General features: G+C 44.6%; 3 protein-coding genes across 3 annotated transcripts; all 3 read right to left on the reverse strand.

Annotated features, from left to right (window-relative positions):
- Window positions 1-5,525: 5,525 nt before the first annotated feature.
- Window positions 5,526-5,819, reverse strand: LOC120709784. Its single transcript, XM_039995434.1, has one exon. It carries the CDS (start codon window positions 5,817-5,819, stop codon window positions 5,526-5,528), a length of 294 nt encoding a protein of 97 aa, XP_039851368.1.
- A 2,525-nt stretch (window positions 5,820-8,344) lies between these two features.
- Window positions 8,345-10,501, reverse strand: LOC120706935 (putative 12-oxophytodienoate reductase 11). Its single transcript, XM_039991696.1, has 3 exons — window positions 10,073-10,501; window positions 9,828-10,001; window positions 8,345-9,089 (listed from the first exon to the last, which is right to left on the reverse strand). The coding sequence occupies exons 1-3, from the start codon at window positions 10,410-10,412 to the stop codon at window positions 8,491-8,493; spliced, it is 1,113 nt and encodes a 370-aa protein (XP_039847630.1). The 5' UTR covers window positions 10,413-10,501; the 3' UTR covers window positions 8,345-8,490.
- Window positions 10,502-13,326: 2,825 nt separating this feature from the next.
- Window positions 13,327-57,316, reverse strand: LOC120709785. Its single transcript, XM_039995435.1, has 4 exons — window positions 56,860-57,316; window positions 15,601-15,748; window positions 14,329-15,333; window positions 13,327-13,879 (listed from the first exon to the last, which is right to left on the reverse strand). The coding sequence occupies exons 1-4, from the start codon at window positions 57,314-57,316 to the stop codon at window positions 13,327-13,329; spliced, it is 2,163 nt and encodes a 720-aa protein (XP_039851369.1).
- Window positions 57,317-72,089: the final 14,773 nt, after the last annotated feature.

Genomic DNA, 72,089 nt, shown 5'->3' on the forward strand with positions numbered 1-72,089 from the left:
GGCCTCGTCCTCGTCGACAGAGTTCGGCTCGAGGGGCTCGCCGTCTAGTTCGGCGGCCGAGACTTCGGCTTCGCCCTCGTCGACAGAGATCGGCTCGAGGGACTTGCCGTCTACCTTCGGCCAGCGACGACTTTGGCCTTCGCCCGCGTCGGCAGAGCTCGACCCGAGGGGCTCGCCTTCGACTTCCGCGACGGCGACTCCGGCTTGCCTTTCTACTTCGACGACGATGAAGATTGATCCGAAGATGCGACGAGACTCATCCGGCGCGAAAGGGTTAGAGTGCCCGGGAACCAAGGCTCTGAAGTCATAAATAGATCTGGGCCACTCCTTGTAAATTCAGCTACTGTGCTTTGTTGTACCCATCAAACCAAAGTAGCTGAGGGGCTACTGTTGGGGGAATGGCCCAACCCATATTGTAAATGGGCCTCATGGGATGGCCCAAGGGCATATTTGTAAATATTGTATTCATTAAGGGGCCGGAGCCAAATTGCCACTCCTCCCTTCCTATATATATAGCTAACCCAAGGGGTCATGGGGGGCTCGGGAGGGAGTGAGCTCTTGACACTTGCTTTCAGTTTAGTGTCCTCTCCTCTTTTACTGCTTGGATGAATCTTTCCACCAACAATAGCGATATCCGGGAAAATGACATTCATGTGGAAACATATGAAGAAAATAAAGAAGAGTTTCTTCTTTTACAAAGGATATTGGACAAGGCAAAGAGACACTTGAAAGGTATCCTCTCTCCCATCTGTATTGTACTAAACTTACATTTAACCCATAATATTTGTTGCATACAAAATAATTCTCTCTTGACAAAATCAAGATTTGGCATGATTGTCAGGCCATTCTATCAAGGATGACGAGAATTATTATCAATTTTGTTGGTCACAGCATCAATCTCTCAAATCATCAGATTTGATGTGCATCATGCGCATGATAAGGGAACTAATTTAAGGACCTCTTACCTTAAATTTCAAATATGAGCATCATAATTTCTTGATCACATTCAAGAATATTCGTGTTGCTCTATTTAATCATCCTGTAGATCAACTAGGTACCTTAAAGAGCATGTTAATACTGCCCATTTGTGTCCCTTAGGGTGATACAATTTGAGCCAAACTCATTGCTCAAATCATTCATTTTGAGCATGTGGTCCTGGACGCGGGGTCACATCCATGTACATGGAATGATTTGGTCTTTGGGAATAATATTAAGTACCTTACATCCATGATGATCTAGTTGAATCTCTGATCAAGAGAATGCAACTATTTTATGTGATCAAAGAAGAATGGAAAATTGCCAACATATGTTGGTAGATGTGGTTGTACACACCACATACATTCAAATTTATTAAACTACAATCATACGGCTCCCTCCGTTTGCAGTGAGTACATGGATATTTGATAATCAAATATTTTCCATCAACATGTCAGTTATGTCTTGCACATACTGATATCACCACCTCAGCATACACTTATGGGCATGGAAATCTTGGAGGTATAAGGACCCGTCATTCATTACATACCTCAGATTATCCAAAGGGGATTTTATAGCCCGTATGCTGATTCTATTGAGGAGTATTCCAGGCATTAGGGGGAGATTTATACCACACAAAGAATGCCAGGAATCAGGAGTGAATGTCACATCATGATATTCTCCCTCAATTATTTCCATGTACAAGAAAAATCTGGACTACTAGTTCAGAACCATTTGCAATCCTTTGCAAATAATCTGCCAAACATATTTACTAATGGTGTTATCTATTTCTCAATTTTGTTGTGCCAGAAAGAGTGGAGGTACCATTTTCAAAACCACTCAACTCCCAATAAGAGGGGGAGAAGTATGGTCACAAGAAAGATAGAGGATTGACACCTAATGGATATTCACTATCCAAAGCCTATGGATGTTTACCATCTAAAAGACCAGCACTGTGTACACATATTTCAGGCGTTGAGTCATTAGAACGCCCTAACTCTGTTATTATGGGAAATGACATGGAGTTCAAGGGTTAATATTTTCACAAGTAATATTGGTCATATCGAACCAATCATATAAAGTCTACAATGTCGACATTTCTCCATCTTAATTGCCTTACACCTACTGAATCCAGACCAAAAGTCCTAGGCAAGAGCGTTTCAACGCTCACTTTGGGTCAAATCAAAGGTGGCAATTAAGGAGAATCACTCTTGCTAAAACAATGATTGAGTAATGTCTTACTCTCATAATGCTTTCTTTATAGAAGTATGGTGGTGAAATAGCAAGAGCTTGTAGCATATGGTTTCACATAGAAGCCTAGCTAACATACCCGCGGTATGTGTAAAAAATATGTTCCTACAATCAATTACTGGCAGATATTGAAAATTTGATGGATTCAGATACAAAATTCAATTAGTTTTGTGTTAAGGAATCAAAATCGCAACATACATCGTGTACAAGCCAAGTCAATGCATGACTCGATATAGTCAGTGTTTGTGGTACACTGATTGGTTGAGTTCTTTCCTCAGAAAGTTTACTCCCGACAACGATTGTTGCATAGGTGTGTTCGTATTGGAAATCCTAAATGGATTTTGCATCATCTCCGATCACACTGTTAAACATGCAATCATTTTATGACGGATTATGAGATGAAGATTTGGGCAAAGCCAAGTCAGGCTTAAGTCTACAACTTAAGCATTCACAATAGTCTACCAATATCAAATGATATTGGATAATCGTATCCATCAACTCTTATGGTTGTTTATTCCCAAAACATGTATTTTGACCCTGGGATTAAACCCTAGTACCGATAAAGAGCTCATGTATTATGCAAGTTGCAACAGGTCTGATATTGCATTTGCAGATACTTGCAAGCCCAAACAGCACTACTCCAGTAATGTCTTATCAACGGGAGTTAGGGATATCAATGGATATCTATATGGTACTAAAGGCTTTTAACTTGTCATTGGATGAGTTAAACATGATCATAGAGGGATATGAAGATACTGCTCGACTAATCCCCATTAATGCATATCATAGACTGATATTTTTGTGGTAGAATTCTCATAGGAGTTGTCATAGACTCTAATGAATATTCCCATGTACCATTCCGAAATCAAACATGTGCATGTAAGATTTCGTCGAGTGGTTAATTGTGATTTCATCATATCACACTATTACTCACAAAATGGTTTACCCTCATGTATTGTGATACATTCGAGGAACAAACCTCTTGCAAATTAAATATGTGATTACTTCACAAAGTCTCTACGACATTTTGTTCATCGAATTGGTATATGATGACTTTCTAATTTGCAAGATTCAGGGGTAGTCTCCTCATGATTATAACCTGTTAAAGTATCATATTGCACTCTTTTTTTTTATGAGTTTTTCCCCCTCATGGTTTCTCATATAAAGTTTTTAATGAGACAATATCAATACAAGAATATATATGTCGTATCTCTTATTTTTCCCCACGGGGGTTTTTAAGGAAGATGCACATATTGGCTCTCTAAAATCTTATGGTTTTGTGATCGAGCAATGGCTATATATGTCATATCATTTTCTCCTTAATTTTTCCCACTGGGTTTCAAAGGAGTTTTAATGGCATATAGACATATATATTTCCTCATATTTTTCACAGAGTTTTTGGAGGAATTAATAATTTAATTGATCTCAAGGCTCGGATTCGATCAAGGGGGAGTGTTAAGTTTGGAAATGGATGATCTCATCCGATATTCAAACATGGAAGACCAAAACCGTTCCCGCTCAACGGCATGAGTCAAAGACTCAAGCACGTCCCTGAGACGTGGGCAACTCTGCCCACGAACGTGAGTTCGTGTGCATCGTGGAGCCTTTGAGCGGGAGAAAGGGAGATTCAAACTCAGATTGTAATCTATAAATAGATGCCAATGATCAATGAATAAAGCTGCTCATTCCACTCTTTACACTTGTGTTCATTGTGTTCCTTACATTGCAAAGTCCATTCACAACATAGATGTCTTTCTTATTTATGGGCGGGCAGTCCCTCTCTCTCCCTTATCTCTTTAACCTTATCCTCTTCTCCCAAGGCACCTCTTCTCCCAGTCACCTCTTCTCCCACGGATGTCTCTGCGCCATCACCTCCCCCCCTCGAGTCCCCTCCCTTCTCTGCAGCGCGGGGCCTGGCGGTGCGTGGCCGGGGCGGCGGCGCGTGGCCGAGCTGCGGCATGGGTGCCCGGCGGTGGGAGGCAAGGCCCGCTCACTGTGGGGGCGGCGCGAGGCCCCGGAGGCGAGTGGCCGTGGCGGCGGTGCGAGGCCGGGCCGCGGTGGTAGCAGGCAGGCGGCACGAGGCTGGTGCCGTGGTTGCGCGGGCCCTGGCGGTGCGTGGCGAGGCTGCGGAGCGGGTCCCCGGCGTCGGGAGGCACGGCCGGATCACAGCAGCGGCGGCGCGAGGCCTCAGCGGTGCGTGGCCGTGGCAGCGGGGCGAGGCCGGGCCACCGCACTGGTCTCCGGCGGAGGGACGCAGTGGCGGAGCACGGCAGAAGCGGCGCGAGGCCGCGGCCGTGGCTGCACGGGGCCCTAGTGGTGCGTGGCTGGGGCAGCGTCGGGTTTGGTGTGGCGGCGACTCATGGGCCCGCCGGCGCAGTGGTGCGGGGCGGGGGCTACGTCGCGGAGCAGCACCAGCGCGACAGCGGTGGTGTGAGGCCGCGGCGGTGCGGGGATGTGGCGGCTCTAGCATTTTTTTATTTGATTTATAGGGGCGGGTCGGGCCATCAACCGCCCCTGGAAACTGATTTCTAGGGGCGGATCATCCCGTTATCTGTCCCTAATAATATATTTTCAGGGGCAGTTGATGCCTTTACCCGTCAGGGGCGGGCCCTTTACCCGCCCCTAGAAATTGCGATTTCTCGCGTCCACCCCTACAAACGTTTTCTGTAGTAATGCTATATAGTAGTATAATATATACGAACACGTACTAGACTCAAAAAATCAAAATTCAAATAGATCAAAACCATAAATTGACAAAAGAATAATCAGATATAAAAATTATTCATGCAGGCAACTAAGATGTTCAAATACTTCTCGAGATTACTAAGCACTAGCACTATCCAAGATTTAGATCATCAGAGTACCAGACCAAGCGCTGCCTTGCCCATGCACTATGCTAGACCCAACGCGGTATAAAGATCAATCCCTGCAGTTTCTGGCAATGTGCCCCGGTTCGCCGCAGTTCCAGCACTCTCTGGAGTCCTCTTGATCCCCCGCCATAGTCGCCTCCGCCTGAAGCTCGTCTACTCTGCGAAGGCGAGACACCTCCTTAAGGCGAGCAATTTTCCAGACCCTCTCCATGCTTACGCTCCCATCAAGGGAGCCCACCGAGATGGGGACCGCCAAGTCCGCCGGGAGCTTCTCGTGGCACAAGTTCGCGACGAAGTCGACGTCGCCTCTGATCGGGTTGCCGGTCACGCCCAGCGCCTCCACATGCGCGAGCTGCACGAGGAGCGGGGCGCCGTCGTCGAACTGGAATCTGTTGAACCTCTGCCACGCTATGTCGGACGCGCCCACGTTTAGGTGCGCGCCACGGCCTCCCACAGCGCCCTGCCGTTGGCGTGGTGCACGTAGTCCGGGAGCAGGCGGTCCGAGAGCGTGGCGAGGATGTGGCCGCGGCACATGGCGTCGTCGCGCGCCCACGTCTTGGCCGCCTCGGCGGAGGCGGCGGCGGCGTCGCTACCGGAACCGGACGGTGGGTCCTGGGAGAGGACGTGCGCGACGCCGACGGTGTGGAGGCGGAGCAGCACGGACTCCTTCCACCGGAGGTAGCCGTCGGTGGCGTCCAGCGGCTTCACGGCGAGCAACGCCATCGATCAAAATTACCTAATAATAGCAATAGATGCAAGAAATTGACGAAGCGTTAGCAGCTGGAGGGGAGGAGACGAAGCTTCTTGGCGGAGGGATTGTGGCTGCGATTATACAGAGAAAACGGAGAGGGGGCGCGGCGGCGGCGCGGTACGGTGGTGGCAATAGATGTACTAGGGTTTCGTGGATGGATTCACGATTTCACGGCGGTGTACCATATATATGCAGTGCAGGTTGCAGGGTCGCAGTGTAGAGCACGAGTCGTTCATTTGGCAGAAACCTATTTCCCTGTTAATCTGAGGCCCGTTAGCAATTTTTGTCCAACCAGGCCCAATTTGGAGACCAGCCCTAATCAGATTAACGGCATCAAAAGAGTGAAACGGTGGGAGAACACAGTACCGTTTCACTCTTTTGATGTGAGTGGAGGCATTTTTTGAATACTATATACACATTTCAGATATTTGTGGTAATATTATACTGGTAATGACTTTCATATTATATTATATTTATATGATTCACGGATTCGGAGTGCCTGCAAATAGGACATGGTACCTTGATAAAAGTTACATACTAAATATAAAATTGTGGATCATATAAATTGAACCTTCAAAGGTTATTATTTGTGCCCATAAAAGAGGAAGGAAAGCATATCAGAGGTAGTAATAAGAAAGGTCCCAACGAAATCACGTGACCGCCTTGTGTCGTAGTATTACAGTTGATGTGGACTTTAGTTCATGCAAATAAGAATTATTGTACGCAGGCAAATGTATATTTTTTTATGCAACATAGCTAAGATAAATCCGTAGCTTCTTTATTTTCATATAGGTGTCATAATTTGCAGCTCGTTGTTGCACTTGGTATATATTTTAGGCAATTGTCATGACGCTACTATTTATGTAGTATATTGTTTTAGGTACTAAATGGATCTATGCTATTTTTTACTATATTTATTGTGGTGAAAGGAAGGGTAAAATTATTTATTAGGGAAGTCGGAGCACAATTAGCTCTAAATGAGAAATGAACATATTTTGAATTTTAATAGACGTGGTGTATTTTTTTAAGGAAGTAGTGGTCACATTAAAATATGACACGTTATTGTGGAGGTAGCATGAGAAACTATAGAAGAATGGTGGTACGATATTTTAGTTTTTTGCAAAGTAGAATCTTATATATGTTGAACCAATTACGAAAACACTTTGAATTTACAATTTTGTTGTGTAAACAAAGCTTTAGGTTTTTAAATTTTGAGCAATATTTGTATTCAATTTTTTTGTAAAAATGATTTGAATTTGAAGTTGTACTATATAATAAAGTTGTAGATTTTAAAATTATGAGTCACTTTTGCATTTAACAATCTTTAATTTGAAGACGTTTTGATGTCCAAATTGTACGTACAGTGGATCACATGTAAGTATTTATGCAAACAAATTGCAAGGGCGCCTCGAATTTTTAATCGAATTTTATATTGAGCAACTTTTGATTTCAATATATTTTGTTGTTGAAATTGTACGTATAATGTTGCTCGTGCATAAGTAACAAATAAAACGGGTCGTTGTATGATTTAATTGAAATATGAGGGTTCTCTAATTAAATTGCTGAGACAAGACCAGGATGGCGGGTTGATTTCACAAAACTTAAGATTTTCTTTGTAAATTTCCATAAACCGGGAAGGTCAAACTGTGGGTTGATTTTGATAAAAGTTATGGACTTTTTCACAGAAGTACCTGTGAGAGGAGGCCGGACTGCGGGTTGATTTCGCTAATGGTTGAGGGCTTCTTTTTGCAAAATTACCGGGACTTACATGATCTGGACCATGGACAACCGGGAAAGGCGAGCGATGTGGGCTCCATAAGTTAACCGATTTCAGATCTCTCACTACTACAAAACATGCCTTTGATCTTGCTTATTTGTCCCGGCCGACGTTGGGTCCGGGACAGAGGAAAGATTTAGTCCCGAGTCCAACGGCTAGCCGGGCGGGTGTCTCGATAATTTTTTTTATAGAGTTGTTTGAAACTGATAAGGAATCTCTAAGATTAGGACATTGTTTTTTCAAAATAAAAAATTAGGAAACATTATACTTAGCTAGTTTACACATGAGTCATATATGATGACATCTTTTAGGTATATAACTAATGATGCAACTAAAATCAAAGTGCTAGAGCCTTTCATACACCCTTTTTTAGCAGAAAGTTAGATATAATCTTATTATAAGCCATAAATCTTAAGTTGGATGTCTGAAAAACTAAGTGTTGGAAGCCTCTAAAACACTTAGGTTTTGTATAGAGTAGACAACCTTAAACTGTCAGTCAAATGGCATTCTTGCCTAAAATAAAAAAAACTTGTGGAAAGTTTTTAGATCCCCTTCAATTACTATTCTTTTATTTTTTCAGTTGGACTTATAAATCTCATACAAAACTGACATAAACAAAGAGACTTTCATTTTAGCATGGAAGGTGTAATTAAATTGGTGATAAGTAGCAAAGTGTTGTAATAATTTGGTGAGAGAACTGGTTTAATCTGTAAAATGGAGAAAACAAGTGCTTGGCTACTTTATCATACATGCACGCCAAGCGTGGTAATAAGCATCATGGCTGTTTCTACAGGCTCTAAGCATTTGTTCAACTGGGGCAGAACGTAGCTGTTTAGCATTCAGCATTACAACACACAATCGTCTAGCTAGAATTGATCGAGAAACGGGTAATCAGTGTATCCAACAACTGGATCGGAGGTGTAGAAGGTGCTCCTGTCATACTCGTTCAGCCTGGCATTCCTTGCGAACCGTGCAGGCAGGTCCGGGTTGGCGAGAAACAGACGCCCGTACGCGACCAGATCGCCATAGCCATTGGCGATCGCGGCGTCTCCTTCCTCGCGGTCATACCCTCCGCTAACAATGAACGTTCCACGGAACGCCTTCCTGAATGGCAGCAGCATGTGCGGGAGGGTCAGCTTGCCGTCGTCAGGGTTCACCCGCATCCTCGGCTCTAGCATGTGGCAGTAGAGCACGCCGGTTGGATTCAGCGTGCGGTGGATGACGTGCAGCGCCAGCGTCTCCGGGTCAGAGTCGCTGCAGTCCATGTAGTCCGCGAACGGGGAGAGCCGCACGCCCAATCGATCTGCGCCCACCTCGCCGGCCACGGCCGCGACCACCTCTGCGGTGAAGCGGCATCGGTTCTCCAGGGTGCCCCCGTACATGTCGTTGCGGTCGTTCGTGCTGTCCTTCATGAACTGGTCGAACAGGTACCCGTTCGCCGCGTGGATCTCCACACCGTCGAAGCCTTTATTTGTTCACAAAAGAACAGTTTAATTGTTAGTTGCTATATATATTACCGTACTCCCTGACGCCGAATGAATGAAGAGAGTAGTAGTATTTGTTGAACGTGTATATATGTCGTATTGGCTGCTGGTCCTGTTTTGACCATCATTAATTCACCAATCACCATTAACTCTGCTATTTCCTTATTCATGATCACCTCTCATAGTCACTAGTTTCATTTGGATCCAACCAGCAGCTAGGGCTATATCCTACTAATTTTGGCTTTAGTAGATCCAAACAGGACCAGCAGCCAATACATCTCAGCTAAAGCCAGTCAACAACTATCTAGCTAGCTTGCTATCTAAATATCTCATCCTAGCTATTCGTGTAGCAAGCCATTAGCTCTTAATATCCAATTAATTTTTTAGCGATCGTGCCTGAGCACGTTTTTAATAACTAATTAATCAAAGCATGGTCTAATTATTTAATTTAATTCTAACAAAATGACCAGCATATATGTACGTAATCGATCTTGATGGCACATTAGGGGGATCGGACTAGCGGATGACACCTTGCTAATTTTGCAATCAACCAAATTAATGCATGCTGCCCTATTCGAAGAGCACGAAACCAACAACTGATAATATTTAATTACAATACTTCAGGCAAATTTTGAGTTTTCATACGGATCGGAGGGAGCAGACGTCATATTTAATTTGGTGGTTGGTCGCAAGCATGCATCAAGGTGGTTGCTTATTACCTGCTTTGATCGCGTTTCTAGCAGCGACCCGGAACTCGTTGACGACGAGTGGTATCTCATTTGTTTCCAACCTCCGAGGCACCGCGAACGTGACGACGTGACCGTCTTGGCTCACCTGCGGTGGGACTTGCTTGTCCGTACTCGAAATTGGTGCCTGTCCGTTTGGTTGGAACTCTGGTAAAAATAAAATCAAATGTTCAGGGTTAACACACACATATCGTATAGATCAGTAGGCGAGGAGGTGCCTGGCGCGGAGACGCGGCCGGTGTGCCAGATCTGGGCGAAGAAGACGGCGCCCCTGGCGTGCACGGCGTCGACAATGGGCTTCCATGCATCCACCTGCTCGTCGGTCCAGAGCCCCGGCACGTCTGGGTACCCGCGCGCGGCCTCCGACACGGCGCAGGCCTCCGAGATGAGGAGGCCGCCCGGCGTCGCGCGCTGGCAGTAGTAGAGCGACATGTGCGCCGGCTGCGCCACGTTCCCGTACGCCCGGCACCTCGTCAGCGGCGCCAGCACAACCCTGTGGGCCAGGTTGAACGCGCCCATCTTGTACGGTGTCCGGAGCGGAGGAGGAGCCGAATCCATCTCCGATCCGTCGCAGAGGGAAGCTCCACCTTTAGGAAAGATGGTGCTGTGTGCGTGCGTGTGTTTGTGCAGGTGCCTGCGTGAAGAACAGCAGGGATACTTAACTGCACAGATGCGCCGCCGCGCCGACCCACCGTACTGTGGTGTCGCCCCTGTCTATCGGAATTCAGAGCCGTGCGTGCACCGCCGTCCGCCGGCCTGGATGCATATGTCTCACCACGTGATCCCGTCCTGTCCCAATCACGCACGTACGCACGCGAAGGGGTCAGAGAGCCGCCGGGAGGAAACCCTGCCGCCCACAGATAGAGATTCACTACTAGAAAATACTAGAAAATAGACCAAAGATTCAGATAAAAATACCAGCTGCTGTTATAACTAGTGCTAATGCAGGATATCAGTACCGGCTGCAACAACAGCTGGTACTCTTGGCTTGCTCCCAACTTAGTATGGAGCTTTCGGTACCTGGTCGTGGCACGAACCGGTGTCAATGCTCTAGAGCAGGCACTGGGTCATTCCATGACCCGATATCGAATGCCCTTGGAGGCAAAGACACTAGGTCGTGGCTCGAACCGGTGCTAATTGTGCCGACAATAGCATCGGGTCATGCCACGACCCGGTGCCAGAAGTTCATCGGACCAAAGGCACCGGTTGGTGTCATGACCCGGTGCCGATGCTCAACATTTAGCACCGAGTCATAGATAACAATCGGTGCCTTTGACCCGCCCCCTATAAATACTCCAGCTCCTTCCCCCTCCGAGCTGCCGTGAAAGTGAGGGAGGGGAGTGGAATTTTTGCAATTTTTTTGAAAGGTTAGTATTTTTTTCTCCATGCCTTGTTGAATTAATTTTTTAGATATAGTTAGAACTTGATTTAGTTGTAACATGTGATAAATATTTATAGATGTAGTTAGCACCTGATTGTATGCATTATCAATTTATTTGGTAAGTGAATAGTATCAGTTTTGTATTTATATGCATTATCAATTTATTAGATAAGTGAATAGTATCTATCTATTGTAGTTATATGCATTATCAATTATATGTTTCAATTCAAATTTTGTTTATATTGCAATACATATTTCTGTTTAAATTTTTTATTAGCAAATTAAGTATAAAATAAAAACAAGAAAACTTAAAGCTCCTAAAAAGTGCAACAATCATGATAACACTGGAATCACTGGCCCGCCGCACGCGAGCTTCCAGACCGTAATCTCCATCTTTGCTTCTTGTAGAGCACTGACTCCATCAGTGCGCTTGTGCTCAAAGATGCGCCGATTTCTCTTCTTCCAAATGTTCATGAATTCCAACGATGTTCAGAAGGGCTAACCTGCCAGGCATCATCATTTCAATCCAAATTGAAGACTCGCGGCAGGCAGTCACCAGGTGTTATCTTAGGGACGAAGCTAAGATAAAATTAACCCTGGTGCAGTCTCCATTTTAAAGAATGAAACTAATAAAATTCACATGGTAAAATTCAGTCAACTAGCAGGAGAAAAAAAAATTCACCATGGTGCATGTGCACCAGGGAGAGACACTGTGGTGGCGCCCCTGTCTATCAGAATTCAGAGCCGTGCGTGCACCGCCGGCCTGGATGCATATGTCTCACCACGTGATCCCGTCCTGTCCCAATCACGCACGTACACACGCGAAGGGGTCAGAGAGCCGCCGGGAGGAAACCCTGCCGCCCACAGATAGAGATTCACTACTAGAAAATAGACTAAAGATTCATACAAAAATATCAGCTACTGTTGTAACTGGTACTAATACAGGATATCAGTATCGGCTACAACAACAGCTAGTACTCTTGGCTTCTCTCAACTTAGTATGGAGCTTTCGGTACCTGGTCGTGGCACGAACCGGTGTCAATGCTCCAGAGTATGCACCGGGTCGTTCCATGACCCGATACCGAATGTCCTTGGAGGCATAGACACTGGGTCGTGGCTCGAATCGGTGCCAATTGTGCCGGCATTAACACCGGGTCATGCCAAGACCCGGTGCCGGAAGTCCATCGGACCAAAGGCACCGGTTGGTGCCATGACCCGGTGCCGATGCTCAAGATTTAGCACCGAGTCATATATAACAACAGGTGCCTTTGACTCGCCCCCTATAAATACCCCAGCCCCTTCCCCCTCCAAGCTGCCGTGAATTCATTTTTCATATCTGCCAAGAGAGGGGAGGGGAGTGGAATTTTTGCAATTTTTTTGAAAGGTTAGTATTTTTTATCCACGCCTTGTTAAATTAATTTTTTGGATATAGTTAGCACTTGATTTAGTTGTAACATGTGATAAATATTTATAGATGTAGTTAGCACCTAATTGTATGCATTATCAATTTATTTGGTAAGTGAATAATATCAGTTCTGTATTTATATGCATAATCAATTTATTAGATAAGTGAATAGTATCTATTTATGGTAGTTATATGCATTATCAATTATATGTTTCAATTAAAATTTTGTTTATATTGCAATACATATTTCTATTTAAATTTTTTATTAGCAAATTAAGTACAAAATAAAAATAAGAAAACTTAAAGCTCCTAAAAGTGCAACAATCATGATAACACTGGAATCACTGGCCCGCCGCACGCGAGCTTCGGGACTGTAATCTCCATCTTTGCTTCTTGTAGAACACTGACTGCATCAGTGCGCTTGTGCTCAAACATGCGCCGATTTCTCTTCTTGCAAATGTTCATGAATTCCAACTAGTGGCGGACCCAGGATTTTTATCAAAAGTATGCCATCATATTTTTCCACATATAATATTAAATATATATGGTATACTCCATATTTAATATAAAAATCATATGAAAAAACTATAAAAAATTAGATAGGTAAAAATAGAACAACACATCGCATATTAATTGCAAAATCCAAACTAGATTACACTAACAATAGTTCAAAGTTAATTACTATACTATTTGTCAGGTCTACGCTTTCTGTGTGCCATAAAAGTTTCAATTATATCATCTTCATCCACTTTGAAGAACATATTCCGCTCAATGAATGTGACTAGACAATCATCCAAAAGACTATCACCCATCTTATTTCTTAACTTTGTTTTGACTAGAGACAATGCAGAAAATACTCCCTCAACACTTGTTGTCGCCACCGGTAGAAGTAATGCCAATTTAAGAAGCAAGTAGACCATATCATACACGATGTGCATTTTTGCTTCAACAAGCTTAACTGACAGGTCAACAAGATTACATATGCCTTTGAAATTATCGTCTTGTCTCATGTCATCAATATAATTGTCAAGTTGCAATTCAAGCTTTATCAAATCATTACCGGAGATATCATTAGGGTAGAATTCAGCTAGTCTGCGTATCTTCTGTGCATCAAAAGAAGCAAATGAATCAGATGGATTGAAGACCGCCATACAAGAAAGCAACTCCATATTAACATCATCAAACCGATTATTAAGCTCTTGAATAATTTGATCAATGACACCAATATATACTTCTCTTCTGAAGTGATCAACATTTGTTTGTTTCGGGCATGCCGTGCAGATTTTCCATAAGGCAAATAATTATCCTCTGTAGCAGGAACTTGGACACCATTTTTATTGCAAAATAAAGTGACTCTTTGAAGGAATTTATCTCAACCATTAGACCTCAATTGTTGCATTCTATTCTTTGCCACATTAACAAGTGAGATTGCATTAAGGATATCTTGCTCCCTTCTCTGTAGACACTCAGATAACTCATTAGTGTATCCAAGAATAACAAACATCAATTGTGCAATGAAAACGAACTCAAATGACTAAAATGCTCCCTCCATAAAATGAATTTTTGTCCAATCGGCCTTGTGTGAAATATCATCTCCAAGAGTGATGAGTACATCACGGATTATGGGGTACATGGCAGTGATATTACAAATAGTTTTATAATGAGAGCCCCATCGAGTCTCACCAGACCTAGGCAACCCCATCTCTTGATTTAATCCACTTCCAGTTTCAAGTTCACCACACTCTAATGCTTTCATGATATTCTCAAGTCTAGCATTTAGAAGCATGTCATGACGCTTGCAAGAAACCCCAATAATATTCAATAAGACAGATATTTGATCAAAGAATGCCACACAATCAGTATTCCCCTTGGCAACAGCAACAAGTACTAGCTGGAGTTGATGTGCAAAGCAATGTATATAAGAAGCAGAAGGTGACACTTGCATGATCAATGTTTTCAGCCCTTTAATATCTCCTTTCATGTTACTAGCCCCATCATAACCTTGACTGCGGATTTGAGCCATAGTCAATCCATGTCTAACAAGTAGAGTTTCAATTGCTTCCTTAAGTGATAAAGAGGTAGTATCATCCACATGAATAACTCCAATGAAGCGCTCACATGGCCTTCCCAATTTATCAACATAACGCAAGCAAAGTGCTAGTTGTTCTTTATTTGATATGTCACTAGTCTCATCAGCTAATATTGCATATGGCTCATCTCCGAGTTCTTCCATTATTTTCTTTCTAGTTTCTATGGCACAACATTGACTAATCTGCTTTTGTATCTTTGGGCTAGTTAAAGTACAATTACCCGGAGCATTCTTCAAAACATATTTGTTTACCTCTTCACTGTTTGATGCAAGAAATTTCAAAAGTTCAATAAAATTCCCTCCGTTGTTAGACTCCTCACTTTCATTGTGTCCACGAAATGCCAATCCTTGATGCAAAAGAAACTTCAAACATCGAAGTGAATAGGTCGACCTGATCTTGTAAAGACGAAGATCCTCTTCACTCCACTTCTCAATGTGATAATCAATTGCGACCTTAGGAATTACAAAGCAAGTATAGCTATCTTGAGCTGCATTGTGCGCACTAGAACCCACATGCTTCAAAAGTGCCTTTTCCCCTATATTCCAATTTCTCCAACCATCCAAAATAAATTTATCTGCTCCCTTGCCCTTACATTTGTTGTCTCTGAACAAATAGCATATAAAGCAAAAAAACAGAATCCTTCTTGGTACTATACTCGAGCCAATGATGTTTATGGAACCATACAAAATTGAAGTTACGCTCTCTATTTCCAATTTGTCTTTTTGGAAATTCATGTGCATATGGTTGGAATGGACCTCTAAGAATATAAGCTCAATATAAGCTATGCGAATTGCATCTTGATCATTAATAGGATAACTTTGGATAAGTTGTCTTTCACCTGGGTCACGTGGAAGACGATTAATATCATACACTGGCGGTGGCGGTGGCGGTGGCGGTGGCGGAGGAGATGGAACAGGGTTTACAGTTTCTTCAGTTACTCCCTCTTGCACTTGAGGTTCCTCTTCCGCCACTATTTCAGAAACTGAGGAAGAAGGCAAAGCAGCTGCAGCCTTCTTTGCTGCATGTTTTGAAAAGAGAGATACAATATCTCCGTTTCTCTTCATAATTTAACAACTCTACAAACAAACAAATAATGATCATACGTCAATATGGAATTCGATCCCATGTAATGTAATATTTATTTTATTTATTCATACTATATCCAATTATACAATAAATATATCTGCCAAATCAAAATAATCCTAAAATTGTAGATCGATGTATTATATGAATGAATCACAAGGGAGCAATTATGTAAAACAGGTTGAATAGGGACCTTTTTCTTCAAATTGAAACGGGTTATATGGGAACTAGAAATTGGAGAACATACCGCTACAGCCTTCGCGGCACGGCGGCGTCGCACTGCAGGCTGCGGCAGTCGCGCACGGCGGCGTCGCAGTAGTATTTCGGGCTGCGGACCTGCGGCACGCCGGCAACAGAGGCACACAGGCACACAGCACACGGAACGTCGCGAGCGCCGAGCCTGGACGGGATGCCGCGCCGCGCTGCCAAGGATCAACGAACCGTCGCGAGAAAAGCAAAAAATGGCAGCAGCGTGACTCACGGAGGTCTGGACGTGCGGCAGCTATCTAGGTTTATTTTCCTCTTTTGTTTATGGGCTTTATTTACTCGCTGTTAGGCCAAAATTACCTGTGGGTCCGCCCCTGATTCCAACGATGTTCAGAAGGGCTAACCTGCCAGGCATCATCATTCAATCCAAATTGAAGACTCGCGGCAGGCAGTCACCAGGTGTTATCTTAGGGACGAAGCTAAGATAAAATTAACCCTGGTGCACTCTCCATTTTAAAGAATGAAACTAATAAAATTCACATGGTAAAATTCAGTCAACTAGCAGGAGAAAAAAGAATTCACCATGGTGCATGCATGTGCACCAGGGAGAGACACAGTGGTGTCGCCCCAGTCTATCAGAATTTAGAGCCGTGCGTGCACCGCCGGCCTGGATGCATATGTCTCACCACGTGATCCCGTCCTGTCCCAAGCACGCACGTACGTACGCGAAGGGGTCAGAGAGCCGCCGGGAGGAAACCTTGCCGCCCACAGATAGAGATTCAGACAAAAATATCAGCTGCTGTTGTAACTGGTACTAATACAGAACATCAGTACCGGCTGCAACAACAACAAATACTCTTGGCCTGCTCCCAACCTAGTATGGAGCTTTCGGTACCTGGTCGTGGCACGAACCGGTGTCAATGCTCCAGGGCAGGCACCGGGTCGTTCCATGACCCGGTACCGAATGCCCTCGGAGGCATAGACACCGGGTCGTGGCTCGAACCGGTGCCAATTGTGCCGGCATTAGCACTGGGTCATGCCACAACCCGGTGTCGGAAGTCCATCAGACCAAAGGCACCGGTTGGTGCCATGATCCGGTGCCGATGCTCAAGATTAAGCACCGAGTCATAGATAACAAACGGTGCCTTTGACCCGCCCCCTATAAATACCCCAGCCTAAATACCCCAGCCCCTTCCCCCTCCAAGCTGCCGTGAACTTAATGTTCATATCTGCCAAGTGAGGGGAGGGGAGGGTAATTTTTGCAATTTTTTTAAAGGTTAGTATTTTTTTCTCCATGCCTTGTTAAATTAATTTTTTAGATGTAGTTAGCACTTAGCACTTGATTTAGTTGTACCATGTAATAAATACTTATAGATGTAGTTAGCACCTGATGTATGCATTATCAATTTATTTGGTAGGTGAATAGTATCAATTTTGAATTTATATGCATTATCAATTTATTAGATAAGTGAATAGTATCTATTTATTGTAGTTATATGCATTATCAATTATATGTTTCAATTCAAATTTTATTAATATTGCAATACATATTTCTGTTTAAATTTTTTATTAGCAAATTATATATAATTTCCAAGACACTCTAATGATGCATATAGGGATGTATTTCCGAAATAAATTGCGTGGCCTCCCCTGGTCCCATTTGGGAAAGAAGAGAAGCACAAAATCTTACAATTGATTTGGTGTTCTCCCTTCTTTACGAGCGAGGGACCAAGGAAATCCAATTTGTTTCGGAATCAATAAGTCATCTAAGAAAATGAGCTGAAGAGTATCAAACTATTTTTTAGATGTAGTTAGCACTTGATTTAGTCGTAACATGTAATAAATATTCGTAGATGTAGTTAGCACCTGACTGTAGTTATATATATTATCAATTTATTTGGTAAGTGAATAGTATCAATTTATTGTATTTATATGTATTATCAATTTATTTGATAAGTGAATATTATCTTTTTATAATTCTAAGTCCTTATTATCTAATGTTGTTTTTCTTTATTATACTATTTGTTAGATATTATTTATTTTAGTGATAACTAGATATTTTAATTTTCATCATTAATTTCATGTACATCTATTATTTGAATGATCTAATTTTTAAAGATTGATATATACATTAGCCTGATAAATTTAGTTGTAAATTTTGATTTTGGATAACTAGATACTCATTTAGTTTATCTAGTACATATTTAGTATTTATTTAGTTTTCCTTTATGATTTTCAATGATGAAAATTGTAGTCACTCACTCACTCACAAACACTAAATAACACACACTCTAACACACACTTAGGGTTTCAGTTAAGGATGGACCCCTTTGATGACGAGGCCGCCGTAAAATACATGATGGATGCAATAAACGAAGATACAAGGGCCAACGCTGCCGAACAATTTGGTGCAGAAGAGGCCCGAACCGCTAATGTCCGGAGATGCCAGTGATGAAGATGATGACTTTGCCCCGACACTCACTCAGCAGTCCGTTCCAGCACGTATCTTAATTATGCATGGTGACTTAACTATATTAGTTTTGCAATTAACATATCTTTTCTTCTACTTAGACGTCCTCTGGATCAAAGATGAGCCAGTCAAAAGGGAGACGCTGACCGACCAAAAAACTGGAGCGAAGACAGGTCGTCACAGAAATGGACGTAGAGGGTTGTCCATGTGCTCCAGAGGCTGCTAGCACCAAGTTTGTCATCCAATATGGGGATGTTGTTTGGATGAGAATTCCGATCAACACAAGACTCTAGAAATCGAGCAATCCACAAGAACAACAACACATAGTGCCTCCACACCAGAAGGAAATGCTATGGAGAGAACTGAAGGATATGTTCACTCTTCCTGAAGGAGTAGATGAAGAACTTGTGAAGCAATGTGCCTTGAAAAAGATGGCTCTTGTATTTGCAACATCCAAGCAGAAGTTGTTTGCCAATTACATCACGAAGGATAAGCTACCAAACTGGGATGATCTTCCTCAGGTTAAAACTTACTGGGAGGAGTTCAAACAATACAAGTTATCTAAGGATGGGAAAGAAAAATCTGAAAAGGCCAAGAAGAATACGGGAAACAAGAAGTACAGCCACCACTTTGGGGCGGGTGGGTATAAGAAAGTAGTTAGGAAATGGCAGAAGACGGAGCAGGACCTTATGGATAGAGGCATCCAGCCGGTGAATTGGGACTAGTCGGATAGATCGAAGTGGTGGTTATTTGCTAATGGTGTGACATTGAATCAAACGGATGGAAGTTTGGTCGTGCCTGAGCATATGCAAGAAGTGGCCCGCGATCTGGTCATAGCAGTAGATGAGGCCAAACAAGGAACATTCCAGCCTCAAAGGGAGAATAATGAGCTGACCAGGGTGTTAAAGAATCCCGAACACCCTGGATGAGCCCGCTGCATTGTCGTGGTCCTATGGAAAGTTTCTTGGGCTGGAGATAGGTCATACAAGACTCATTGAAAGAGCAAAGCAGAACAGGACGAGAAAATCCGTGCCTTACAAGAAGAGATGAACAAAAAAGTTGTGTCGCCGGAATCTCTGATGGACGCAAGGGTCAATGAGACAGTGCAGTGTTGATGGTCTATTTTGATCCATTTTGACCGTCAGCTATCATGCAAAATGTGAGCATCAAAAGGAATAAATGATAGCATAGGATGATTTATTGACAAATTCCACAAATACTAGCATGTATTATCCAAGGCATAAGTTCCCAGCCAATCACAAGCAAGCCCAAGGGTCAAGAGGGCCCACTTGACGACCTCACATGAGGAGACACAGTCCATGTGCATAAACTTGTCAACAATCTAAGTGAATACCCTTTCGGGGAATCAGACACAAGCACGAGGATCTATGGGCCCACCAGAGCCGCTAAACCAACTTAAGACAGGCCGAGGCAACCATGACCAACATAAGGGCCCACATACCAGTCACTCAGAGATGACTTAAGTCGGTTGGGGCCCATTTTTTGCTCGGCCGAGCCCAATGGTCCGCCAATGGCCCATGGGCCCCACCGCCTTCTAGCTTCCACATGGCGTTCCCTCATTGGATGCTCATGTCAGTTTGGACAGGCTTGGCTACATCATGGCGATGCAAGGCCCCTGGTTCTCTCCTATATATATGAGGAAAGGGCGTGCGAATTAGGACACACCACACCTTGGAGCAAATCCTATCAGACCCGGGGCAACGGGACTGCTCACAGGCGTAGAATATTCTAGAGTAAGGAGTATCGCATGGGATAGGTCTTACCATATTGTAACTACTCGTACAGAAGTAGGACTAGTCGATAGAAGCAAACTACCCGATAGTCATTGGGAAGGACTCTGTTAGTACTCGACTAGGACTTTCCATGTAACCCTGTCCCCCCAGACTATATAAGAGCGGGCAGGGACCCCTCCAAACCATTGGGATCATATATGATCATTGATCAAACCTCAAGGCAATACAAACAACCACACAGGACGTAGGGTATTACGCTCTTGGCGGCCCGAACCTATATAAATTATTGTGTTCCTTGCACCATCGCATTCCAGATCTCAGCGAGTCCCTGCCCACAATCAACTACCTTGGGGCTATCTGTGGTAGGCTTGATGGCTAAACACCAAAAAATCCTCTTCTTCTTCACTTTAGAGCTTGAGAGCTCATCCTAGGTGCTCTAGGCAGCCTAGGGGTGTAGGAAAATAGGGAGAGAGTGAGGAGCCGGGGGAAGTGCCGGGCTTGTCGGCACTCTTCTCCGCTTGTACCTCGATGGATGCTTATCAATCATAGTAATTATTTGTGAATTTCTCTATTATTTAAAAATAGAGTTTAAGTGCAAGTTCTAGCTTCTACCTTTTACTGGATTGAGTGTTTGCTTAAGGGTAGTAAATGATCCAAGCTTAAGACTCCTCATAAAGACGGATAATCTTGGCTAGGGTTAGGGTCAATATGATATAGCACAGACGTGGTGTCTAGGCTAGACTTTACCACTTGGTTGTTTTGTATTTCCAAGATTTGTAGAGGTAGCCTGCACGTGGTGACATCCCCGCTAGATGCCAGTAATCCTCCACGTTCGGTTACAAAATAGTGCACAGTTTTTGGAACGTCTGGTGTTCTATCCAGGTAAAGCCGATAGCTCGAAGTACGAGGCGAAACTAGATCTTCTATTAACTTAGGTTCTGAATCTTAGGAAATCCTCTCTATCCTCTGATCCTACACCAGTGTGTGTCATTGGATGAGCCTGAATCCGTAGATATACTCACGTTCCTCTATGGATACGATACTTTCGAATACTCCTAGGTGAAAGCTATAGCAGTATCCATGCACTTGTGGATTTTATTCGTGACGTTATAAAATACCAACATGCAGCAAGCTCTGAGCCAGCAAAAGGCCATTCCTGGGTCGCAGCCACCGGATGTTCTTATAAGCCCGGGCTCTCAGTGACGTAGCAATTGTGCATCCACGACGGTGCTGTTGATGCTCCTTAGCGCCCCAATTTATATACCGCAAGCGCACGGGATCGTGTAGTTTTTCCCTTAGAGTATTCCCCCAAGATTTATCAATCCATGGATCGACAATGAACTTACTAGGGTTTTCCATCTAATCTAACAGATCTATCCTAACATGAAGCATTGATTGCATATAAAGGGTAAACCTTTGATAGATATGAGTGATGTACAAAAGTTGATCTCATCCATGAACATCGGTAAGGATAAAGCATGACCGAAGGCATGACTAAACCGATCGCTCGCATTCTAGTTGTAGTTCTAGCTAAACAAGTAAGCACAACATGCATCTCATCCAAAGCCTCTTTAAACCAAAACCTCCAATCCAATCCCTCGGGAACCCCCCTACTCAGGCCACGCCCTATCACGACACTCCCTTTGGGACTAAGCCCCCAGAAGCACGCTAGTGTCGAACCCCCTGGGTAGATCCGGTATGAACTCCTAGCCACCATAGCTACAAGAACACCCCATGCAATCTATCTCGAGAATAAATCTAGGAATAAGCACACCCAAGGCAGGAACGAAATCAAAGAGGAGGGACATGATCGATAAATAGATCGGATGACATGAAGACATTACTCACATAATAGATTCATTTGGATCGTCACCACCGCGTATACACCATTGACGACTCCAACTAGCTCATGAACTCCACCATGACACAACCACGCAGGGAGGCCATGGCGGCTAGGGGTGGCCTAAGCCATCTCCTAGACAACTTCGAAGACTTGCGGCAGCCGTCGTCTCCCTCCGGTCTTGCCCCTAGGTTTTTGTCGAGTTCTGGGTGGATGGATGCTGCGAGTTGAATAAGGTGCGAGCTATTTATAAGCCGAGGAAGCCACCGGTCGAAGGGGAGGCTGAACCGCCTTGGAAACGGGCTAGGCCGGCCGGCCCCATGGGCCTAGGCTGGCCGGCCTATCCCCCTTTCGGGCTCGCCTCGGTCTCATCTTTTGCGTGTATACTCCTCGCATCTTCTAGAGTTTATGTCATTCACGATTGCACCCCTTTGGTCTTCGTTATCTTGGAGATATCTTCGAGGAAAGGATAGGATAGGGAATCCTTCCTTAAATTTTCATTTGCTTTGCTTAATCCCGAAGTATCTTGATCTCATCTTCGTGGGCTTGGTCCTTTGGGCTCTCTTGGAGGATGGATGTGCATGGATGAGCTTCGAATCAACATGGGCTTTGGTCCTTCCTTTGGGCTTGGGCCTTCGTCTTTCTCTGTGTTGGTGCTCGATCACGGGCCTCGTCATTTCATTCTCTAAAATAGGCCAAAAACCTGCAAAAACGAAGTTCCTCCAAAATATATGTGCAAACGTGAAAATGACCAATAATTAGGCTAGGGTTAGGACGGTTAGTGATTTTGATATTAAATTCATGCCATTATCAAGGATAAACAAGGGATAAAATTGGTACTTAAGGAGCACGAACATTCCCCCCATGCTTAAACCTTGCTTGTCCTCGAGTAAGTCCAGGAGCTTTGCTTATAAAGAAATCAGCGTTGCCCTTCAATGTCCTCTCTCCACTTAGTCATACATAACAAGACATATTGCTCTCTCAAGTATTTAGCATTTAAGTTCATGTTGTGACCGGCTACTTTTTCATTATGAGAGATGGACTAGCAATTAAAGAACAAGCCACAATAATAGATAAATGCAATGCTCTCAAACTTAACCGAACTTCAAACCTTTACCTTGTTTCATCGTGAAGAGTTTTCAAAAGAATGCATATCAAACATAAGTGAGGTTCTCTTGCAAAAGATCATGGAAATACTCATCTCATCAAGTCTCTCAAGCCTACATTAGATTGTCTTCAACCTATTCTACTCATATATAAAAGTGGAAGGCTTATGTGGAGCTTGGTAGGTAAAAACAATCCTAGCAAAACATTATATCTGAAATATTGTCAAACTAAGAGAGAGATCTAATGGAATTACCGGGACTAGTCAAAAAGGCCATTGGAAAATAATGTTGGAGAGGGAGAAAGATGAAACACACACATTTAGATAGGTGGACATGTGCAAGTGGCAAATGGATGATCCCGAGACATTGTGCTAAGCATGGAAGAATTGTAGCACGGCCTCCCCCATACTTAAGCATTGTGCTAAGCATGGAAGAAGAATCATGAGCATCTTGTGGCAACCGTGATTATCTTACTCCATGAGATCTTTCTTCCTTGTCCACAAAATCCTCCCCCATGCTTAGCATGATGCTAGGCATGGAAGGAGAAGATGGACCATCTTGCAATTCTTGAAGTTCTTCCCTCATGTGTATGAATATCATCTTCAATGTGTCTTCACATTTGTTGCCTCAATTTCCTTTAACTTCTTCTTGTACTAAGTCATGGTCCCAATCCTTGCTTCTCATCGTCGTCGCCTCCTTCAATTCCTCGTTGCCCCATTGCTGCCTCATCTTCACGAATTTTCTTTCAATTTCCAGAACAGAACATATACTGAAACATTGCTCCATTGCAAAGTGCACGAATTTTTATTTCCAACGAGTCTTTATTCACAAAAAATTGATTCCGAACAAGAGAGTTATGTCCATTTTATCCCAGCGCTGCAATCTGTTCCAAATTTCAGAACGCGTAGCGTCCAAAATTTTTGCCATATCTCCTTGTACGAGTCTTCAAATTCATTGATCTTGGATGCGTTGGAATGGGAATTTCATGGAGCTTCTGAATATCAACTTTTTCTTCCTTGTATGTCTCTGTCCATGTGCAAAATTTGATGAAAACAGCGGGCCATGTTCTCGAACTTTGGAGATGTTGACGAATTTGATTTCTTCTTTGATCACAAATTCATGGGAACGCTTTGTCATGTCTGCAAAACAATTCAAGTGCACAATCTACCCCCAACGTGACGGTCGGGAGTAGAAACAAATGCCAACAAACCCACCATTCCTAAGATCTCAATTTGTGGCATAGCTAGCTTAGCGAAACTAGTGAGTGTACGTGTGTGCTAGTGTAAATGCAAATGAGAGGAAGACATATAAACAAAGACAATGTTTACACCTAGTTCTAAACACCATGTTTACAACTAGGTTGCCGAACTTCTCCATAGCCAAAAAGACTTATTTAACCAAGGTCAAAACACCATGTCTATCCCAAGATCAATAGACCTTAATAGCACAAGAAAAATAAAGCGCATTGCAAAGCTTATAAACCAACCAAAGGCAACCTCATAGCTTGGTAACTAAATGATGATGGTATTCAATCATGTCTAAACACCATGTTTACACAAGATTGCAAAAAGGAAAATGCTCACGTGAAGCATTAACATGGATATGAAAGTTTTTATCAATAAAGTTGAGACCAAGCTAGCAAAATGAGTGCATGGACAATGGAATAGATGCAAAGTGCAAATGCAAAGTTAGAAAAAACAAGTGTTAGCAAGGTTGAAAGGACCTTTCGATGTTATTCCGCAATTAGCTTATTCAAAAACAATTGCTAAGAGTGACAAAAAGCCTTCGCGACACTTCATAAGAAGTGAGGCTTTTGTCAATTAAAAGGTTATTTATCGAAAAATACCAAACAACCGAGCTAGCAAGGTTTTAGAAGTAGGTTTATGGGTTTCTTATATTTTTTGGCTTAAAACTAAAACTTTGAAGAGAGAGTGTTGGGTATATAAATTCTATCTAAGGTGGTTTTTAAAAAAAAACTAGAGAGAAACAAAAGTTAGATTTTTTTGAAAGAAAAACATAACCTATGGTTTTTAGGATTGCTCTATGAGTGGTTTTCCTAAGGGTTTTATGATCTCAAAAACGAGGCTAGTCAATGTTTTTAGAAAAAGTTTTTTAAATGCAACATGCAATGCAATGCAAGGGTGAGACAAACAATATGGTATGCAATGCAATACGGGGTGGGTGAACAAAATGATATGACATGATGAGGTGGTCTAAAACAAAACAAAAAGTTAGCCTAAGTTAACTAGCCACAAGTTTAGAATCAAAGGGTGGTGCAATGCTTCATAAATCTCAGACACAAAGAAAAAACTCAAAACGCTAATAGGCACACAAAAAGATCTACAAGTTTCCCAAGATCAAATAACAAAGTGCTCCCTCAATAACATTTAGAATGAACAACATGAAGTTGTGGTTTTTGTTAGAGCAATGGTACAATGTTACTTGATATTCCGATTAAAGAGTGCAATGTAGACGGTCATATTAATATATATAAATAAAATGAACGGGTTGCCTCCCGCAAAGCGCTTCATTTAAAGTCATAGAGCTTGACTTTCTCACATACCTTCTCATTGATGTGAAGCCATGGTCCTTCGTGCGAGAATCCGAAGTGTCCATGCAGCTTGATGTCGCCTCTTGTAATCCATCGTAGTTTGCTTGCAACATCTTCATTTGTCGAAAGTCGACCGCTTGTGTCTTCATTTGCCAATGTCATTGGGGTTCTTCCTATGCTCCAAGACTCTGAAATTTATCATGTACGCTTGATGAAAGCATCGCTCAAGCTCCTCCTCGTTGTTGTCATCGTCATCTTCTCTATCTTGTTCTCATCGCGTTGCTCCTGCCTCTTCTTCGTGGAATATCTCCTGTATACTCAACAGAACATATACCAAAATATAGATCTATTGAAAGGTTTATGAAATTACCTTTCCAACAAGTGGTCATTCGCTTTAAACAGAGTCCAAACGAGAGAGTTATGACCGTTTTACTTTAGCGCTGTGTGCTGTCCAGAAATTTTCAGAGTGCACAACTTTCAATGTTTTGGCCATACCCGCTTGTAGGAATATCTGATTGACTTGGTTCTTGATTTTTTGGAACGGGAACTTCGTGGAGCTTTTGAATATCCAAAAATATGCTGCTCTTTGCTTCTGAGGTCGGGCTGGACATTGATGAGAACAATATCTTCTTGTGAATTCGCCCGAAGATGTCAATGATCTCGATCATGTGGTCTTTGGAGTGTAGTGTTGTGCATCCTTGGCTTCAAGGTCATCACCATTGATTCACCAGCGAGTATCATGGCTCCAATGGTCTGTCTCCATGGTTCTTGCTTTACCCAAGGTGTCGGGATTGGAAGATGCTCATGTGCTTCGTGTTGATGATCCGAATGGTTTCCTTCCTTGATAGCATCACTCGGTTAGAAGTATATCGAGCATCTCACTGGAGAAGATAGGTGTTGTCATGGTTCTTCTAATCTTGTTTCCTCCAGCTTTGGTTAACTTCAAATCATCATCTTTTGCGTACACAGCCTTCCAATCATCCTTTGACATCATCATCACCTTCTTCGTCGGTTGCTACTGCCTCTGTCCTCGTTGAATTTCCCTTCATCCAGTGCAGAACATGTACCAAATTTCTCCTCCATTGCAATGTGCATCAAATTATCTTTCCAACAAGTGGTTATTCACCCCAATTAGACTCCGGATAAAGAAGTTATGCCCGTTTTATTACGGCGCTGTAATCTGTCCAGAGGGATTTCAGAACGCGCAGCGTTGAAAGATTTTACCATAACTCTTCACACCGATCTCCAAAGCTGATGGTTCTTGATCCGTTGGAAAGAAAACTTGATGGAGCTTCAAAATAATCTATTATTTGCTCATGGTACTTCATAGATGATGATGATCACACGATTTTCTTCGCGGGCATGCTTCATACCTATTGCTTGAACAAATAATTCTTCCCAAAAACATCAGTCTTTAAAATTAATTGACGCGGTGGTGTACCTTATTTATCTTATTTTGCTTTGGGGTGTGGGGACTCGATAGCGGATGCTGGGCCACTAACAAAAGTTAGCACCTACCACTAAAGAGCGAATCTTGATGTTGTTGCCGTCATGTCGATGTGGACGTTGTCGATGTTCCATGTCAAGGCTCCTCGATCATCTTGTTGCCGATTGTTGAAATTTGTCGAAGTGGATTATGGACTACTCGAAGTCCAAGTTTGGTGTCAAACTTTTTCCACCTGCTTTCAAGGACACAAACAAGAAAACAAGGGTATATGCAATAATAAAAATTAGGGTTAGTCCAAAAAACTAGATAGATCGCCCTAGGTTTCGAGTTGCCGATCCCCGGCAACTGCGCCAGAACATCTTGTTGACGCTCCTTAGCGCCCCAATTTATATACCGCAAGCGCACGAGATCGTGTAGCTTTTCCCTTAGAGTATTCCCCCCAAGGTTTATCAATCCGTGGATCGACAATGAACTTACTAGGATTTTCCATCTAATCTAACGGATCTATCCTAACATGAAGCACTGATTGCATATAAAGGGTAAACCTTTGATAGATATGAGTGATGTACAAAGGTTGATCTCATCTATGAACATCGGTAAGGATAAAGCATGACCGAAGGCATGACTAAACCGATCGCTCGCATTCTAGTTGTAGTTCTAGCTAAACGAGTAAGCACAACATGTATCTCATCCAAAGCCTCTTTAAACCAAAACTTCCAATCCAACCTCTCGGGAACCCCCCTGAGTAGATCCGGTATGAACTCCTAGCCACCGTTGCTACCAGAACACCCCATGCAATCTATCTCGAGAATTGATCTAGGAATAAGCACACCCAAGGCAAGAACGAAATCAAAGAGGAGGGACATGATCGCTAAATATATCGGATGACATGAAGACATTACTCACATAATAGATTCGTTTGGATCGTCACCACCGCGTATACACCATTGACGACTCCAACTAGCTCATGAACTCCACCATGACACAACCACGTAGGGAGGCCATGGCGGCTAGGGGTGGCCTAAGCCATCTCCTAGACAACTTCGAAGACTTGCGGCGGCCGTTGTCTCCCTCTGGTCTTGGCCCTAGGTTTTCGTCGAGTTTTGGGTGGATGGATGCTGCGAGCTGAATAAGGTGCGAGCTATTTATAAGCCGAGGAAGCCACCGGTCGAATGGGAGGCCGAACCGCCTTGGAAACGGGCTAGGCCGGCCGGCCCCATGGGCCTAGGCCGGCCGGCCTACCCCCTTTCGGGCTCGCCTCGGTCTCATCTTTTGCGTGTAGACTCCTCGCATCTTCTAGAGTTTATGTCCTTCACGATTGCACCTCTTTGGACGTCGTTATCTTGGAGATATCTTCAAGGAAAGGATAGGATAGGGAATACTTCCTTAAATCTTTATTTGCTTTGCTTAATCCCGAAGTATCTTGATCTCATCTTCGTGGGCTTGGTCCTTTGGGCTCTCTTAGAGGATGGATGTGCATGGATGGGCTTCGAATCAATATGGGCTTTAGTCCTTCCTTTGGGCTTTGGGCTTCGTCTTTCTCCATGTTGGTGCTCGATCACGGGCCTCGTCATTTCATGCTCTAAAATAGGCCAAAAACCTACAAAAACGAAGTTCCTCCAAAATATATGTGCAAATGTGAAAATGACCAATAATTTGGCTGGGGTTAGGACGGTTAGTGATTTTAATATTAAATTCATGCCATTATCAAGGATAAACAAGGGATATAATGGGTATTTAAGGAGCGCCAACAGGCGCCAGACATACCAGCTGAGCAACCCCTGATTGAGGCAGCACCAGTGGAGCACGAGTGGTACCTAGTAGATGATATCACCATTCCAACAACATGCAAGCTACATGTTTGAGCTAAGGATATATCCGTTCATGTAGCATATGGGTTAGCCCTACCAGTGAATCCTGCTAGTACAATTCATGGAATGTCGATGCCCCTTGCTATGCCTCCGTCACAGTCGAGCAGATAGTTGGAACGAGAGGAGACAATGAGAATCTCGAGCTCGATTTTATTGGAGGGGATGGAGAGAAGACATTGGGAGATGCACTCCACAGGATCATTCTATGGCGCAAGGCCGACATCAAACGTATTGGAAACACAGCAGCTCCCGTGGATCCCCGTTCTCCGCCCGACTGTGATAATGATGATCGCGATCCCTCCCCGCAACCTCCCTCAGTAGTGTCTCCGCCTGGGCAAAGGACCAGGAGTACTCCAACTCCTCCAGCACTGGAAAAAGGAAATAAAAGACATCATCCCTCCCACCGCCTAGACCCACAAATAAGAAGCAGAAAATGGTCGGGAAAAAAGCCCTAAGAAGAAATTGGCTTACGAGAGGACTAATGAGGAATTGAGGAAGATAGTTCAAAAGGAGGTGACAGATCATTTCAAACCTAAAGTCCCAGAGAAGAGGGTACTAGTAGATCCACAAATAGCAACAAAGGTTTATGCATGCCTAAACAACCCACCACCACCAAAAAAACTACCCTCGGACTACAACAAGACACTGATAAAGGCCCACCAGCATAGAAATAAGAAATGGGCACAGAACAAAACAAACTTGAGCCCCTCGTGGTGCTGAGGGCGCCAAACCAACACATGGCATAATTTCTTCTCGAAACAGGACTAACGCTTGAGCAGGCACAAGGGAGAATGGAGGATATCCCAAGGGCTCAAGTTGTTTATGTTCATACGAGCATGGAAAACTTTTCATCACTGACGAGGAGCAGATCAGTCTAGGCACACAGATGTACAATTTGCATAAATGGTACCTGCATATGTTGAAGAAAAAAATGAATATGCTTGGAGTCAAGTATCGCGATCAGGATTTCTTCCGCGGGTAGGACGACTTCTAGTTGGACTTCGAGCTTCTACATCACATATACCGTCAACAAGCCCTGGACGTCTCTATCATCACCATTTGGGTTCTGTAAGTATCACTTATCTCTCGATTAATCCTTTTTGTTAACTAGCGACGAAAGTATCTTTGTGCACTATATAATTTGTATTTTATCATTTAGCATGGAGATTCAAAGATGCCGAAAAGAAGGTTGGCAGCATTAGGTGGGCTTCATAATACCATTGCTAGTCAACTTGAAAGTTCTTAACGAAAACTACAAGGAGACGTGTCAAAACATGTACCATTCCCTGATGCGCCAACATTACAAATCCTAGATAATGATATCTTACAACTTTGGGTAAGTCTTGGTCGACTCGTACCTTTTTTATATTCCTAAATAAATTCTAAGTCTAATGCATGTATATATGCTTGTGTATCTATATATGCAGTTATCATTGAATTTTCCTCGTACTTAACATGGAGAGCGGCAATCCAACACTTCTTAGACCCATTCAACACGTAAGTTCAATTTACACAATCAAATCCTTTTTATGTTTAAAACAGTTATTCAATATCAAACTTAATTATGAGCGCAGGGTGTGGAAACAATTTGTGAAAAAGAACAAAGGAGTCAGTCAATAGAGCGAGTAACTGAATGTTAGAATGGATTTTCCGATACGTTGGGTCGCGAACCTTTTTCCAAGTAATCTCAATTGTTCTATGTTGGCATACACAAATATTGAATAACTAGTTTATTTCTCCTAAAGTGTGCGAGACAAAGATAAGAAACCAATTGGTGTGGTTACTACGCATGCGAGTTCCTGCACATTCTAACTCCATGCGGGAGGTCTACTACAGAGAGGGAAAGAGTATGTACAACTGTTCACAAGTATGTTTTCCTAATTATACTAACACGATGAATTAACATATTGATCCTTTTTTTCCAAAAATGATAGATGAGTCAAATTTGGGATGAAGTTTATAGTGTTGATCGGATTAACGCCGTGTGCGAGTAGCTCGCAGGGTTCATTTTGAGGGAGATCCTGGATCCTAGAGGCGAGTTCTACCACGACGGTCACATCAATAGAGTGTCCGCTTCTACGTCGTGAGGGGCCTAGTACTTGCACTATAAACATGACTTGTATATTTGTAAATATTTGTTAACATAATGTCATATTGTTTGTATATTTATAAATACATTATTATAGCTAAATAACTTAATTATATGTTTGCCTTTTACTTTTAGTTATTTTTAAATGTTCTTTGAACTCGAACACAACCAATTGACGTACAGTACTATAGAACTCGGATACGCATAGCAATTCTGAAATAATAAAAAGTAATAAACAAATTAAGCAAAATGGAATTCGGGAAAACAATGACAAAAAGCTTTTTGTACCAATTGTAAAGAACAACCGGTACCAAAAGGGCCGCCAAGTTGCGTCAACGTGGCAATATTTTTGACACCAGTTGGTCTTTCCAACCGGTACCAAAAAAATGCTTTAGGCACCGGAAAAAATGCCCGGTGTTCTAGACCGACGCCAAGGGTCTCGGTTTCGGGATACCGGTTGGAAAACCGGTTCCTAGGGATCTTTCCAACCGGTTCCTATGGCCTAATAGTGGCGGCGCTGCTCGGTCCCTATGTGTTCTGACTTGTCAATAGACCTGGCGTACACAACACAAGGACAAGGTTTTAAGTATGATTGTGAAAATCCTAAGGAAACGCAATAATCAATGTACGTGTTAAAATATCAGGTTTTAATGAGACCATACAGATATAGATATGGCCAGATGGATGGCATGCCCCGACACGACACAGGCGCAATTGAGCACGACACGGTTTGGCACGCCACGATGCCGTGCAGCCCTGGTCCGGATATGCACCACGTGGACGCCCAGCAATCCGACGTCTGCTGATGACTCAGCTCTCACGTTTAGTGCTCGGCTCACCGAGGCTCGCAATGCTCGGCTTAGATTATGCCGTAGCCGCCGCAGCCAATCATTTTTTTTTCCTGGCCATGCAGCGGGGTAGATCGGCATCGCGCGCAGAGGGTCGGCGGGGCGGGCGCGGCCGACGTTGATGCGACAGCGAGGCTGCGCAGCCCCAGCCAGCACCGCTCGGATCGATCGGCCGGCCACTGGCTGGCCAGCGTACACGCACGGCCCGATTTTGGAGCCTGCCGTCCGCTAGCGGCGTTGCAACGCACCGGCGGCCGCCGGGCCGGGCGCGGGCACTGCGACGCCATGTCTGTTAGGCTGCGACGGCGATGGCTCGTGACGGGGTTAGGCGGGAGGTCACCACTGCTGATGTAGCGATAGTCTTCATATGTTTGGATGCAGCAATGGTCAATTGGTTAGATGCTAACTTGGCTCAGGCCACACTGGCGAGGACCACCACCACTCCACCCGCTGGCCATCGGGTGAGCCTGTAGTGCGGCGGTGACCGTTGCATGCAAGCTGGCCGCCACGTCCTGCAGCAAGCAGGCGCAGATATCAGTTTTAACGGCTGCCACGTCCTGCAGCAAGCAACTCGATCACAAGTCCGCCGCCGCCGGCGGCGGCAACACGCCAACACTTAACCCTCAAGCCAATCAGCCGATGCATGTCTCTAAGCCGAGCACTGCGAGCCTCGGTGGGAGCCGAGCACTCCGCGTGGGAGCTGATTGAGCGATCAGCAGGCGTCAGATCGCATGGGCATCCATGCGGCGCACATCCCGACATCCGGACCAGGGCTGCACGGAGGGCATTTTGCAGCCCTCCAGCACGGATTTTTTTCCCCAGCACCATGGGCACGGCACCTGGTGTTCCTGTGCCAGCCATTGTGTAAGAAACACCATAAGGTGACGGGCATCATCGCGCTAAGGTGACGGATATAATAAGGTGACGGGCATCATTCATCACTTTTATCACGTCATTAATGACTACTCAAAAGTGACGGCTGAAGTCCGTCACATATGTCATCATAAAAGTGACGGGCATCAGTATTTGCCCGTCACCTATGGTAGTCTTAGCCCGTCACCTATGTCAACATATGGATGACGGACATCATTCTTTTGTGTGTTAAAATAAATATTTTCAGTGTGAATAAAAATTAGAAAATATTTTCTTTTTTCTACCGAGCGATTTTTGGCGCGAAGATGCGCGCGTTAGATTTTTCCTACTATTACCAGGATTCGAGCCCACAACCTTAGTCTCACGCGTACCCTCCCCCACCACAGGGCAACGCCATCACATGTGACCAATAATGAAATATTTTTCTTTAATCATCACTTTCAAATATCTTATATAACCCATTTCACAGCTATAACGATCTCAAATGAAAATCTTTTCATCGACAAAGTTGTAGATCTGGTCAGGACCTACAACTTTCATATATACTATTTTTCCATTCGATGTCATTTAAAATTTTTGAAAATTTAAAATTCAAAACTTAAACTATGTATTTGGGCGCCAAAACAACCTCAACTCAAAAAATTTCAAATACAAAGTTGTAGATCTGGTTGACACCTACAACTTCCATTTTTTAATCTGAGACCATTTGAAATTTTCCAAAATCGCGTGTTGAAATTTTATAAAAAATGTAACAAAGGTGACACCTTGATGTTGCACGTCACCTATGTTATCACAACGTAACGTGCTTTGATGATGCCCGTCACCTTTGACTTGTCAAAACCCGTCACCTATATTTACGTTATAGGTGACGTGCTTTAATGTTGCCCGTCACCTATATGACACTTATAGGTGACGGGCCATAAATGTAGCTCGTCACCTATAACAAAGATGACGTGCTTTGATATTGCATGTAACCTATGTCAAAACAAGGTGAAGGACAACATTTTAGGGAGGCACCTAAGGGATTAAAGGTGACGCGCATCGTCTTCGTGCGTCACCCATGTAACAAAGGTGATGTGCGACAACAACACGTCACCTTTGTGCGCATCACCTTAGAGCGTTTCTTACATAGTGATCCAACATAGGCGACACTGGACTACTGGAAGCCGCCGGTGGCGGCGGCGATGGCAGCATGGATGCGGGGAGTGTAGGGAAATCGGTAGGCTACGCTAGCATCACTACCGCATATACCCAAGATACTTGCGAGTAGAAGATCATAGATCGTTACCACTAGACGCGCAGCGCAGCGGAAAAAAGTCGCGCGTCGATGTACAGGAAGTAGTCGATCACGTCCCACGAACCGAGCTTCTCGTCCTTGATCCCAGCAGCCGATCAGCGCAGCAGTCGTAGCAGCGCCTCCACGGAATCCACACATACGGGGATGAAACGCCGAGCGTCGGTGTGCTAGCACCACATGCACGTCAAGGGCGGCAGCCGAGAGAGGGGGGCGGCGGCTAGGGAGGTGGCGGGGCTCACCGGTTGTGTCGCCCCCCTAGCCCCTCCCTCGTATATATAGGGCATACTAATGGGCTTCTATCTCATAGGCCCATTAGTAATCCTAATCCCTCTTGGATCAATATCCTCTTGGCCTTTAAACCGTATTGTGATGATGGACTTTTGGGCATATCACCAACAATCTCCCACTTGCACTAGAGACAATCATACAGGCAAACTTTCCAACATTCCAAACCCCTTAAGTGTGTGACCCGTTAGGTTCATGTGTAGGTGGTCGTGATCGGAAATCATTTCCGAATCACAAAGTCAATAGCGGCACCTAGCAGGGCATAGTGACTCACAAATACATATAAAGATCATATCGGCCGAACCTTAGATATACTCATACACCGATCCCTTTGCCACACGATACCAGTCAAGCTCAAGGCGAGATGCGTGCCACCTTTGTGATAGCTCGACCATTCTCTTGATCTAATAGTGGATTCTATTTATAACTAACCTTTAGTCATCATGATTAACTCTTTAATCACTTTGGCATGGCCATGCACTTTCAAATCCAACTATCTCGAGGGCCCCAGAGATATCTCTCCCGTTATCTAGGAGGGGCAAATTCCATCTTGATCCGCTGCCATCCCATTCCATATTTCATGACACACCTGTAAGCTACTTTTGTAACTACCCAGTCACGGAGTAGCGTTTAGCAGCCCCAAGATGCACCACTACACACAGTGAGAAACAATGGCGATCTTAGGTTTAAGGATCCAGTAGGTATAATACTCAAGAACAACTGATGGCAAATACAAAATAACAATCCCAACATTGTCTTGGAGTGGGTCAATCCAACACCATGTTCACCAACATGTGTCCACATCATTAATCCGATATCTCCATATCCATGATCTGTGAAACATGATCATCAATTAATGCATGTGCTAGTCTCAACGTCGTTGTTGTCCCACATAACGACATAAACTAGGGATAATTTAGAATCATATCATTGTCAACAAAGAGTTTCACGAACAAGTTACATACTTGATAATCAATGTAAAAAATAATCATCCATGGAACAAATAACAATTATTCATCATTACATAAACATACTCATGACACAAAAATCTCTCACGCACACTAGAATTACTGATGTAAGTATCTAATACCTATAGATCTCATGTGCGCCTCATGCTTTGGTTGTGGGAGAGGCTTCGTCAACGGATCAGCAATGTTTGAATCCGTGTGCACCTTGCAAACCTTCACATCACCTCTCTCAACAAAGTTACGGATGAGGTGATACTTCCGCAGTATATGTCTGGACTTCTTAGTTGTTCTAGGCTTCTTTGCTAGTGCAACGGCACCACTATTATCACAATAGAGGTCCACTGGACTGGACGCACTAGGAACAACACCCAAGTCAGAAACAAACTTTCTGATCCAAACAGCTTCTTTTGCAGCTTCGGAAGCTGCAATATACTCGGCCTCTGTCATCGAATCAGCCACCGTATCTTGCTTGGAACTCTTCCAGCTCACTGCCCCACCATTGAGGCAGAAAACAAAACCGGATTGCGATTTGGAGTCATCTTTGTCTGTTTGAAAAACTAGCATCGGTGTAACCCTTTACAAGGAGCTTATCTTCGCCTCCAAATATTAGGAACATATCCTTATTTCTTCTAAAGTACTTAAGGATACTCTTTACAATTGTCCAGTGAGCTTCACTGAAATCTGACTGATAACTACTCGTAACACTTAGAGCAAAGGAAACATCTGGGCGCGTGCAAAGCATAGCATACATGATCGACCCTATGGCTGAAGCATAAGGAATCGTACTCATCCTATTTTGGTCATCAGGTGTCGTAGCACACTGACTCTTGCTTAGAGTAATGCCATGTGATATTCACAAGAAACCTTTCTTGGAATCTTGCATATTGAACCGATTCAATATCTTGTCAATGTACGTGTCTTGGCTTAATCCAAGTAGCCTTTTTGATCTATCTCTATAGATCCTAATACCCAGAATGTAAGCCACCTCTCCTAAATCCTTCATCGAAAAACTCTTTTTCAATGAGGTTTTAACGGCTTCAAGCATTGGAATATCATTTCCGATCAGTAATATATCATCCACATATAGGACCAGAAACACAAGTGCGCTCCCACTAGCATTTTTGTAAACACAAGGCTCATCTTCATTCTTGATGAAGCCAAACCCTTTGACTACTTCATCAAAATGAATATTCCAACTCCGAGATGCTTGCTTCAATCCATAGATGGACCTCTGAAGCTTCCATATTTTCCCAGCATTTTTAGGATCGACAAAACCTTCAGGCTGTGTCATATACACATCCTCACTTAGATGTTCATTATGGAAAGCGGTTTTGACATCCATTTGCCATATCTCATAGTCATAATATGCGGCAATTGCTAGGAGAATCCGAACAGACTTTAGCATTGCGACGGGCGAAAAGGTTTCCTCATAGTCAACACCTTGAATTTGTCGGAAACCTTTCGCCACCAATCGTGCCTTATAGATGTGAACATTTCCATCCATGTCTAATTTTTTCTTAAAAATCCACTTACAGTCGACAGGTCTTACACTATCAATTTGATCGACCAAGTTCCAAACTTAATTATCATGCATGGATTTTAATTCGGATTCCATGGCTTCAAGCCATTTGTCGGAGTCGGGTCCCATCATTGCTTCTTTGTAGGTCAAGGGCTCATCATTTTCCATCAACAATACGTGGCGCTCCTCCGTAATAAGGAGGTTGAGCTTGTCAGTAGCGCGATGTGCCCTTATAGACCTTCGTGGGGCTAGTGCCTCAACTACGGGTTGTGCAACATCTTGCACATCCCGTGGATCTTCAGTGGGTGCTGAAACAGTTTCGGGTGTTTCCTGAATTTCTTCAAGTTGCACCTTGCTCCCACTAAATCCTTTTGAGAGAAACTCCTTTTCTAAGAAAACACCATTGCGAGCGACAAACACTTTGCCTTCCGCCTTATTGTAAAAATAATATCCTTTGGTTTCCCTAGGATACCCCAGAAAGGAGCATTTGTCTGACTTTGGAGTGAGCTTATCTGACATCAAATGTTTGACATAAGCCTCACATCCCCAAACTTTGAGAAAAGATAATCCGGGATGTTTCCCAGTCCATATCTCATATGGTGTCTTCTCAACAGACTTACTTGGAACCCTATTCAGTGTGAACACAACAGTTTCAAGAGCATAACCCCAAAATGACAATGGAAGATCAGCTTGCCTCATCATGGACCTAACCATGTCCAACAAGGTTCGGTTCCTCTATTCAGATACCCCATTCCATTGAAGCGTTTCGGGCGGAGTTAGCTGCGGAATAATTCCACATTGCTTCAAATGATCACCAAATTCAAGGCTCAAATATTCTCCTCCATGATCAAATCGTAGAATTTTAATTGTCTTGCCTAATTGATTTTGTACTTCATTCTGAAATTCTTTGAACTTTTCAAATGATTCAGACTTGTGCCTCATTAAGTAGATATAGCCATATCTACTAAAGTCATCAGTGAAAGTAATGAAGTACTGAATACCACCTCTGGCTATTGAGCTCATTGGTCCACATACATCGGTATGTACAAGTCCCAACAAGTCACTCGCCCTCTCACTATGACCGGTGAAAGGCGCTTTGGTCATCTTTCCAATCAAACAAGACTCACATGTGTCAAATGATTCAAAATCAAATGAGCTTAACAATCCATCTTTATGGAGTTGTTCAATGCACTTCTCATTTATATGACCTAAGCGACAATGCCAAATAAAAGTGGGATTCAAATCATTTGGTCTAAGCCTCTTAGTATTAATGTTACAGACAGATTTATCCTCAAGATCAAGAACATATAATCCATTCACCAATGGACAATGAGTATAAAAAATACCATTGCAAAAAATAGAACAACGTTTGTTCTCTATTACAATCTTAAAATCATTAACTTCTTCCAAACATGAATAAGAAATAATGTTCTTGCTCAAAGCAGGAATGCAATAACAATTATTTAATTCCAAAACTAATCCGGAGGGTAGAGTCAAGCGGTAGGTACCGACCGCCAACACCGCAACCTTTGCGCCATTGCCGACACGAACGTCCAACTCGCCTCTTGCAAATCTTCTAGTCTCACTTAGACCCTGCAACGATTTGCAAGTGTGAATCATCGATCCAGTATCAAATACCCATGATTTACTGGAAGATAATGCAATATTAATTTCTATAACATTTATACCTGAAGTGGAAGTCTCACTTCCCTTCTTCTTCTTCTTTTCTTCCTAGTACTTCTTGCAGTTCCTAGACCAATGTCCCTTTTCATGACAGTGGAAGCATTCATCCTCAGAAGTAGGGCCAGATTTGGCCTTAGGTGCTGGCTTTAGCTTAGAGTCCGAGGACTCACCACTGGAACTCTTTTCCTTGCCTTTACCTTTGGGATTAGGAGGCGTCCAACGCTTCCTCTTTTTGTTCCCCTTCTGAATCATTATCACATGATTGGGATTCTTCTTAATGCTCTCCTCTGCTGTCTTTAGCATCCCATACAACTCACTCAATGTTTTATCCAAGCCATTCATCTGAAAGTTCATGATAAAAGGCTCATAGCTCGCCGGGAGCGACTGGAGAATAACATCAGTAGCCAAGTCTTGGTGAAGTTCAGAACCAAGTCTGTCCAAAGTCTCAATGTAACCAATCATTTTGATCACATGAGAACTGACCGGGCTACCTTCTGGCAGCTTGCACGCAAACAAGGACTTTGAGATATTGAACCTCTCAGTCTTGGCTTGGTTCTGAAACATCCCACGCAGCCCCTCGATCATCGTGTGAGCATCAGCATGCTCATACTGCTTCTGCAGATCAGGGGACATGGTGACGAGCATCAGACAGCTGACATGAAGTGAGTCATTGCAGTGCTTCTCATAAGCTCTGCGATCAGCAGCAGTTGCATTGTCAGGGAGATCATCAGGATATGGCTGCTCAAGAACATACTCCCTTTTCTCTTGCCTGAGAACAATTCTCAGGTTGCGGTACCAATCAATAAAGTTTGTTCCATTCAAATTTTCTTTCTCAAGAACAGAACACAAATTGAAAGCGGAATTGTTACTGGCAGACATAATCTACAACATAAAAGTAAAGCAAGATTTCAGCACTAAGTTTATGTAAAGACTTTCACTAACTAATTTAACAAAAGACAACCTACTATATCAAAGTCATCTTCCCTCTAATGACATATAGTGATTCAAGATCCATAATCACTAAAATCCTAGTGAGCTTTAGCATCACGGCTAGAAAAGTAGTGATACAGGTAAGCAACAAATTGCTAATCACATCTCTATGCGACTCTTGTTTGTTGGGTGGCATCCAAAGAAGCCCCGGCCCCAACCCTATGCCTTAAAGCCCAAAACTGTTTTGATAGCTTTGCTGAGTAAACCAATACTATGCTTGTGAATGTCCGACATCCACCCTATACAAAAGTGATAGCTGAGGGTACTCTACTTTGGTAAACCTACCACACAACGATCAAAATTTATAGGTGCAGCTATTGGTAAAAGGCATCAAAAACTCAACCTTTTCTGAGGGAAGCTATTCTATCATGATTAAAACATCCACCATATGTAAAAGCATGAAAGAATAGTATGACAGGAAAATAAACATCATAGGCATATAATCATATTATATTGTGAATAGTATGGCCTCTTGCATCACAATGGGCTCCATCACCATGGCTCTAAGGTGACCTCCATTGCCATCCTGATTGAAGCCTCCATGAAAAGATACTAAGCTACTACATCTAATAGCTAGTGAAATAATTACATGAGGATTCAAACATCACAAGTCGACACGCAGGTCGTTATACAATAATGGTGCAACCTCAACCCGGTTGTGTTAACTTGCGACACGCAGGCTGCACAAATTATCACATACATCATCACATGACATTGAGGCCATACCATTCACATCACACCCTGCAAAAACAAGTTAGGCGTATGACGTGTTCTACCAAAGTAGCGCTTAGGAAGCCGCTATAGCGAGAAAGCAACAGCGGGGGTCGAGGGGGAGCAGCCCCCCCGCGGGTATCAGGGCAGCGCCCTGAAAACCTCACGGAATTACATAGATCGCATCTATGGAATCCCTATGAAAATCTCATCAGAGTGATCGCATCACCTCAAATCCGAGCCATTCATAATGCCTCAATTTTCACTAGGTCAATCACATTGACCGTGCAAACTTTGCACTTGAGAAGACTGCATCTACACATGACCTCGATCTGTTGGTTCAATCTGCTGACTATGCACACAGTTAGTCCCTGATGGTGATTCCAGCCGGTAGGGATATGTCGTATGCACAACAGAGAAAGAACACTACCGCATATACCCAAGATACTTGCGAGTAGAAGATCATAGATCGTTACCACTAGACGCGCAGCGCAGCGGAAGAAGTCGCGCGTCGATGTAGAGGAAGTAGTCGATCACGTCCCACGAACCGAGCTTCTCGTCTTTGATCCCAGCAGCCGATCAGCGCAGCAGTCGCAGCAGCGCCTCCACGGAGTCCACACGTACGGGGATGAAATGCCGGGCGTCGGTGTGCTAGCACCACACGCACGGCAAGGGCGGCGACCGAGAGAGGGGGGCGACGGCTAGGGAGGTGGCGGGGCTCACCGGTTGTGTCGCCCCCCCTAGCCCCTCCCTCGTATATATAGGGCGTACTAATGGGCTTCTACCTCATAGGCTCATTAGTAACCCTAATCCCTCTTGGATCAATATCCTCTTGGGCCTTTAAACCGTATTGTTATGATGGGCTCTTGGGCATATTACCAACATGTGTGACATCCCGGGGAGGTGAAGCCAGCGTCGAGCTGCGCCGGGGCTGGAGCTGTGTAGAGATGGTGGGGCTGCACCCGTAGGGTGTGGCGGCGTAGTGGAGCTGCGCCGGGGGTGGCCACCCACGGCGACGGCAAGCTAGCGATGACAGCTTGTAGTAGCGTGGAGGGTGGTACGGATCTCCGAGGCAGTTGGCCGGCGCGATGGCGAGGCTTCGGCATCCGCATGGGCGTGACGCCATGTGCTGGTCATGGCGGGCCATAACGGGGGCTGCACCGCCCTGCGATGCAGCTCAGACAATGTTGGGGCGGTGATGTGCGTGCAGAGGTGGCCGCGAATGAGCTCTAGGCGACCAGTGCAGCGGAGGTGGAGGTCAGTGGCATGGTGCATGGAGGCGCGGCAGCGGAGCCGCCCCGGATGGGCTGCTGTGTCAGTGGTCCAGGAGTGCCAAGCCATGAACAAATAGCGAGGGTTGGAAGCTCCAGGCGAAAGCCATTGCCACCATGTTGTTGGCAGAGATGACGGCGGCGCCTTTGGGCATCGTTTCCGTTGTGGGCTTCATCTTGGAGCTACAACCTTATTACACGGGGCTCTCGAGGTGAAAACTCAGTCCAGTTCCTGGATGAGCGATAGTAGCGCCCTTGGCGTCGTGTCCTCCTTGGAGGCATCATTTTTTGAGGCCCATCTAGGCTTGAGGTAATTCTAGTCCATTGGTCATGGGCAACAACAGATGTTGTTGGCTTTTCCGCCGTGTGACAAGCTGAATGAGTGTTGCTGAGCTCTCGTGGTGGTGTTCGAAGCTATGGTGGCGGCCTGAGGTTGTCGCATGTCTGTCAGTTGTGGATGCTTGCAGCGGATTGCGGCAGCTAGCGTTGTTTGGCAACCGTCAGAGCGGCGCCGGACTGCGTTGAAGGATGGTGCTTGCGGCATCGACATCATGGGACGGCTTGCAACGGAGCGTGGGGGCTACTCTACTTGGCTGGGCTTTCTAGTGCGGTCCATCGTACAAGCGACTCCTTCGGCTTGCTGGCACGACTGCGGAGGTCATGTGCGCGGGTTAAGCAAGTTGGTGAGGCCAGCCTGCCAGTTGTATCGGCTTTGATGGAGACCTGGGGACATGGGGGCAACTTTGCTCACCACCTCGATGGCGATTATGGAAACAAAATTGTGGCGTGGAGTACTGTAGCGGGAATGGCGAGGCCCCCGCGCGTGGTGATTCTTCAAGGCAATGAGAGCGTGGTCCAACGGCGATCGTGGCGAGGCCCCCGCATGTTGTGTTATTGTGGTGGCGACTGCGAGGCAGCCTTCGAGAGGCCTAGTTTCGATGGTATCACTCCGTCAGGTGGAGAATGGTGTTGCAGCGGCATGGCGGTGCTGGATACCACATGACCCGCCGAAACGGGTGCTGACGTGTGTGATAGTAATCGGTTGCTCGTAGCGTAAGAGGGGGAGGCGGTGAATTAAGCAACTTAAAACCTCAACCTATGGCTTCAACTACAATTGCACATAAAATTAAACTATTGCATGATATCTAAATATGCAACTACAGTTCTTCTATTGAGAAACTCTCATCCTAAAGAAGTTTTTCAACCTATAGCCAGTCCTAGCAAGATACTACACTAAGAAAGTAAAGGCCCTCAAGTTGCAATATGAAATGCGGAAACGTAAGGAGGAGATGAATGGAAGCAATCTCTTAATATGAAGATTTATCTCGTGGTATCGGTAGGCACTAAGCTGCCCCTAGTCCACGTTGTCAAAGCACTCAAACAAGAGTGCTGCTTCTCGGCAATCAAGTTTCTTCTGGGGACCCTTGACTTGCCACAAAGGCTTGCCACCAAGGCTCACGCCAAGTCCCGATCACCTTGATGCCGCTTTCTACTAAGGAGCTTCTCCATAAAGGATACGGATCTCCACGTCCCGCACACAAAGCCGTCGACGCCGCTCCATGCCAAACCGGAGGGTCGAAGACGTAGCCGGCGAGCCACCAAGACTCCAAGGGGCTGGCACACCAAGATACAAACTTGAGCAACTCTCAAGCATAGCACATAGGGCACAACATCTTCCTTTCTCACTCAAACTTGAGCTAGCCTAACACTCTCACTCACAAAGCATGTGCTATATGCTCTTGAATGGCATGGAGACCTTTCTCTGGTGTGTGTATGGGGTTCCTCTAGACTCCAGCAACCTTAAAATGCCTGGTGTGAGGCCCTTATATAGGCCACCAACTCGAAATAGCTGTTACTAGCCGTTGAGCTTTTCTGCGTGCAGCGTCGGTTCAACCGGTGATGGACCATCGGTTTAATTTAACCGGTCACTATTAACCTCCATGATTGCCATTGCACTTGTCCTCTTAGGCTGACTTCATTGCACCCACACCTTATTCCAACACACTATCGGATCAACCGGTGTTGAAGACTTTGCTCCTGGCCGCTTGACATGCTCTTTGGACAATGCCAAGATCAATGCACCGACGCTTATTTCTTGACCGTTGGTTTCAGCGGTCCTCAAGGATTTCTTCACTTGTCCTTCACTTGCATAATCCAATGTACCGCGTGTTCTTTTTCATAGGCGTATGTTTAAATGGAGCAAGAGTATTGGTTTAACCGGTGCATGCAGTTTTGCTAATTTTGTCCAACTCATCACGACTGTCATTTGGATACTTCAAATATATTCTATCTGTGGTTTTTGACTATGGATTGGACGTCTCGACAGCGAATTGGACACCTTGGCGAGTGAGCTGGTACGTGCGGCCCCAGTGAGAAAAATAATTATTTTTTTGGCAGAAACACTCTCCAACTTGCGATTTTTGTGGGTCTACCCTTCCTCCCACCTTACTCGATCCTAACATGTGTGTCCAGTGGCGAACCCAATATGATGGGAAATATTTTTCAATTATTTTTTATCTTTATGTTGTGTGTGTCTACACACACCTATTGTCTATTCTACTCACTATGTGTTATTCAACACCTCGCTGGCGCGGTACACAACTCCGGCAAGCGGAGAATAAAAGCTCACTCCAAACCGCCCACTACCATAATTACCCCCACCTAGTAAAGTAATGGCAAGTAAAGGCAGGCAAAATCGTAGAGTAAAAGATACATGACTTTTTACGGTTCACATTTTGGATAAAATACGGAAACAGTTTGAAACAATTGGGAATGGCACCATTAATAGCTATTAGTGTGAAAAAAACCATGGATTTCCCTCCACTGATTCCATTCCATTAACTATCAACCTCCCCCCCCCCACCTACCCCCATCGATCCCATGACTATATACTTTTCAAAGCAAACCGTAAAATGATCTACCAATTTACTCCCAGAACTAAACCATAATTTGACATTAACATTCTCCCTTCTGAGGCCGACGACGCCTTGGCGTAGAGCAAGCACGGGGACCGCCTCGGCGACGGGGCACGGAACTGGCGAATGGCAACGTGTGTGCCGCGTTCTTGGCGATGCAAATAGCGTCGGAGTTCCAGGTTAGTTAAAATCAAACACACACAAAAAATCCTAATTCTTCCGTGCGTGCTAGCAGATTAGATCAAATGGGAAAATTCAGACGGTGAATTTCTAGGTAAATCTCCACTGCATGCCCTCGCTTAGCAATCTCATATTCCGATTTATCCACTTCAATTCAATTAACTAATACTACACGTACTAGTAGCTTTCTTGTTGGATCTAGATAAATATGAACAGTCTTTCTAGGACGGAGTACATGAGTACCATACCTAGAAGTGAATTTAAATGTTCAGAGAAGTTATGCACATATTAGAGTAGTAACTTTCGGTCCTATTGGATCCATTCCATTGTTGTAGTGTGACCAAGACTAATTTTAAATGTTCAGGTAATTCACATCTTGGCATGTCCACAAGTAATTTTGAATGTGCGGGTAGTGAAAAGAATATTAGATGAGTTCTAAATGCCCAAGGTAATTCACATCTTATCATGTCCATGATTAAATTCAAATGTTCGGATATGTAAAAATGAAATTACTCCATGTTGTTAGTTCAATATTATTTTATGCTGGAAATTCTATTTTGATTTCCTTTGTTTTATGTGTACGAGAGAGAAGTGAATGTGACATCCTAGGTGTCTGCACAATAAAACTACATTTATTTCCTGTGCTTCATGTGTGAAATTGATTGAGCAAGGGCCTATTTTAAAACTTTAAGGACCTTTGTGTAATTATGATTTTATGCAAGGTCCTCTTTATAGTTTTATTTGAATAGGATGTGTGATTATAGCTTTTGTGGAGGGTTTATTTGAAAAATGTAGTGTAATCATTACTTGACAGCAAAATTTACATTTCAGCCTAGATTTGTTGTGAAATTGCCTTGGAAAAGACAAAAGACCTTTGAATTCAAAAATCCTTCCTATGTGTTCAAAATAACTGTTCAATCTTTTGTCAAATAAATTTTTGCACAACATCAAAGTTGTAGATCTTAAAAAATTGAACAACTTTCATGTTGGACACTTTTTCATTTGAGCCCTAGATTAAAAGTTGTCTTTGATTTACATCCGGGTCCCTGAAATTTTCTAAATTTGCAAAACAGTCCAAATTTTCTTTCTTCCTGCCTGCTTTCTCTGCCGCCGCGCAGAGCGCCGCCCGCCGCCGCTCAGGGCAGGCCGCAGGCCACCTCCAGCTTCGCCGCCGCCTCAAGTGGCACCTCCACGAACCCTTGGACCCACCCCCCCCCCCTTGTGCTGGTACCTCCTCCCCTCGCCACACCATCCCCAGCGGACTCCGCGACCGCCACCTCGCCGCCGCCGTGGCTAGCCCAGGGCAGAGCCCCGGACCCCCATCTATCGCGCGCATCAGCACCACTGGAGGTTCCACAACGCATTCCCCTCACTCTCTCGCAAGCTCCCTGCCCAGACTCCCCAAACCAGCGCCGCTGTCCATTCACAAACCCGGCGAGCTCGACGCCGCTGCGGGACCGCCACTACAGACCCCCTAGCGAGCTCCACCGTGGGCCCGCGAAGCTCCCCAGCCTCCCCTTGTCGCCAATCCCTCTCCAGAGAACCTCGCCGCTGTTGAACATCCGCTGCCGCCGCCCTGCTCGCCGTGGACCGCCCTCCTCCGACTGTCTCTGCCCCTACCGAGCACCTCTGCTGGTTCGCCTCGACCTCCTCTCCATTTTCCCCACCCTAAACCTCACCGCCGGCGAGTCCTTTCGCCGGGATTCGGCCGACCACCCGTCCTCTGTTCTTCCCCACCGGCCAGGGACCTCGGGTGAAAAGAAACAAAAACCCATGGGGTTATTTGAATAGCCGTAGACTCAAGTAAATAGTGCCTTTAGGGACCCCTTTGTGATTTTTGCTGTCAACTTTGAAATTCCATAGAAATTTGTAGAAAAATCAGAAAAAGGCAAATCTTGATGTTTTGGAATCCTCATGAAGAGATATTTTCAGTAGAATCATAATATGTTGGGTGTTAGTTGAGAGTTTTTGCTGTAAAAATAGATTTGTGTTACAAGTGCATAAATACTAGTTGTTTTTATCTTTTTCTTAACTGATGATTGAAACCATGTCTTGCTGTGAAATTTTTTTACGGTGGTTTGTTCATGTAACTCTAGTATTGCTATAAAAATTTCGTGGTCATTCCTTCTGTTTAGCTATTTCTTTGATTTAATACTTGTTAAGAAAGATTTAATCGTGTTAAATAGTTTCCTTACCTAGAAAATCCTGGTAATTTTTGTAGAGCCTTGTTTTAGTCATAAGTTAATATCTGTAAAATTTGAGCACCAGTTCATGAACAGAACAGGAGCTAAAACTGAATCTTGTTAAGCTGATGTTTGTATTGTTTATTTTCTCCTAATTATTTATTTGCATAATAAATTCTGAAAATTTTACAGTAGCTAAGATAGCTCTGTGTCGACCTACTGTTAAATTTTAAGCTTCTGTTTTGGTTTGGTTTGTTCTGTAGAATTCAATCTTGATCTAGGTGCTATCTGAATAATTGTTTTATTCTAATTAAATGGCTGCATGAGTTGGCATGATTTTTTCCAGGATACATCACTCTGTTTACCTTCTGTTTGATGTAAATTTTGCTGAATTTACTACTGTATGTGTGCTGAGTTGTTTATTTATTAGCAAATCATAGTTTACTTGTTATAGGAAACCACTACAACTTACTTTATGAAGTTAGTAAGCCTCTTTTGTGCCGTTGATCATGATGCCTTGTGTAGTTAGATATGTTGAGTTACTACTCTATAAACGATTGCCCATGTGTATATTAATTTTGTTTGCTTAGCTTCACCACATCGTGAGCGTGTTTATAATTTCATCTCTTGCATCACATATAGATACGTCTGCTCTATCGGATGGGACGTACGAGCTGATCCCGGATTCCGAAGGAGGTGATCTCGAAGCTCAAGTGAATACTGCTGTACTAACTGAAGCCCCGTATCAAAGTTCGGAAGAGCCCAGAGCTGAAATAGTTAGTAACTACCGAGAAGGCAAGCCCCGGACATAACCTATATTTCAAATTATTACCATTTACTGTTATTACTTACTTGTGCATTTACAGTTCTTAGGATTTGAATTGAAACCCTAGATGCATGATCCTAAGAACCAATGTACTAAACACTAGACCTGAGTTCGAATAATTGCTAAGCTTATAGGACCGGTAAAAGTCGAGTGATTGCTTGTCACTCACGAGCTCTATAGGAATTGCTTGTTTACTTTCTGTTATCAATATAAGGACGACGGATGGGGTTGTGTTCGATATCATGACCTTATGTGAGACCCCGTCTGTGTTGATGAACTTGCTAAGGTCGCGGTATGTGGTAGCGATGGTTAAGTTTTTGAAAGTACTAGCCACATGCCGTAAATATGGTACGCGGTAAGCCTTGTAGCCGATTGGACCGGGGAGTGGATATACCTCTCACTCTTTCTTAGGGATAGGATTTATTTTTATGTTGCGCAACACTACGGTTAGGAGGGACAAGGTTGAACCTTGGAGCCCTGTAGCCGGGGAGAGTCACTCTATCCACAAGCCAGAAAGAAAGGTAAATGGTTGTTTGGGAACGACCCGACGGTGTTCCAAACGTGTGTGTTAGGTCTGCCTGGCCAGGTTAACAAATTCGATTCGAATCGTCTGCTTCTCACAGTTTGGGACTGCTTGATACCTTTGCCACACAGAGTAATAAGAGCAACATTATTATGATCAATCTTGATGTTTGCTTATAGTTCTACCATGGTTGAATAGTAGTTGCTCACATAGAATGGTTAACCAACTAGAATCTTGGAAGCTAAAATTTGAAAGTAAGGACCTACTCTTTATTGATTTTCAGCAAAAGGAAAACCAGAGCCTCACAGAACCCTGCATAGTCTAGTTAGGTGGGCTATGTATACCCGTTGACGGTTAAGTCTTGCTGAGTATTAGAATACTCAGCCTTGCTGTTGAAACCCTTTTTCAGGTATGAGTTTTGAGGACCAGGTCGCTAGTTTGTCTTGGCCCAGCTCTTTGCCTCCTGGCTGGTCCGTAGAGTGGGATACGTCTTCGGCCGGCAATGACCCTGACGAGTGATACCATGCTTGGGCTAGCCTGGTATACCTTTGCGACGTGTTTTAGCCGTCGTTTTCTCATTCCGCAGCTTTTCAGACTCTGAACTTATAGTTATGGTTTGTATAACTGTTTTACTAAGTTTGGTTTTGTAATAATGGTTTGAACTGGTTTGTAATCACTACTTTGCCTGTGTTGTAACATTATGGTTGTAATATCTCTGGACTCACCTTCGTGTGGGGTATGCTTGTTCGATCCGAGAACCGGTGGTTGTATCGGAACGTTACCCAACAGACCAAGATTTGTTCTGTTTGAAGTGCGTTTGAGCCGGTGTTGCCTTTATGGTGATGGCCTGCGCACTTGACCCGGGATAATTCAGGTGGTTCTGCCACAGCTGGTACCAGTGCTGCAAGCGTACACCAGAGGTGTTGGAACCTTAAAAATCGCTTTCCGTATAAAATTTGACCAACAAGGTATTTCTAAAAACTATGTTGGATTCGTTAAGGGTTGTGCATAGAACGTAAAGTCCTAGGGAATTTACGGGAGTTACTAGGTGGCTATCTATGTATGGTTTATGTTATCTGACTTCCAACACTTTACATTTTTGTCAAACCATACTCACAAGCAACCCTTAATTTTTGTAACGACGCATCTACGTTAAGGTAAGAAGGTAAGGATCCTCAGTCAGCTGAGGGAGTCTGACCTTCCCGTCGGCGATGCAAACCGAACGCTGCGCTCAAGCAGTGACCTACTTGAGCTGCTGCCAATATAACGACCTCGGTCGACTATATTGGGAGTAAAGGAACTTATGAATACGCCACTGAGTAGCGTATGTTAATGTTGGCCATACGGCGGAAATTGTATGGCTACCGCTTCTATAGTGAGCGGTAATGTATGGGAACGCTTTCATGAGTGCTGGCATGAAAGGTTCAATGGATATATATATATATGTTCTGTCAATCTTCTGCAGGTACACTAACCGCAATTCGATAAGTTAAGAACGGTTAGAATTTATCGACTAGCTATATGGGGAGAGCCGTATCTATGTTATGCCACCGTGCTAACCACGTAAGCCCAACCATAATTGGCAATTGTTTATCTTGTGAGGAACGAACAGGACGTGCATGCATATTTGATTGATGTTTGCTTTGATTCATAGAATTGGAAAATGTTACATGAGTCTTCTTAAGGAATCTCTATAGTTTGTTTTCATGAATATGTTTTAGTGTGGTTAAACAATGAGTTGGATGAAAACTTGGTTTGGGGAGCATGTTATTAGAGCACTTAGATTAAACCCAAGAAAGTCTATGGTTTGAGAGAGGGAGATTGAGTCATGTCTTTATCCATAGTTCCATCTTGATGTCTTGATGATTTTTTTTGTTCCATAGAATCTCAAATGATGAACCAGTACCACTTGGGGGTTTGTTACTTTCAGAAATTGGTGAAACCATATAATTCTTTGAATCAGAATTACATTTTTTTCCACAGTCTTCTTAAAAATCTTTTTTTAGAAGGTCTTTTGTAAGTTAGTGGCTTTGGATCTTATATGAACCTTATCATTGATCTTAGCTTGTTAATCAATCCAACCCTTGATCAATGCCTTGAATCTATTCCTATCAAAACCATTATTCATTTTCCTTCATGGTTCCTTGGCTAAGCCATGATGTTTGTTAACAAAATCCCATCAATAATCATTCTATTCCTCTTGGTGTTATGCCTGATCTTGCTGGCTATTTTGATTTCAACATCTGAATCCTATATTTTCATTCTTGCTCAGTTAATTTTAGATAAATTAAAAAGTTTCATAATAATAATAACTTTTTAAATACAGTCCTTGATGCAACAATCATGCATCACATCATTTCATGTCATTCGTCAGTGCATAGTGTTGCATCATGATCGGGAATCTGTAGACTGACGAATGGGTATGCGTTTGAGTACCACTTCGTGGGTTGTCTTCAGTTCCTACCTTTTCGTTGTTCGCGCTATTGGGTTGCCACTCTTGATTTCTCTTGTGGTGGTGTTTAGTCACGTGACCTTGATGCCGCGACGAAACCTAGACTCTCGTGTGCGCTGCAACCACATGATTGAGTTACTAGGAGCGCGCTGGTGTCTAGGTATGTGTGACGTAACTCACTGCAATCCCCTTCTATGCAACCTTACTAGTGTCCTAACCTCTGATCCTTACTCAAGTGTATAGGGCTAACGAGTTTGAGTCGCGGGAAAATGGGTATGGTATGCGCATTGCACTATGTGCATCATCAACTTATCCATATGTGCATCATGCTGGTGTATTTCACATGCATCCGTCAAGAGTATCATCATCGTTGCATCATAGTGTATGTAAAATTGAGTCAGCATCATGGCGATTGCATCGTGTCATAAAGCACCATTTCAATGGCGCATAAAACATTTCATCGTTGCATTGCACTAGCATTGCAATCATACATCTCGAGGATGCATCACTCTCATGGTCATCGAGCATATGCATCTCGCATCATACTATTTAATTTAATCAACAGTTTGAGCAAGAATGTCCTTGAGCAAAAACTCACCTTGATATCTTTTCTATCTAGATTCACCACCAGGTTGAGACATTGATTCTTCCAAAACTTAGGTCCTCTCTTCTTTACAAAAATCCTACTATATGTTAGTACTATAATAGTTCACCGGTCCTTTCCAGCCAACTTGGATGGTGATTGTGATCTCATGTTTTATCCACAGACTCTTGCTGCAAAGAATGAAGCCCTGGAGCCTTTAGTGTGGAAAAACAATTGATTAGTTCACATAATGGCACAGTAATTCCTCTCGCTCATAATATCAAACCTTCTTCTTAAACTTTCCCTAAATTATCAAATCCTTATCTACAAAGGATCATATCATCAACATCAATATTCTCTAATGTGACTTTGTCTTGCTGGCTTGATGATTGGTCTGCTCCTTTTCCCTCGAGAGTCTATCTTTCAGAATCTCGGGACGAGATTCCTTTTTAGGGGGGAAGGCTGTGACACCCTAGGTGTCTGCACAATAAAACTACATTTATTTCCTGTGCTTCATGTGTGAAATTGATTGAGCAAGGGCCTATTTTAAAACTTTAAGGACCTTTGTGTAATTATGATTCTATGCAAGGTCCTCTTTATAGTTTTATTTGAATAAGATGTGTGATTATAGCTTTTGTGGAGGGTTTATTTGCAAAATGTAGTGTAATCATTACTTGGAAGCAAAATTTACATTTCAGCCTAGATTTGTTGTGAAATTGCCTTGGAAAAGACAAAAGTCCTTTGAATTCAAAAAATCTTCCTATGTGTTCAAAATAACTCTTCAATCTTTTGTCAAATAAATTTTTGCACAACATCAAAGTTGTAGATCTTGAAAAATTGAACAACTTTCATGTTGGGCACTTTTTTCATTTGAGCCCTAGATTAAAAGTTATCTTTGATTTACATCCGGGTCCCTGAAATTTTCTGAATTTGCGAAACAGTCCAGATTCCATTTCCTCCTGCCTGCTTCCTCTGCCGCTGCGCAGTGCGCCGCCCGCCGCCGCTCAGGGCCGGCTGCAGGCCACCTCCAGCTTCGTCGCCGCCTCACGTGGCACCTCCACGAACCCCTGGACCCACCCCCCCTTGCGCTAGTACCTCTTCCCCTCGCCACGCCATCCCCAGCGGACTCCGCGGCCGCCACCTCGCCGCCGCCGTGGCTAGCCCAGGCCAGAGCCCCGGACCCCCATCTACCGCACGCATCAGCACAACTGGAAGTTCCGCAACGCATTCCCCTCGCTCTCTCGCACGCTCCCTACCCAGACTCCCCAAACCAGCACCACCGTCCATTCACAAACCCGGCGAGCTCGACGCCGCCGCGGGACCGCCACCACAGCCCTCCTCCGCCCGTGCTGACCCCCCAGCGAGATCCACCATGGGCCCACGAAGCTCACCAGCCTCCCCTTGTCGCCAATCCCTCACCAGAGAACCTCACCTCCGTTGAACATCCGCCGCCGCCGCCCTGCTCGCCGTGGACCACCCTCCTCCGATTGTCTCTACCCCTACCGAGCACCTCTGCTGGTTCGCCTCGACCTCCTCTCCGTTTTCCCCACCCTAAACCTCGCCGCCGGCGACTCCTTTCGCCGGGATTCGGCCGGCCACCCGTCCTCTGTTCTTCCCCACCGGCCAGGGACCTCGGGTGAAAAGAAACAAAAACCCAAGGGGTTATTTGAATAGCCGTAGACTCAAGTGAATAGAGCCTTTAGGGACCCCTTTGTGATTTTTGCTGTCAACTTTGGAATTCCATAGAAATTCGTAGAAAAATAAGAAAAAGGCAAATCTTGATGTTTTGGAATCCTCATGAAGAGATATTTGCAGTAGAATCATAATATGTTGGGTGTTAGTTGAGAGTTTTTGCTGTAAAAATAGATTTGTGTTACTAGTGCATAAATACTAGTTGTTTTTATCTTTTTCTTAACTGATGATTGAAACCATGTCTTGCTGTGAAATTTTTTATGGTGGTTTGTTCATGTAACTCTAGTATTGCTATAAAAATTTTGTGGTCATTCCTTCAGTTTAGCTATTTCTTTGATTTAATACTTGTTAAGTAAGCTTTAATCATGTTAAATAGTTTCCTTACCTAGAAAGTCCTGATAATTTTTGTAGAGCCTTGTTTTAGTCATAAGTTACTATCTGTAAAATTTGAGCACCAGTTCATGAGTAGAACAGTAGCTAAAAATGAATCTTGTTAAGCTGATGTCTGTTTTGTTTAATCTTGTTAGATATGTTGAGTTACTACTCTAAAAACGATTGTCCATGTGTGTATTAATTTTGTTTGCTTAGCTTCACAACATCGTGAGCGTGTTTATAATTTCATCTCTTGCATCACATATAGATACGTCTGCTCTATCGGACGGGACGTACGAGCTGATCCCGGATTTCGAAGGAGGTGTTCTCGAAGCTCAAGTGAACACTGCTGTACTAACTAAAGCCCCGGACCAAAGTTCGGAAGAGCCCAGGGCTGAAATAGTTAGTAACTACCGAGAAGGCAAGCCCCGGACATAACCTATATTTCAAATTATTACCATTTACTGTTATTACTTACTTGTGCATTTACAGTTCTTAGGATTTGAATTGAAACCCTAGATGCATGATCCTAGGAACCTATGTACTGAACACTAGACCTGAGTTCGAATAATTGCTAAGCTTATAGGACCGGTAAAAGTCGAGTGATTGCCTGTCACTCGCGAGCTCTATAGGAATTGCTTGTTTACTTTCTGTTATCAATATAAGGACGACGGACGGGGTTGTGTTCGATATCATGACCTTGTGTGAGACCTCGTCTGTGTTGATGAACTTGCTAAGGTCGCGGTGTGTGGTAGCGGTGGTTAAGTTTTTGAAAGTACTAGCCACATGCCGTAAATATGGTACACGGTAAGCCTAGTAGCCGATTGGACCGGGGAGTGGATATACCTCTCACTCTCTCTTAGGGATAGGTTTTATTTTTATGTTGCGCAACACTACGGCTAAGAGGGACAAGGTTAGACCTTGGAGCCCTGTAGCCGGGGAGAGTGACTCTATCCACAAGCCGGAAAGAAAGGTAAATGGTTGTTTGGGAACGACCCGACGGTGTTCCAAACGTGTGTGTTAGGTCTACCTGGCCAGGTTAACAAATTCGATTCGAATCGTCTTCTTCTCACAGTTTGGGACTGCTTGATCCCTTTGCCACACAGAGTAATAAGAGCAACATTATTATGATCAATCTTGATGTTTGCTTATAGTTCTACCATGGTTGAATAGTAGTTGCTCACATAGAATGGTTAACCAACTAGAATCTTGGAAGCTAAAATTTGAAAGTAAGGACCTACTCTTTATTGATTTTCAGCAAAAGGAAAACCAGAGCCTCACAGAACCCTGCATAGTCTAGTTAGGTGGGCTATGTATACCCGTTGACGGTTAAGTCTTGCTGAGTATTAGAATACTCAGCCTTGCTGTTGAAACCCTTTTTCAGGTATGAGTTTTGAGGACCAGGTCGCTAGTTTGTCTTGGCCCAGCTCTTTGCCTCCTGGCTGGTCCGTAGAGTGGGATACGTCTTCGGCCGGCAATGACCCTGACGAGTGATACCATGCTTGGGCTAGCCTGGTATACCTTTGCGACGTGTTTTAGCCGTCGTTTTCTCATTCCGCTGCTTTTCAGACTCTGAACTTATAGTTATGGTTTGTATAACTGTTTTACTAAGTTTGGTTTTGTAATAATGGTTTGAACTGGTTTGTAATCACTACTTTGCCTGTGTTGTAACATTATGGTTGTAATATCTCTGGACTCACCTTCGTGTGGGGTATGCTTGTTCGATCCGAGAACCGGTGGTTGTATCGGGACGTTACCCGACAGACCAAGAATTGTTCGGTTTGAAGTGCGTTTGAGCCGGTGTTGCCTTTATAGTGATGGCATGCGCACTTGAGCCGGAATAATTCAGGTGGTTCTGCCACAGTGAAGAGAACCCTTGATGTTGCAAAATCGCGTGTTCAAATTTTATAAAAAAAGTAACAAAGCTGACACCTTGATGTTGTACGTCACCTATGTTATCACAAGGTAACGCGCTTTGATGATGCCCGTCACCTTTGACTTGTCAAAACCCGTCACATATACTTACGTTATAGGTGACATGCTTTAATGTTACCCGTCACATATATGACACTTATAGGTGATGGGCCATAAATGTATCCCGTCACCTATAACAAAGATGACGTGGTTTGATATTGCACGTAACCTATGTCAAAACAAGGTGACGGGCAACATTTTAGGGAGGCTCCTAAGGGGTTAAATGTGACGTGCATCGTCTTCACGCGTCACCCATATAACAAAGTTGATGTGCGACAACAACGCGTCAGCTTTGTGCGCATCACCTTAGAGCGTTTCTTACATAGTGATCCAACACCGGCGACACTGGACTACTGGAAGCCGCCGGTGGCGGCGGCGATGGCAGCATGGATGCGGGGAGACCACGCGCTGCGGCGGCGACAATGCTGAGGTACGCGGTAAGATCGTCAATGATAGAAAAGAGGCAGTAGAATATGGCCATGGAACCACCTCTGCTGGACCGCCTGTGGCTGTGGAGGTGAGGGTGCGGCGCGCTCGGAGCTTAGGCTCACGACAGAGAAGGAGGTGAGGGTGCGGCGCGCCCGGAGCTTAGGCTCACGAGTGAGAAGAGAGAGGAGAAGGGTGGCGGCTGGCTGGAGAGAGGGAGCTTGGGATGATCATTAGGGGTTAAAAGGATAGGATGGAGAGTAATCTACGAGGAGTTTATGGAGCTATAAGGTCCAATCGTGCTAGGTCCAAAATCTTATCGAGTTCTGGCTGAGGTTGCGGCCAAGACACAGACTGCTGCATTAGGCTGGGATGGTACGGTTACTATTCCTATCGGACCATGTCGTATTAGAGTCGTGTTTTTTTCTATCGTTCCTAGTAGTGCCATTATACCTACAGGTCCGACGGCGAGCGATATAAGAACAGGTAGGTAGGAGACGTAGGGCAAGAAGTGAGGCAGCTCTGTTGGGCTGTCGCCTGTCGGGACTCGGGACATGACCCCGGCGCTGTTTTTTTTAGGCTAATCTCAAACCGGTTCATGACCGTGTTCGACACATGCCCACGGAACAACAGAGACGTCATGTCTAGATGCTCGCATGGGAATGATCCACATATGTACGTTAGTGAAGTAGCTGAAGGCACTGATGCGCCTTTGGAGAACAATTCCAACCTAAATTTGTTTACATGTGTGAGCTGAAGCCTAGATGTGTCGGTAAATACAACTGCGAAGTAACCTGCTCGATGAGCCGGGGCGACGCTGCTGCTTAATCGCAGCGATGCTGCTGGACGTGCCCGCCTCCCTCGCGACGCGGGTGCGTGACATGGGTTGTCCTGCCACGCTCCCGGCCGTGGTCCGAGTCGCCGTGCCGCCGGCACGGGTATCCAGTTCAGGTGTGAGGTCAATGTTATCATATCGTCTGACTAATAAGGATTGGTATGCTGCTACCAATCACGATCCCCCCTCACTCCCGCAAGGGGGGGCGGGGGGGGGGGGGGGGTTGCGGTGAGGGCGCTCGCTCACGCCGCCGCCTCCAGTCCTGGCCGCCTCCTCTTCCCTCCCACGCCGTCGCCTGAGCGAACCTCTAGAAGCCCGGCGGCCGGCGAGGAAGGCGACGGCGGGGCAAGTCAGCCGGTACGCCCCCTGTGCCGGGGCCGGACGGCGCATGGTGGCCTTGACTGGATGGCACACCAGGGCGACGATGGCGCGTATCCAGCCCGGCCGTGGGCAGATCCAGCTTGCTAACCGCTGGATCTGACGGGCAGCACTGCACAGTGGCCACCCCTCGGCGATGCCTGTGTGACATCCCGGGGAGGTGAAGCCAGCGTCGAGCTGCGCCGGGGCTGGAGCTGTGTAGAGGCGGTGGGGCTGCACCCGTAGGGTGTGGCGGCGTAGTGGAGCTGCGGCCGGGGGTGGCCACCCTCGGTGACGGCAAGCCAGCGATGACAGCTTGTGGCAGCGTGGAGGGCGGTGTGGATCTCCGAGGCAGTCGGCCGGCGCGATGGCGAGGCGGCGGCATCGGCATGGGCGTGACGCCATGGGCGGGTCATGGTGGGCCATGGCAGGGGCTGCACCGCCCTGCGATGCAGCTCGGACGATGTTGGAGCAGTGGCATGCGTGCAGAGGTGGCCGCGAATGAGCTCTAGGCGACCAGTGCAACGGAGGTGGAGGTCAGTGGCATGGTGCATGGAGGCGCGGCGGCGGAGCCGCCCCGGATGGGCTGCCGTGTCAGTGGTCCAGGAGTGCCACACCATGAACAAATAGTGAGGGTTGGAAGCTCCAGGCGAAAGCCATTGCCACCATGTTGTTGGCAGAGATGACGGCGGCGCCTTAGGGCGTCGTTTCCGTTGCGGGCTTCATCTTGGAGCTACAACCTTATTACACGGGGCTCTCGCGGTGAAAACTCGGTCCAGTTCCTGGATGAGCAATTGTAGCGCCCTTGGCGTCGTGTCCTCCTTGGAGTCATCATTTTTTGAGGCCCATCTAGGCTTGAGGTAATTCTAGTCCATTGGTCATGGGCAGCAACTGACGTTGTTGGCTTTTCCGCCTTGTGACAAGCTGAACGGGTGTTGCTGAGTTCTCGTGGTCGTGTTCGAAGCTATGGTGGCGACCTGAGATTGTCGCATGTCTGTCAGTTGTGGATGCTTGTAGCGGATTGCGGCAGCTAGCGTTGTTTGGCAACCGTCAGCGCAGCGCCGGACTGCGTTGAAGGACGGTGCTTGCGGCATCGACATCATGGGACGACTTGGCTTGCAACGGAGCGCGGGGGCTGCTCTACTTGGCTGGGCTTTCTAGTGCGGTCCATCGTCGGAAGACGGCACAAGCGACTCCTTCGGCTTGCTGGCACGACGGCAGAGGTCATGTGCGCGGGTGAAGCAAGTAGGTGAGGCCAGCCTGCCAGTTGTATCGGCTTTGATGGAGACCTGGGGACATGGGGGCAACTTTTCTCACCACCTCGATGGCGATTATGGAAACAAAACTGTGGCGTGGAGTACTATAGCGGGAATGGCGAGGCCCCCGCGCGTGGTGATTCTTCAAGGCAATGAGAGCGTGGTCCAACGGCGATCATGGCGAGGCCCCGCATGTTGTGTTATTGTGGTGGCGACTGCGAGGCAGCCTTCGAGAGGCCCAGTTTCGATGGTATCACTCCGTCAGGTGGAGAATGGTGTTGCAGTGGCATGGCGGTGCTCGATACCACATGACCCGCCGAAACGAGTGCTGACGTGTGTGAAATAATCGGTTGCTCGTAGCGTAAGAGGGGGAGGCGGTGAATTAAGCAACTTAAAACCTTAACCTATGGCTTCAACTACAATTGCACATAAAATTAAACTATTGCATGATATCTAAATATGCAACTACGGTTCTTCTATTGAGAAACTCTCATCCTAAAGAAGTTTTTCAACCTATAGCCAGTCCTAGCAAGATACTACACTAAGAAAGTAAAGGCACTCAAGTTGCAATATGAAATGCGAAAACGTAAGGAGGAGATGAGTGGAAGCAATCTCTCGATATGAAGATTTATTTCGTGGTATCGGTAGGCACTAAGCTACCCCTAGTCCACATTGTTAAAGCACTCAAACAAGAGTGCTGCTTCTCGGCAATCAAGTTTCTTCCGGGGACCCTTGACTTGCCACAAAGGCTTGCCACCAAGGCTCACGCCAAGTCCCGGTCGCCTTGATGCCGCTTTCTACTAAGGAGCTTCTCCATAAAGGATACGGATCTCCACGTCCCGCACATAAAGCCATCGACGCCGCTCCATGCCAAACCGGAGGGTCGAAGATGTAACCGGCGAGCCACCAAGACTCCAAGGGGCCGGCACACCAAGATACAAACTTGAGCAACTCTCAAGCACAGCACATAGGGCACAACATCTTCCTTTCTCACTCAAACTTGAGCTAGCCTAACACTCTCACTCACAAAGCATGTACTATATGCTCTTGAATGGCATGGAGACGTTTCTCTGGTGTGTGTATGGGGTTCCTCTAGACTCCAGCAACCTTAAAATGCCTAGTGTGAGGCCCTTATATAGGCCACCAACTCAAAATAGCCATTACAAGCCGTTGAGCTTTTCTACGTGAAGCGTCGGTTCAACCGGTGATAGACCATCGGTTTAATTTAACTGGTCACTAATAACTTGAAACTAGCATCGACCGTCGGTTAAATCAACACTAGGGTAGCGGTTTAACCGGTCACTATTAACCTCCATGATTGCCATTGCACTTGTCCTCTTAGGCTGACATCATTGCACCCACACCTTATTCCAACGCACTATCGGTTCAACCGGTGTTGAAGACTTTGCTCCTGGCCACTTGACATGCTCTCTGGACAATGCCAAGATCAATGCACCGACGCTTATTTCTTGACCGTCGGTTTCACCGGTCCTAAAGGATTTCTTCACTTGTCCTTCACTTGCATGATCCAATGTACCGCGTGTTCTTTTTCATAGGCATCGGTTTAAATGGAGCAAGGGTATTGGTTTAACCGGTGCATGCAGTTTTGCTAATTTTGTCCAACTCATTACAGTTGTCATTTGGATACTTCAAATATATTCTATCTGTGGTTTTTGACTATGGATTGGACGTCTCGACAGCGAATTGGACACCTTGGCGAGCGAGCTAGTACGTGCGGCCCCAGTGAGAAAAATAATTATTTTTTTGGCAGAAACACTCTCCAACTTGCGATTTTTGTGGGTCTACCCTTCCTCCCACCTTACTCGCTCCTAACATGTGTGTCCAGTGGCGAACCCAATATGATGGGAAATATTTTTCAATTATTTTTTATCTTTATGGTGTGTGTGTCTACACACACCTATTGTCTAATCTACTCACTATGTGTTATTCAACACCTCGCTGGCGCGGCCCACAACTCCGGCGAGCGGAGAATAAAAGCTCACTCCAAACCGCCCACTACCATAATTACCCCCACCTAGTAAAGTAATGGCAAGTAAAGGCAGGCAAAATCGTAGAGTAAAAAATACATGACTTTTTACCGTTCACATTTTGGATAAAATATGGAAACAGTTTGAAACAATTGGGAATGGCACCATTAATAGCTATTAGTGTGAAAAAAAACCATGGTTTTCCCTCCACTGATTCCATTCCATTAACTATCAACCTCACCCCCACCACCCCCCCCCCCCCCCCCACCCACCCTCATCGATCCCCTGACTATATACTTTTAAAAGCAAACCGTAAAATGATTTACCAATTTACTCCCAGAAATAAAACATAATTTGACATTAACATTCTCCCTTCTGAGGCCGACGGCGCCTTGGCGTAGAGCAAGCACGGGGACTGCCTCGGCGACGGGGCACGGAACTGGCGAATGGCAACGTGTGTGCCGCGTTCTTGGCGATGCAAATAGCTTCGGAGTTCCAGGTTAGTTAAAATCAAACACACACAAAAAATCCTAATTCTTCCGTGCGTGCTAGCAGATTAGATCAAATGGGAAAATTCAGACGGTGAATTTCTAGCTAAATCTCCACTGCATGCCCTCGCTTAGCAATCTCATATTCCGATTTATCCACTTCAATTCAATTAACTAATACTACAAGTACTAGTAGCTTTCTTGTTGGATCTAGATAAATATGAACAGTCTTTCTAGGACGGAGTACATGAGTACCATACCTAGAAGTAAATTTAAATGTTCAGAGAAGTTATGCACATATTAGAGTAGTAACTTTCGGTCCTATTGGATCCATTCCATTGTTGTAGTCTGACCAAGACTAATTTTAAATGTTCAGGTAATTCACATCTTGGCATGTCCACAAGTAATTTTGAATGTGCGGGTAGTAAAAAGAATATTAGATGAGTTGTAAATGCCCAAGGTAATTCACATCTTATCATGTCCATGATTAAATTCAAATGTTCGGATATGTAAAAATGAAATTACTCCATGTTGTTAGTTCAATATTATTTTATGCTGGAAATTCTATTTTGATTTCCTTTGTTTTATGTGTACGAGAGAGAAGTGAAGAGAATCCTCTTCCCAGGTGATGAACAACCCAGGTGACGAGCGCGGAAAAATTCAGCCCCAATGCATATGCATCACAAGGAACTGCTTAAAGAGAACGAATTTTTTACTTTGTGATCTGGGTAGGTACCAGGCAGCTCATCTCCACAGTGGTGCTCATATGCTACAATTTTGGACTATGCAAGACTACTCCATGGTACATTGCACGATGTTTAGCTACATCCATAGTTGATAGTTCAAGGATTCAAGATTCAAGTAGTATTTTTCACACTTTGAGTAGTATTATTTCACAAATTAGAGTAGTATATTTTTTCTTACTCAAGTAGTATTTTCCACAATTTAGAAAAGTATTTTCATAATTTTAAGTAGTATTTTTATAATATAGAGTAATATTTTTATGCTTTATAATAGTTCATAACTTGTGAATCATGCGACCATGAGATTATTGCTTCCTTTTTATGTTTAAAATGATTTTACAGTCGTTGCACCAATCCGAGGTACTTTTACGGCTGCAAGCACTCGCCGAAGCTTCGATCCAGATGGAACAATGATTCAATTCATTTTTATACAACAGATGATGGCACATGCTCGCTTTTTACTCCTACCCATACCAAGAGCATAACTTTTAGCTCGTCGGAGGTCCGGTGATTGCACCGTCGCGTGTGACTACCAGTCAATCAAAATCGTGCCAAAACCTTCGCTGAGGGCTGCTAGTTGTCTATTCAAGCAAGCATTAAATCAGGATAGATGGACGGTAAGGAACATACTTTTTACTACGGAACGGTGTTAGCGTATAATTTCACACAATCGGAGGTCCGGTGAGGGGCCCACCGTGGACGGTAAAGTTTTATTCATCAAAACCTATGCGGACCATAAAACGTAGATGATGGGGATAGATATGAACTCGCGATTCGCGAAAGTCATCGTAAACGTCAATACCTATCGAGACCATAAAACGAAATAAATTGATGGGAGCCATTCAAGCGGCTCCGTATTACACCACGGAATTAAAAAAACAGCAAAAACAGCTGATTGGTGGTCAACTGCACATTCAGTCATATACGACACGCAACAAACATATTACTTTTTGTGAAATTAACTTTCTATGTGTTGAAAAGTTACTTTTAAAATACTGTCAAAGGGCCCAAATCCATGCATACATTGCTCCTTGCAGAAATCTCGCCGGACAATTTTAAAGCCCACTCTCACTGTCTCGCTCGCGATGGCGCGCATGCAAGCATTAATTCCGGCTAAAAATTCCTATGGCTAGCAGTATATAGCATCCTGCATGCGGATTGGATCGGGTTAGCTACAGAGTACTCCTACAGGCTATGAGCAACGAAAGCTAATGATAGAAGCACGAAATATTTTAATCAAGAGCTCCCATGCAGGCCGCATGCTTTATGGGACACCGCAGAAGCGATCAGGGAGGACGACAACAGGACAAGATCGGCCGCGCGTCGCCCTCTGCAATGCCCCGACACCACACCGCGCTGCCCTCACGCCATTGTTGACATTTCTTAGCTCCCAGCTTTGTGTCCCTGACAACGGTGCTAGAAATTTTTATTGATATTTCTCAGCGAAATCACTAGGAATTGGGTGTTAAGCCCGTCATCAGCAACGGCACTAAGGAACGCCAACTCTGGTGGTATAACTTTACGATTACAGAAAGAATCCGCAAGTACACGGATATACCGTTGTAGTATTTCACCCGGAGAGTAAGGGTATCGTTATCGTTATTTATATTTTTCCAAAGGATGGCAGTGGCAAAGGTATTCTACTTAGGATTAATTATGATATTGTTCCTTAAGTAATAGGCAAACTCTGACAGGGGTAAGCCATGATAAAGATATAATTAAGGGTAATGTGACACGAACACACAACCAACTCTCAAGGAAGAAAGGAATAAAATAAAGAAAGAATAAAAAAACAAACTAAACTACTCTATTTTAAGTTAGCTGGAGCTTAGGCTAGGTTAGAGGGTCCTAGTGCTTCTATTCAAAGCAGAGGTTATGTTAGCACATGGTTAGGGCTCCAGGTGTTAGGAAAATGGGATACCGGGGAGAATGTCCCGCACTGGAGAACATCCAGTCCTGTTACATCTTTGCATGAATTCCTACACCGTACCCGAATATCGAGGAGTGCACTAATCGCAACACCGCTGTTACGACAGACAGACAGGACTGTCACCACCTACCGTCTACCCCAGTCACACCGTGGAGCACGATCATATCCGAAGGATCCCTCATACCCGAGCACTACGCCTGTGTATGAGGTCACTACCCTAGCGTCCCCGGGTCTGTCACCCTTCGGATGGACAAGTAAAATGCTAGAGCAAGCCCGAAAGCACAACGAACCAATATTCGTACCCGGATCATCTGGCCTAACCACATCCTTAGCATAACTTATGAATAACCAAATCATAGATTGATGAACTATTGAGATAGTAAAGCAACCATGGTAAAACTCTATATTATGAATAGAATGTTGACAGTTAGAATACAAAGCCATACCGAGAGCCGAGGATTACTCGTAGACTCCGAGGACGACTTGATTCGTTAAGGAAAACTAGTCTAGCTCCACTACATAACCTAAGAGCAAGAGAGAGTCTCCTTGGAGAGAGTGGTGTGAAATGTGTATGTGTTGAGGGGGTGGAGGAGAGGCCTATTTATAGTGCTAGAGACCGGTTTCCACCAAATGCACATATGAAAGGTGATCAGGAGACTTGGTGGCTACTCCTCCTCGAAGTGCACCTGGACGAGATGCCGTCCAAGTTCGACCGACCCTGGGTTCGGCCAAACCCCAGGTGGCACCTCACGGGCTCATCTTCATCTAGCAGGCTGAGAGGTGGATCCTCAACCTTATACTCTTGTGCATCTTGTGTGGCGCGCTCGTTTGCTCTGCTAGATGTGCCTTCCTTGTAAGTGAGTGAAACCGGATATGATCTTCTGCGTAGTTTTGTAGCGTCTGCTGCGTGTTTTCATCTTATTCCACTCTTGCTCATCTGAAATGGCTAAATCTTCAAAATAACTGTGGAGCGAGGTTAGTGATACAAATATGCGAGTAAGATATATAGTTTTTCTTTATTATTGAGTCTAGTTGACGGTCAAATTTCACACTTAAGAACCGTCAACAGGCATGCACTGCATGGATCATGGACTCATCAAAAAGGATATATACGGAAAAGACCTAAAACACAATTTTTACTGTTATGAAGAATTTTTTACGGTTATACCAGATAACATGCATATTTTTACGGTCTAAATGGCTGCCGGGCCACTGGGGAAGCCCCGTCGGCGTGCTAAAAATTACTATTACATACTATGGTGAGGGGACAGATCCAGTAGTAATCAAAATTACTTCTCCAAACATTTAAAAATTCTAGTAGCAACATGTACGTACATTTAAAATTACTTCTCCAAACAGTAAAACCACTAATTTCAAATTACTTATCTAAGAGAGCTGAGTTGTTGCTTTTTTATGTACAAAATGCTGGTACCGACGAACCACTGAATTTTAGCTTCCACTCTCTACTTTATAATCCATCCGGATATGGAGCCCATTTGCTTTCCAATCAGTGTTTATTTTCTTTGGTCAATCTAGCCATTCAATCAAACGTGCATTAAATGCTGACCACGCCGGCAACAAGCCATTCAATCTCTAGTCAAATATGCAATAAAGCACACACTCGCATTTTACTACCCTCAAGGTGTGGCACCCTAAATTCACCTCGTCGGAGGATCTGGTGGCGCATCGCCATAGGCGTTGAATACTTATTCAGCTCCCAGCGAGTTGAATAGACCCACAACTTTAGCAAGCGGAAAATAATAGCTCACTCCAAACCGTCCACTACCATAATTACTCCCACCTAGTAAAGTAATGGCAAGTAAAGGCAGGCAAAATCGTAGAGTAAAAGATATATGGCTTTTTACTGTTCACGTTTTGGATAAAATACGGAAACGGTTTGAAACAATTGGGAATGGCACCATTAATAGCTATTACTGTGAAAGAAACCACGGATTTCCCTCCACTGATTCCATTCCATTAACTGTCAACCTCCCCCCAACACCCCATCGATCCCATGACTGTATACTTTTCAAAGCAAACCGTAAAATTATCTACCAATTTACTCTCAGAACTAAAATATGATTTGACATTATATATATGATGAGTTTTTTCTACACTCACGTGTAGCTACTATCATCATCAGTATACCATCGTGTGTATGTCTGCATAGTTATTTATCACTTTGAGTATGTTCATCTACTTATTCTAAGATACTTCAAAGGTACATATATGAAAATTTTCAAAAGTATGTCCGCATATGATGTATCCAGGGGCGGATTCAGACCTGTGGCCACTAGGGCCCGGACCCTACTCTTGGGCCGAATTACTGCTAAGAATCAGCCCACAAAATCGTGAACAGTGACACAAATCCCACAGAATCAGCCCACAAGAGTGGTACATTTAGTTCGTATAATTCTATACTTTGTAGTTTGTTTTCTTTGTTTATGTATGTAATAATGTAATATCATTCAATTTCAGGAAGTGTTTCTATTGTTGATGAAAGCAACCTAAGTAATTGATGAATTGATCATTGAGATAACGATCTATCATTTTCTTAATTAGGTAACCGCTTGTTTTAGTCAATTTTACATTAAATTACAAGTGTTGTGTTCAAATGAAGTTTATATGTGCCATTATCTATGCATTTGCACGGTTTAAAATTTTTAGCCGGTACAAATATTTTTTAGTGTTATCTCCGACCCTACCCTTAGACGGATCCTGGCTCCGTCACTGGATGTATCTAATCCAATGAACTGCACCGATCACCTGCTCGACGAATCGCCACTTCTGTCCCCTCCACATATGATGCTGCTTCCCCCTCGCGGGTCGTGGCTGCTGCGATGCTACTTCTGGTCTGCGTCCCCCATGTTGTGGCTTGTAGGTGTGGCATGCATGGGCCCTCTTGCTGCACGCACCCAGGCGCGATCGGGGGCACCATGCTTTTTTCGCGAACATGCCTAAACACGTTTTTCGTTAAGCGAGAGAGAAAACAAAGTACAAAACCAAGTTGATTTCGGAGAAGTGAAAACCAACCCGGTACAACGGACTGGACGATTACATGATAGACAAAGCGCGCCCTGGTGAACTACCTAAAGCAGAAATGACTGGTTCGAGCCGGTGAAAACCCCCCTGGAACCAAGTGTTGACACCGTTTTTGGCACATGTCAATCTGTTGGGCAAGCGGCCTATAGGAAATGGGCCGGCGCTGGATCAGAAAGGAGAATGGAAGGCATTGGATTTTTTTGGGCCAAGATAGCCGTCGCAGCCGATGGAGCTAAGGAAGGAGCTGGCAGATGAAGCCGGCAAATTATCTTTTAGATTTTCTATCATTTTTTAGGCAAGTTTGTTTCTTGTTTCGCAAGTGTAATCTCGCTGTATAGGCAAGAGATGTTTAGAGTTAGGCTATAAATAGTTGACCTCCGTCATTTGTAAACTTTCATCAACCACATCCAAACAAAATCCTTACTTTTCAGCACATCTACATTCATGTCGGCGGCTTCGCCAAACCCTTAGTTGCAGTAGCTTTTTCTCTTTACGAGTTCTTCTCAGCAGGTATGTTCCATCACTTGTTGAAAAGTTCCGAGTAGAGTTGCGTAGGCGGGTTCAGGTTGAAAGTGCATCACTTCTTCCTCCGTTTATGGTACTCCAAGTTATCGAACATGCTAGATCCGTCCGCCGGGGTCTAACTGTTCACCAGTTATTGAGCTCACTAGATCCGTCCGCCGGGGTTTAGTTTGCTCACCAAGTTATTAGTAGATGCTTTCAATCTGTTAGGTTAATTGATCCGTTAATCTTGCTTGTTGTTGCTTTTACCATCAGTTATCAACATATGTTTAGATCTTGCTAGATTAGCTCGTTTAATCTAGTCTGCTTTAAATTTTTATCACAAGTTAACCAGCCTAGATCCGCTCAATATCGTCTTCTTTCATGTCGTCTTGACCATAGCCAATCGGACCCAGATCTAGGTGTTGTCTGCAGGTTACATCATCACAGGTGTGGCTTGCCTCCCCCAAATCGGCTCGACGATAGCCGATCCGCGCGTGCCATTGATATCGGCTGGCTAGCCGATAGCCCCTGGAATTTAATGTTTACCTTTCTTATCAATTGCAAGTCAAATTGACTGGTACAACGAGCGCACCGTACACGCGCCGATTCAGTTCGGTATGATGGAGCAAAGTAGATCTCCTCGGCCCTAGCGTACATGGAGCATGGAGATCCCATCCAATGGGATTTTCGCATCAACATCAAGCAACGATCTCATCTACCACCTAAACTAGAACCTCAGCTAGTGTTCTAACGCTACGATCGAAATTTCTGCTGTTCCTTTCCTTCCAAAGCATCCAACAGACCAAGATTACCACCGAGTCAAAACATGCCGATTATCCTTCTGAATCCTCTTCCTGGCGTCGGTCCACCAAGCGGACAGCCAATGATCTTGGACAGAGGGCGAGACCGTACCCCAGCCAATCCTTTGGAACAATCTGAACTAGAGATCTCGCGAGAACGGGCATTCTATTAGCAAGTGGTTAATTGTCTCTGATGATTGTGCGCAAAGGGCACAACAATCGTCATCATGCAGCCCATGTCTTTTCCTCTGGGCAGCAATCCAACATCTATCATGCAGCACTAGCCAAATAAAGAATTTGGATTTGGATGGTGCACGCACCTTGCCTAGTAATCTCGCTCCTTCAACAGGGTGTTGTCCGATGAAAAAGGACTGGTAGGCGGAGGAGGTGGAGAAAACCTTATCTGCAGTCCATTTCCAACATAAACGGTCAGCTCTGTCATCAAGCAGATGAACTTCTCTTGTCATATCCCACACGATCAGGTAATCGAGAATGACCTGTACAGTTAGAGCCCCAGATATATCCGTGATCCAGCGATCTCCTTCAAGTGCTTGGGCTACAGTTCTCGTTTTTTTATACAAGGACCGACCGCAGCACAAAGACAGGGGGTGATCTCGGACAGCGACTTCCCCTGCAGCCACCGATCTACCCAAAATAACGCTTTGCGGCCGTCTCCCAAGTTGACATAAGTCGAGCATGAAACAGGCTACAAGGCCATTTTGCTTAGCTTTTTCAAGCCAAGTGGAATACCGAGATAATGAACCGGGAACGGGTCAATCTTGCCAGGAAAGTGCCTGAGGAGCATCACCGTTGCCTCCAAATCACATTTGATTGGCGAAATCATGCATTTTGCCGCGTTGGTCTTAAGACCTGAAGCACCAGCGAAGATCTCTAGAATTCCCCCTGTGAGAATCAGGTCTTCTTGGTGTGGAGTGAGGAAAATCACAACATCATCCGCGTACATGAAAGCTCTCTCCTTGATCTTGGGGTGTTGCGCCCTCAGGAGCCGTCTTTCGTCAGCCAATTGTAATAGGGCATTTAGACCTTCCATCACCAGCACAAATAGTAGTGGGGATAACGGGTCGCCTTGGCGCAATCCCCTTGCATGGCAGATTCTTCTCCCAGGTGATCCATTTAGGATGACTTTTGTGCTGGCAGAAGATAAAATCAGCGAGATCCAATCAAGCCACCGCGTAGAGAAGCCGAAGTGGTGTAGCAGGCTCAGTAAGAAACGCCAGTTGACCGTATCGAAGGCTTTGGCAATATCGACCTTAATGAGAGCTGATGGTATTTTCATCCGATGTAACAGTTTGGCCAAAAGTTGCACAGCTTTAAAATTTTCATGGATTAGCCGGGTCTGAATGAAGGCGCTTTGATTATAATTGACGAGCTTCTGCATGTGAGGTGCAAGGCAGCGTGCGAGCACCTTGGTGAGTAGTTTGGCAAAGCTGTGTATCAAGCTTATCGGTCTATAGTCACCAACAGAGGACGCATCATCATGTATGCCTGGTTCACCAAGTAGAAACTCCGACCATCAAGCGACCAAACGGCCTAGAAGGCATGCATAATGTCATCTTTGATCATCGACCAAGCCGTTTTGTAGGACATACCAGTAAACCCATCTGGCCCTGGTGCCTTGTCAGTGGGCATGTCTCCAATTGCTTGCCAGACCTCTTCTTCACTGAAGCAATGATCAAGTAAATTCCCGTTCAAACCGAGTTCTTCATAGTTAAGGAGATTGAGCTGTTCCCCAGGAGTACCCAGCATGTTGTCGAAGTGCTCAAAAGCTGCATTAGCCATCTCTTCATTCGTAAAAAGCACAACCTCTCCTGCTTTCAGTTTTGAAATATGCCCCTTCCGGCTCCTATGACAGGCCTGTAAGTGGAAAATTTTTGTGTTGGCGTCCCCCTCGGCCAGGTAAGTGATCCGTGCACGCTGCTTAACCAATGTTCTTTGTAGTGAAGACCCAGGGAACAGAGCTTTGCCTTCCGTCGCAAGGCTAACTCGTGTGGTGCCAGGGACCTAATGTCCTGCGCCGCATCCAACCTTAAAACAATCTCTTTCGCAATCGCGAGCTGCAGACGAACTGAGCCGATATTTTTTGCGCTCCAGCTCCTCAACATCTTAGCCGTGTTCCTTAATTTGAAGTTTAAACAACGGAAATCATCAATATCAGGGGTCGACCAAGGCAGGGGGGACTTCCAAGATTCCTCGACGACCTGTAAATTGTTGGTGATATGCCCAAGAGCCCATCATCACAATACGGTTTAAAGGCCCAAGTGGATATTGATCCAAGAGGGATTAGGGTTACTAATGGGCCTATGAGATAGAAGCCCATTAGTACGCCCTATATATGAGGGAGGGGCTAGGGGAGGCGATGACCTGAGCCGCGCCACCTCCCTAGCCGCCGCCCCTCCCTCTCTCTCGGCCGCCGCCCTTGCCGTGTGTGCGGTGCTAGCACACCGACGCCCGGCGTTTCATCCCCGTACGTGTGGACTCCGTGGAGGCGCTGCTGCGACTGCTGCGCTGATCGGCTGCTGGGATCAAGTACGAGGAGCTCGGTTCGTGGGACGTGATCGACTACTTCCTCTACATCGACGCGCGACTTCTTCCGCTGCACTGCGCGTCTAGTGGTAACGATCTATGATCTTCTACTCGCAAGTATCTTGGGTTTATGCGGTAGTGATGCTAGCGTAGCCTACCCGTTTCCCTACAGTGGTACCAGAGCCATCTTGCGTAGTTTTTGGTCTGGATCTTTTGCATATAGGTGATATGTTGTTGTAGTAGATTGGATCTATTACTTTTGCGCGGTTTGATTAGATCAATTGGTCATAAGGGGTTAAAACTGGAGCGAGTTGATTGCGCGGCATGTGACAAAAGATTAGTTTGTGTTCTTTCTCTGTTATGCATACGACATGTCCCTACCGGCTGGAATCACCATCGGGACTAACTGTGTGCATAGTCAGCAGATTGAACCAACAGATCAAGGTCATGTGTAGATGCAGTCTTCTCAAGTGCAAAGTTTGCACGGTCAAGGTGATTGACCTAGTGAAAATTGAGGCATTATGAATGGCTCGGATTTGAGGTGATGCGATCACTTTGATGAGATTTTCATAGGGATTCCATAGATGCAGCCGTTGCTTTCTCGCTGTAGCGGCTTCCCAAGCGCTACTTTGGTAGAACACGTCGTACGCCTAACTTGTTTTTGCAGGGTGTGATGTGAATGGTATGGCCTCAATGTCATGTGATGATGTATGTGATGATTTGTGCGACCTGCGTGTCGCAAGTTAACACAACCGGGTTGAGGTTGCACCATTATTGTATAACGACCTGCGTGTCGACTTGTGATGTTTGAATCCTCATGTAATTATTTCACTAGCTATTAGATGTAGTAGCTTAGTATCTTTTCATGGAGGTTTCAATCATGATGGCGATGATGATCACCACAAGACAGGACGGATGGCAATGGAGGTCACCTTGGAGCCATGGCGATGGAGCCCATTGTGATGCAAGAGGTCATACTATTCACAATATAATATGATTATATGCCTGTGATGTTTATTTTCCTGTCATACTATTCTTTCATGCTTTTACATATGGTGGATGCTTTAATCATGATAGAATAGCTTCCCTCAGAAAAGTTTGAGTTTTTGATGCCTTTTACCAATAGCTGCACCTATAAATTTTGATCGTTGTGTGGTAGGTTTACCAAAGTAGAGTACCCTCAGCTATCACTTTTGTATAGGGTGGATGTCGGACATTCACAAGCATAGTATTGGTTTACTCAGCAAAGCTATCAAAACAGTTTTGGGCTTTAAGGCATAGGGTTGGGGCCGGGGCATTGGATGCCACCCAACAAACAAGAGTCGCATAGAGATGTGATTAGTAATTTGTTACTTACCTGTATCACTACTTTTCTAGCCGTGATGCTAAAGCTCACTAGAATTTTAGTGATTATGGATCTTGAACCACTATATGTCATTAGAGGGAAGATGACTTTGATATAGTAGGTTGTCTTTTGTTAAATCAGTTAATGAAAGTCTTTACATAAACTTAGTGCTGAAATCTTGCTTTACTTTAATGTTGTAGATCATGTCTGCCAGTAACAATTCCGCTTTCAATTTGCGTTCTGTTCTTGAGAAAAAAAAGTTGAATGGAACAAACTTTATTGATTGGTACCGCAACCTGAGAATTGTTCTCAGGCAAGAGAAAAAGGAGTATGTTCTTGAGCAGCCATATCCTGATGATCTCCCTGACAATGCAACTGCTGCTGATCGCAGAGCTTATGAGAAGCACTGCAATGACTCACTTGATGTCAGCTGTCTGATGCTCGCCACCATGTCCCCTGATCTGCAGAAGCAGTATGAGCATGCGGATGCTCATACCATGATCGAGGGGCTGCGTTGGATGTTTCAGAACCAAGCCAG

The sequence above is a fragment of the Panicum virgatum genome, chromosome 5K (assembly GCF_016808335.1).
Source record: "Panicum virgatum strain AP13 chromosome 5K, P.virgatum_v5, whole genome shotgun sequence".
In the NCBI taxonomy this organism is placed as follows: Eukaryota; Viridiplantae; Streptophyta; class Magnoliopsida; order Poales; family Poaceae; genus Panicum; species Panicum virgatum.

What these genes read in the sequence shown, in the direction of transcription:
- LOC120709785 (XM_039995435.1), bottom strand. Translation starts at nt 57,316, where the DNA reads ATGGCGTCACGCCCATGCCGATGCCGCCGCCTCGCCATCGCGCCGGCC. An exon ending in CGGCCGCCGGGCTTCTAGAG is followed by an intron (nt 15,749 to 56,859) that starts GTTCGCTCAGGC and finishes CAAAACATGCAG; the next exon opens with CAAAGAAGGCTGCAGCTGCT. An exon ending in CCGCCACCGCCACCGCCAGT is followed by an intron (nt 15,334 to 15,600) that starts GTATGATATTAA and finishes CTATTTGTTCAG; the next exon opens with AGACAACAAATGTAAGGGCA.
- LOC120706935 (XM_039991696.1), bottom strand. Translation starts at nt 10,412, where the DNA reads ATGGATTCGGCTCCTCCTCCGCTCCGGACACCGTACAAGATGGGCGCG. An exon ending in CGGCCGCGTCTCCGCGCCAG is followed by an intron (nt 10,002 to 10,072) that starts GCACCTCCTCGC and finishes TATTTTTACCAG; the next exon opens with AGTTCCAACCAAACGGACAG. An exon ending in TAGAAACGCGATCAAAGCAG is followed by an intron (nt 9,090 to 9,827) that starts GTAATAAGCAAC and finishes GAACAAATAAAG; the next exon opens with GCTTCGACGGTGTGGAGATC.
- LOC120709784 (XM_039995434.1), bottom strand. Translation starts at nt 5,819, where the DNA reads ATGGCGTTGCTCGCCGTGAAGCCGCTGGACGCCACCGACGGCTACCTC.